This window comes from Leptodactylus fuscus, chromosome 4 (assembly GCF_031893055.1).
Source record: "Leptodactylus fuscus isolate aLepFus1 chromosome 4, aLepFus1.hap2, whole genome shotgun sequence".
Taxonomy (NCBI): domain Eukaryota; kingdom Metazoa; phylum Chordata; class Amphibia; order Anura; family Leptodactylidae; genus Leptodactylus; species Leptodactylus fuscus.
The window spans coordinates 74891820-74963908 of record NC_134268.1 but is presented as its reverse complement, the minus strand read 5'-3'; the positions used below and the strand labels follow the sequence as shown (position 1 = coordinate 74963908).

The window sequence follows — 72089 nt, the reverse complement described above, 5'->3', positions numbered from 1 at the left end:
CCGGACCTGCGGCTCTGCACCATTTATTTATTGGCAGCAACAATATGAAAATAACCAAAAAGCCCCTTCATTCTAGAGGACAGTGGAGGGGCTCAGTGGTTTGACAGCCATATTGTTCAGACTGTGACATATATCATAGATATGTACAGTGAATGCAGATATATTCCCTACACGGCTCTGTACATACTAGTGCCAAGGCTTCCATTCTTACCAAAGCCATATTGGTTATAACAGATGCTTTGTAACCATTTCCAATGACTCGAATCAAATTTGAAATACAGATGTAGCAAAGTTAACACTTAGGGGGCGTTCACACTACAGTCGGTGTCCGACGTAGTGTCCGCTCCAAATCTGTCACGGACATTACGAGCGGACACTAGCTGTGTCCGTGACACCTGTCATTCATCTCAATGGGCATCGGGTGCGTTCTTTTGCACTCCGTGCCCGTCCTTCCCTGTCCGCAAGTGAAGATGTCCGACTTCTCAAGCGGATAGAAAAACCCTGCATGCAGGGCTCTTCTGTCCGCTTGAGAAGTCGGACATCTTCACTTGCGGACAGGGAAGGACAGGCACGGAGTGCAAAAGAACGCACCCGATGCCCATTGAGATGAATGACAGGTGTCACGGACACAGCTAGTGTCCGCTCCTAATGTGTGACCTGGCCTCCACAGTCACCAGACCTGAACCCAATCAAGATGGTTTGGGGTGAGCTGGACCACAGAGTGAAGGCAAAAGGGACAACAAGTGCTAAGCATCTCTGAGAACTCCTTCAAGACTGTTGGAAGACCATTTCAGGTGACTACCTCTTGAAGCTCATCAAGAGAATGCCAAGAGTGTGCAAAGCAGTAATCAAAGCAAAAGGTGGCTACTTTGAAGAACCTAGAATATAAGACAGATTTTCATTAGTTTCACACTTTTTTGTTAAGTATATAATTCCACATGTGTTATTTCATAGTTTTGATGCCTTCAGTGTGAATCTACAATTTTCATTGTCATGAAAATACATAAAACTCTTTGAATGAGAAGGTGTGTCCTAACTTTTGGTCTGTACTGTATACAAACACACATACGCACGCACGCCCACATGTTTTCCTTAACTTACCACTGTTTCCATGTCTGTTATATTTGATGGGGCAAAAATGGTCTGCACCATGAACTTGTGCTTACTCTTTTCATTTGGATCATAGTCAAATGGCTGTAGCATTACTGTTTGAAAAAGAAACAAATACAGCATGTTAACTAAAGCCAATCCATTACAAACCCTACTGCATTCAAGTTGAAAACTTCTAACCAGTCTCCAGAACACTGTTCATCATTGGTAGTAAGCTGAGAGTTCAGAATGGTTGTTACAGAGAACTTATTATTGATCAACGTTCAATAAATGAATAAAATAGCTGAACATATAAAACATCGTAAAATATCAAAGAAAAAAAATGCTTCATTCCCCATCTAACAAGCCAAGTTACTTCTAACATAGAAGTCTATGGAGAGGGAAGGGGGAGGCTGCTGGAAAAGACATACTGCAGCTGCTACACTCTGCTAAAAGTAGTAACCAAGATCATAATTGTGAATCAACTATATCAAATCAGTTAGTAGTTGACAGAAGCCTCATCCCTCCCCCTTTACCTCTCCATAGACTTCTGTGTGAGAAGGTGGATATTACACAAAGACCTTAGTGCTAAGAATCTGAGTGAAGGAACGGGGAGGAAAACAGTTTGATACACTATCAAACACTATTCTTTAATAAGATATATTACAATTCATTTATATTTTATAATTAGAGGTAGGTTTTAAAGCAAAGGGGCGCTGAAGTAGAAGGGCTGCACGTAAGCCTCTTAAACCAAGAACACTTTTCTTCAAGGTGACGAGTTCCTCTACAGAATTCACATCTTTCATCTCAAACCAACAATGATATCCACAGGCAGGAATGGCAATAATTTACACTCTTCCTGGAATAACCTTTCAAGAACTGTTTACGTAACCTGGTAGGTTAGAGATACACAGCAACCTCCTACAAATGCAAGGGCCTCAAGATCAAGAAATGTTACAGTCAATATAGAATACTGTATACAGCATGTATAGACAACTGCACACAGAACCAGAGGAAGACGTTTCATAATATATAGAAGACAGAAGTATCAAACCTTCTAGGTACACATTCCATGTATTCTGAATGCTTGACATTTTGTGGCAATGATAGAGTATGGGGTTGAAATGGGGTCATGGCACTTACTACTTCTAGCACATGTTGACAGGATGGCACTATGTGCTGAACTTGCAAAAGTTGTGTGCGACTCCACATACATATGACTAAACCCTGCTCAGTAGCATCAAAAGTGTGCTCTGTTGGACAGAGATTGTACCTACATGGGTCATAAGACTACTTTTCATTCTTCAATTTTTATTTTTTTTTATGTAGATTGTGAGCCCCATATAGGGCTCACAAAGTACATTTTTCTTTATCAGTATGTCTTTGGAGTACAGGAGGAAATTCATGCAAACACATGGAGAACATACAAACTCATTTCAGATGTTTTGTCCTTGGCAGGATTCAAACCCAGGACTCCAGCGCTGCAGGGCTGCAGTGCTAGCCACTGAGCCACCATGTTGCCCCCCACTCTTGTATTGTTAAGTATCAGCGAGGCTGTATCCACTGCACTGTAACCTCAATAACTTTCTCAGGGTTAAAAAGGAGAGGACCACAGCATGATACCTGTACTGCTTTAACCAATGAACTTCAAGATTCAGTGTGCAGCTCAAAATTGCCCTTAAAAATTCCAATATAGCATGATCATTTGAGTTCAGGTCGACTTCCAGCCAACTTGAACCAGTCTGCCTACCCTAACTGGACCTCTTTTAAGCCAGAGACATAAGGTGCAAAAAAACTGCAGAAAAAAAATGCTGCGTTTTACAGGCCCTGCAAAAATGAATGGGATTTTGCCTAATTCCATCCACACGTTGCAGAAAACAAAAAAAACAGTTGAAATGCAGCAATTTCAAAAACACTGAAAATCATGTCAGTTATATCGTATATACCAGAGTCTAAACCGACCTGAATATAAGCCGGAACCCCTAATTTTACCACAATAAACTGGGAAAACTTATTGACTCAAATATAAGCTTAGGGGGGAAATGCAGCAGCTACTGGAAAAATTTCAAAAATTAAAATGGACGGAATTATTGGGTGCAGTAGATGCTGGGGGAGGGGAAGAGTGTTTTGATTGTCTGTCTGCCCCTTCCCTGAACTTGAGGACTGTTTTTTTTTCCCCCACTTGGAATTCAGCCTGGCTGAATATAGGGAATCTGCAGTGCTCCTATTAACCCCTTCCCGGCGGAACAGGAGCACTGCAGATACCCTATATTCAGCCTGGCTGTAGTCAGGCGGAATTCCATATGGGGGGGAACCCAGTCTCAGGGAAGGGGCAGTTAGACAACTTTTTTCCCGCTATGGCGTTTACCGTACAGTAAAAATATTTTTTTATAGATTTGTAGAGCTGGCGTTTTCGGACACAGGGATACCTAACGTGTATGTGTTTCACTGTAGTAGCAGTATTACGGTAGTTTTATATGTGTTCTAGGGAAAAGGAGGTGATCTGAATTTTTAATACTTATTTTTATTTTATTTTTTTACTTTAATTTTTTATATTTTTTTTTGCATTTATTAGACCCCCTAGGGGTCTTGAACCCCAGGGGGTCTGATCACTAATGCAATACAATGCTAATGCATTACAATACATTGCAAAACAGTCATTTCTTTTGCAGGCTGCATAGAGCAGCCTGCAAAAGAAAAGGACTGCCGGCCAGGGAGCCTTTACAGAAGCGCTGAGGGGAATCCCCGGCAGGAGCGCTGAGGGGCGGACCTGAAGGAGAACCTCAGCCAGCAGGACCTGAAGGGAAACTGCAGCCGGCAGCCAACAGGAGCGCTGAGGGGAATCCTCGGCTGCCAGGGATTCCCCTCAGCGCGCGGCCGACCACAGTTCCCCTTCAGGTCCGTCCCTCGGTGATCCTGCCTGCGGCAGGGGATCTCCCTCAGCGCAGCCGTGCCTATCTTCAGGATCGCCCTTGAGAGAGCGGTCGCGCCCGCTCCCTCCTCCCACCAGCAGCATGGGGCCGCCTGTCGCTTCCTCGCAGTGGTTCCCCTCAGCAAAAGTGCCGGTTGGTATGGCGACTGCTCTGGAGCAGAGCGGCGCCATTATAGTTACAGACCCGGCATCCGGACTCGGCATACAGACACCGGGGCGGGTGCCGCGTTCCGGGCTTGCTAGCAGAAGTGCCGTAAGTAATTCTGCAGTTTCAATAGCATCACCACGCTCCTGCTGCGGCTCGGCACCCACCCCGGTGTCTGTATGCTGGGTCCAGATGCTGGGTCTGTAACTATAAATATTGTTGAATTACCGTAGTGGCTCGAATATAAGCCGAGGCGGACTTTTCAGCAAAAAACTGTGCTGAAAAACTCTGCTTATACTCGAGTATATACGGTACCTACTGAATCGCTGGAGTTTTCAGTATAGATATAATAAGGACAGAAAGTCTTTATGCTGCAGCTCACTACGTAGGACCTTAAGGTGTTTTTGCAGTTCCAGGGGCATAAAATGTACCGAAGATTCTGAACAAGGCTGTACAAATCAATATTACAAACAAAGATACACAGAGTGAACAGTCCAGGAGACCGGCAGCAGATCAGATTGCTTGTACTATCGATTTGCGGAAAGCTGCATATAGTAAGAGGTACACAACCAACTGACTGGCTAGGTATTTCCAGCCCACATCAACCATTATAAAAGTATACAATTGTGTATGCATCAGACATTGTTTTATGTGACATTTGACAAAACGGTCTGTGTCCTTTAAGTGCTCCGATATACGTCACTTTTGTACCCAGCTTTTCGCTGACAGGTTTTAGAATGCTCTTAGTTTTTTGCTCTTCCAAGCCGACTCAAAAAGATCACATGCCAAAGGTAGATCAGATTTGGAGCAATTTCTGACAAAAAAAAAAAATATGCACCAAACACTGTTTCAACTCTTGTAGGGAATAAATTCTATAATCCTAAAATGTATACTTGTTTTGTATTAAAATGAGAGATAAGATTTCAAAAGAAAACCTGGCATCAAACCAATCTCAGTATATTGCAGATGACATTATACTAAGCATTATACTTTTAGATAGTCCAATAAGATGCACCATTTCCTTCATTGAAAAAGATGTTTTAATAAATAAGCAAATGTGGCTCCAGTGCAGTGGGGTATGCCAGAGTCACAGGTTTACAAACCTGAATAGAGCCCAAGAAGGCTCTGGCATGTCAGATAATCTGCAGATTCTTGTACAGAACGGACTCAGTTTTATCTGTGTGTTTACATAGAGAGATAACAGACTCAACTTTACCAGCAAACTGAAATTAGCTGAAAGACTGCCTTGCCGGCAAGAGCAGCAGCGACGTCACTTGTCCTATAGGTTCGTGGTTATAACAACACTGTGTAAACAATGGGAGGAATAAGTTCACATAACAAAGCAAAATTTCTAAAGAACTATATTTACTGCTACTAGTATAGATAGTATCCTTGAGATGGGACAACCCCTTTAATGGTGACTTTCCCCTACATTACCATAACTAACCCAGATGTATATAACCTCATTCCCCCCCCCCCCCCAAATCAAAAATAAATTTAACTTTCTATTTCCAAAAATAATGCAGGTGGACCTGTAGATCCTACACACTTAAGGTTGCCAAAGCTGACGTCCCAATGCAAATAAATCTAGCAACTGGGCAGGTCAAACAAGACTTGGTATCGGACAGACATTCCTGGGAAATCCTTTCTGTGAGTGGGTGAGTGTTATCCCACTGCAAAATGCTAGTTGGAAGCCCTGCCATAAGAGGCAACATATGTGCAGACATCCTGTGGCCACATATCGCTGAGCTAACAGTATGTCTTGTAATTTTGTATCACTAATAGGGGTGGACCAACTGTTGTATGCTATGGCTCCCAAGATGATCACATTAGCAGTTGCAGCAGTTTCCATCTCCCCAGAAAAAGAAGGCCTGAAGAGCTTAACATAAGGCCTCCAAACTCAAACCCCATTGTCATAAGATTCCAAACAGAACCTGAATTTGCTGCTAAAAACAATAGTTACAGTATGTAGCAGTCCAGGTTTCTCATTCATGATACCATTGAGGTGGTATGATGGCGACTGTCCATGGCAGGACACATAATTGGGTTTGTGACACCAGATTTCCTTCTGCCAAGAGTATATATGCTTACAAGAGCAGCTCTGACGCTGTTACAAAATAATTTTTTTCAACATCAGCCGTGAATACATTTTGAAATAAATGGATTCTTTAGACACCTTTTTCTCCCCCCCCCCCCCCCCAAACCTAATCCACATTCAAAACAAACAAAAGTCATCTTAGGAAACCCATGGACCCCATGGACTGTAATAGGGCCTGTTTGGTTTCTGCACAAAAAAAAAATGCTGCTTGCGGGGGCAACACGGTGGCTCAGTGGATAGCACTGCAGTCTTGCAGCTCTTGAGTCCTGGGTTCGAATCCTGCCAAGGACAACACCTGCAAGGAGTTTGTATGTTCTCCCAGTGTTTGCATGGATTTCCTCCCATACTCCAAAGACATATGGATAGGGGAAAAAATTTACATTGTGAGCCCTATGTGGGGCTCACAATCTACAGTTAAAATTTAAAAAAAAATGCTGGTTGCAGAGCAGTAGAGGGGAAGGGAATGACCCGAACGCTGTGAACAGGACCCAATTTAGATGATGCAAAGGATTGGTTAGTCAGTAAGGAAAGGAATGACTTCATTATAAGATGATCTGTTTCACATGACATATTAGAGCTCCATGTTATTGTATTTCATGGCATTAGTGAGGCTTCCTTCCTCATGAATTTCATGTGACCAGCTACACAAAGACAGAAAAAAAGGTCTACACTTTAGTATTTGCTAAGGATATGAAAAGCATTAAAGGGATTTTATCATCAGAAAGGACTTCAAGCACTTCTATGATATTGAAAATATATTATAGTACCTGTTTTGAATCTGTTCAGTGCAAGAAATTCTCCTGCAATCTCCATTAAAGTGATTGTCACAAAAATATCCCCTTTCAAAAGTGGAACCACAAGGGTCATTCCATGGGAAGCCACAGAAAAACACTGCCACTGCATTACTTAAAAGAGGTTTTCTGGCCTGTGCGCCATTTTCTTGAGTGTCATCAGATCAGTGGGGTATGACAACCAGACACTGCACTGCTCAGTTTTTCCAGGCATTATTGGACATGATCCTATATAAGGGATGGTTAAGTGTTCATTTTGCAGTTTCGCTTAGCTACAATGCCTACAGAGAGTCTAAGACACACCTTCTGCCTAGTCATTGGCTCTGGTGACTAATTTTTCTCCCCTTCCTTGACAGATAGTCTTGTCCTTACACAAACAAGGCACCCAGGTAAGTGCACAAAAATTAGAAAACCATGGGCAAAATTTATACATATATAATAAGATTGCATTTAATAAAGAGATACTGTATATATATATATATATATATATATATATATATATATATATATATATCTGCTCAGTTCCATTCACATGAATTGAGCTGCATAACAGATGATTAGATGCCCTTCAGTCAGCCCCCCCACCAATCTGACACTGATAACCTATCCTACCGTTACCACTCCCTTTATAAGTAAAAGGCAATCTGCATAGATTATAATATATGTAGTTTATATAATCTGAATGTCATCAATTGTGAAGGCAGCAATTCCAGGAGAACCAATGCTTTAAGTTTGAGATAAATTAAAAAAAATACACAAGACAGACAATTAAAATTGTCTTTTAAAAGCATCTGCATCTATGATAAATACCTGAAACTGTTACTGTGGCTCCAGGATCAATAGTGCCGCTGTTTGGCCTTACACAGTAGCGTCGCGGTGCCGTAGTTTTAACCTTGAAACATACTTTCTTGTCAGATGGATTCCGCAGTTTGAGGTTTGTGGTGACAACATCTGTAAATGGGCCTAAAGGTATAAAAGCACAGTGGTTAAATTCCTATGGAGGACAACAATGTTCAAAAAAATACATTTTCTGGTATGTGCATGCTGGTGGAGGTGGGGATGTTAATATGAGCGTCCAAAAATGAAAACACCCAGCGCTATGTGGTTAGCACTGCAGCCTTGCAGTGCTGGAATCCTGGTGTTCAAATCCGACCAAGGGCAAAAAAACATCTGCAAGGAGTTTGTATGTTCTCCCCGTGTTTGTGTGGATTTCCATCCCATATTCCAAAAAAGAGACTGATAGGGAAAAAAATGTACATTGTGAGCTCTATGTGGGCTCACAATCTACATGAAAAAAAAAATGGATTTAAAGACTCAGGTTCAGAAAGATACAGACCTTTGTCATAAGAATATAAGTAGACAGAAAAGAGAATTACTCTTAATGCCAACAAGTAAAATGGCGGTAGGGTGCATATACCATCCAATGTACTGCACTTGACCTGAAACAATATGATGCCGTCTCTTCTTTATGTGCATTAAAATAGCTATACTGGTAGAATGGAATTCAGATTAAGGGGATTTCAATCCTTTACCAGGAACCATGAATCTCAGATTAACAGATTTATACGTGCAATACATAGCAAAGAGATTTGGAAATAGGATTTCAGTATTATAGTTTTCTTATTAATAGAATAATAACAATAAGTTATTGATATTGGTACAAAATATTTAACAGAACAGTAACGCTTTCTACCTTGAAAAATAACCTGCGAAATAAAGGTCAAGGATTGGCCGCTTACAATATTCTATGCTGAATGGTCTTGGCCACGAATTCTCTAACAATAAGCATGTCCATCATTTCTAAACCTATAACGGATATATTTCATCAATGTATCATCTCGTTCACTCACAGTGGCACAGAGAAGCATCTTTGAATTAGCTGGCATTTGTAAAATACTCACATTTAGTGCATACTACTGACCCAAAAAGTCGTCATCAGAATGATGTATGCTGACCAGGGCAGATTTACGGACATTGTCTAATGGTTAGACCATATAAACCTAGACTACACAGACGTAGTAAAGAGGACTTGTCAACAGATCTGAAGAGCCCAATGACATACTTCATCTGATAGATACCTTCAACCTGAGCGTTTTAGTATGGCTGAACAGATTTGGATAAACAGAGATATAAGTTCTTCTAGTAACACTGGTTTCTCTGCTTGCTGTACCCACTTGGCTAGGATACCAATCACACAATCAAGAAGCTTTGAAAGATATATAAGGGTGGGGGTGGGGGTGGCACAAGGTTTTCTGACACAGCATGTAAAAAAAAAAAAAAAAAAAAAAAAAAAACAAAACAAAACAAAGACACATACAAATACAACAAGAGTACAAAGGCTCAGTTATATTTTCAGTAACTAGTTCCGGCAATGGTTTCAAAGGAAACCTTTTTCCCATAGCCTCTAAATATAACCGAGCTTCCTGGTAACCAATTACAAAAGTGTGGTGGCACCGTAGCATTATGCACATTAGAGAAATCTTCCCAAATCACATTTTTTAATACTTACAGCATAATATGATAGAATTAAGACAGTGACAAATGTTGTTGCATATTTACTTGCATAGGAATTCAAGGGGTGACATTTTTCCTAAATTAGATGATCGTTGCTGTTTCTGTCAGACAATGGCTATCAGACATTTTATGGCTACATTCACACCTGCCAAAGAGTGACAGCACTTAACAGATGATGTAGGTCACTTGGTTTATAAAACCAGCGGACAGGTCTTCTATCGTGTCCTGTTTTGTAGACCTTTCCTGGTTCTTTGATGTGGGCCAAGACAATCCCTATAAAGGGAATCTGTCAATAGCTGCCAAACCCCTGGGGAATCTTTGATTACATGAAGTTCTGGTCAGAAAATATAGTCCGTGTGGGTTGCATTTCTTATACCAAACACAGCTGTTTGAATGAATGTAGTGCATCATGGTGGGTTATGGTGGCACCGAGAAAACAGTCATATCAATAGAGTACTGAACTTAAAGCTTTCAGTACTCAACTGGAAGACGAACAGCATCATAACTCACTATGATGTACTCCATACAGAAAGTCACGTGAATCTGGGAAATATGGTCCACACATGGATGGCGTTTCCTGGATGAGACCAAGTCGTGCAAATACAGTTTCTGGGTCATCAATATCAGAGCAGAGCGTAAACAACACCCGGTACACAGCGGCTCCTACAAACATTTATATGCCGTGCTGCTCGCTCACTACAAACTATATAAATCCTCCAAACCTCTGCCCATCACCATGAAAAATTATAAGTGTGCCAAGAAGAAAACACTTGTAGCAAGGAACTTTGTAGCACTGCAAAAACTCACTACAAATCAAATATGATCTCATTTCTAAAATTTGACTTACGCTAGGTTCACTTTTCAAGTGAATTCGGGGACGGAATCCCCCCAACGGAGACCAGGTGCAGGTGTGAACCTAACCTTAGGCCAGACATGGCAAAAAAGCTGGATTTTTTTGTTGCAGAATGTGTTGCAGCTTATTGAGCCAAAACAAATAGCGGCTTTAAAAGAAACTGGAAATATAAAGGAAGCAGCATGTATACTTCTACCGGCTGCTAAGGCAGGGTTCACACTATCGTTGGATTCCGTTATGAAGGTGTCCGTAAAAAGAAAAAAAAAAGGACACCTATCATAACTGATACTAACTGAGGTTAACGGATAAATTAACAAAAAAAACAGACACATTAGTATCAGTTGGTGTTAGTTAGCATGAGTTACGCTAGGTTCACACCTGCGTGCTACTCTCCATTCTGTGGTTTCCGTCTTCTGCATGCCAGAAGACGGTAAGCACAGACCGGGTCCGGCCGTGTGCGCCGGTGAGCGTTTTATGCTCTCCGCCGCGAAACCGGATTTTTAATCCGGACACAAAGTACTGCATGTCTGACTCTGTGTCCGGATTAAAAAAAACCCGGTTTCGCGGCGGAGAGCGCAAAACGCTCACCGCCGGACATCTTTCTCACCCATTCAAATGAATGGGTGAGAGACTCCTGCAGGTTTCCGTCTCCTGCTCTGTTTTATGCAGGAAACGGAAACCTGGAGAACGGACACCTGGGCGCAGATGTGAACGAGCCCTTAGTGTCAGGTTTTTTTTTTTATACTGTCTGGTTTTTTTTTGGGGGGGGGGGGTTTGCCATTTATGCTTTCTGAGCATGCGCAGAAAATAAATGGACACAAAATAACGGACAGTAACGGATGGCTATCAGTTACCTGTCCGTTGCCCATTGATCTCAATGTTAAAAAAAAAATAATAATGGACACTTGCTGTCCGTTTTTTCAAACGGATAGAAAAGTCTTGCATGTAGGATTTTTTTGTCCGCTTGAAAAAACAGACATGGTTGTAAATGGACAAAAGATAAAATCCCATTGAAATGAATAGAAATTGCAAACGGACCAGCTAGTGTCCAGTGCTAAAATCTTGTATAGACAAAAGCCACGTACATTGCCGAGTGGACACCAACGGTAGTGTGAACGCCCCCTTAGTCTATATTTGGCTTTGAAACACAAAAAGCCACTTTTACCTAATAACAGATAAAGCAATGGTTCACTGCATGATGAGGACAGGACCAAACAGTATTGATGGAGATCACACAGATGCATAATACCAATAAAGCAACCACACACCTACACTATATATACACAATATACACCATAATGGAATATATATCATCGGAAATATTCCCAGGGGTTAACCAATGGGATACAGAATATGGACCGCTCAGGCTAAATTCACACCTGCACCTAACCTCTGTTCAGGGATTCCATTCCCCACTCCGCTTTAAAATGCGGAGAGAAAAGTCCTGCAAGCAGCGCTTTTCACTCTGCATGTTTCGTGTGGACACTGAGCAGAAACCACACGGACCCCATAATAGTCTATGGGGTCCATGTGGTTTCTTAGCTAACCGCTTTTTAATGCATATAGGTTTCCATTCAGGGGGTTCCCCGAACAGAATACCGAACACATGTGAACCAGGCCTTACTGTGCAGGATTAATCCGATTACTATCAAAACCTGCCCCTCATCAGAAATAATCTGCACCTTCCTGCTCATAGCTGGCGTAGATTTCTGTTGACAGTTTTGCCACAAAGGTAGCATAAATGTTAGTGAATTTGGTAAAGCTTTTGATCATGTATCTCAAAAAGTTGCAAGATTGCATAAAAATCCCACCAAATGGAAGGAATTTATCTTCCATTGAACAAACAGAGTGAATAGTAAGTTTCAAACAGAGGTAACTCCTTTGCATCCCTAAATCTTTCAGCTTTTAAGTCTGAACTTTGCCTAAAGAAACGGAGACTATTACAGTACTTCCCAGATGACGCTGGAAACCTGGAAGGATGGGGACCATAGACAGGCTGTAACATAAACCTAACTACTGAGCTGTAGTACTGCAATAGATCCACATCACTTATAAGGAGTGCAACCCCACACAAATAGGGAGGGAAATGTCTCAGCCAATTTTGGCAGCAAACGGGGATAGCAGGGAAGCATTTTACAGTGAACTAATTTTAGCCTCGAGGCAACCTTCTCAATTTGCAGCAATGCTATGTGCAGAGCTAAGATGCGCTGAAGCTATTGCAGTGCTCTACAAGACCAGAGCAAGCTTGCCAAAGTCAGTAACTAATAATAAACCGTAATTAAAGCAATTAAAGTGTTCTTGGCTAATTAGAAGAACTAATAGACCAGACATCAACACAAATGTAATTTAAGATGCATCCTATGATACCATGTCACCATCTGACAAACACTGTACCAATGATATTCAGGCACTGCCTAATGTCAATCTCACACGCACCATGTAGAAGGAATTACTAATATAAAGAATATGTTCCAACAGACTTGGGTGTTTAATGGTTTTGCTAGTCACCCTGTGTCCCACACATGCAAACCTTGCAGACAGCTGATTTTGCTGGAGAAAGCTGTGGCCAGACAGACATCTTTCCCTACAGCGGAAATGTAATACTGCATGGTATGCCAGACTGTCATAGACAGTTAGCCCGAGTCTGCCAGAATGGGAAACATGACTACACAGTGACACTGGAATCAGGTTCATAGAAGACTGTACCGAACTGGGCAACACCCTCTGGGATGTTCATATGCCCTAACATGACATACAAAACGGACTGTCCCTTTAGGGCCTGGAGAGAAAGCAGAGAGGAGTGAAGAGTATAGTGGTGGGATGTAAATAAATCTACAAAAAAAAAACAACTGCAACACCAAACACGTTATATACACACACACACACACACACAAGTCAATTACTGACGAGTGTTCAGCTGCAGTTGTCAACCCCTGCAATGCAAAGACTAACAGCCATGCCGACTGTCCAAAAAACTGCAGCTAAAAGAGAGCCAAGAACCCAGGCGCTCTCAGCTATTCTGCTGTAGGATGTCCGCACCAGATCCAACCTGTGTATCTTATCATAATAATTCTGATATGCTACATGTCACATTGTCAATACTGATTATTCATTTTCCTATAACATGCAGGGGTATTTTTTGGAGGTTCTTTAAAAATGATATATCTGCAAATGGCTAGATTGCATTAGGGCCCCTTCACACGGCGTAAGCGCGCCGCTCATTTAGACCCGTACACGCGAGCGCTTCAAAACACATCCCATTCACTTCAATGGGAGCGTGTGTAAAGCTGGCTTTACGCGCGCTCCCATTGAAGTGAATGGGATATGTTTTGAAGCGCTCGCGTGTACGGGTCTAAACGAGTGGCGCGCTTACACCGTGTGAAGGGGCCCTAATTATAAGGGTTCTATGCTCTGTATATTATAGATTTGCAAATATCTTTAGTAACAAAGCCTAACTTTAGCTCTCCGCTTTCTATCCATGTCCATCAGTTCCATGCTGGTTAGACATTAACTAGACATATCATTTATTGACAAAAATTGAATAGAAATCTCTCAGGGCTATAAAGAAATGCTCATCTCCTCCATCTGGAGAATATGGCCCCCCCAAAGAAACCTCATGGCTGCGGGAAGCTTTTGCCGGCATATACACCAAATGTGAGGTCAACCAATACATTACATGAAAAGGTATAGTCATGGCAATGGTCTATGTGGTCTATATCTTGGCATGTGTAAATGTGAAGGTGTGCAGGTGAAACTATGGATAAACTGGCTCCACAGGTGCAGCTACATTTCATAGCTGAAAACATTCGGAGAATGCTCAGCCTCTCTCCACCAGGCTTTTGCTGTTAGTAGAAAACCTCTATCCCTATACCACATCACTGCAAGTCCTAAATCTGAGCAGGCATCATTACACCAAACACAGTCTGCATCATGTCTGACTGGTTGTTTGATCTTGTTTCCAAGAGCTCCATCATACTGTCCAACCTAGAGGGAAATTCTCATCTCTGCCTTTCATGGCCGAGGCTGGAAAACGCATCGCTGCAGCCTTCTAAAGTGGCCGACAGTACAGAAACAGAATGCAAACTTTATCATGGAGTTTCCCTGAATTCCACAAAAGTGAATGTGACTAACGGAAACATTGTGCAAATTAACATATGGCGTTTACTTCTATGAGAGTATCAGAAACCACATTAGGCACCCTACTTCACTGTCTCCATACATATGGCCACCTATGGATGTCACAGACACTGTATTTCAATCTTGGTCATGAAGGGCTGAGATAGGAATACCCATATAAAGTGCAAGTGTTTATTTTACTATTGTGTATGGGAAGGAATTTTGTGAATATTTATATAATATAGACTAAAGCTCCCCCTCTAAAGGAGCTATCACCAGGGAAAATCTGTACACATTTGTATTGCCTGTATAGAGGATACAAGTATCTGATGTGGGGTCTCTGGTTTTATACTACCTAGATATGTATTCTGGGGCCACATGAAAGCCAGCACTACTAAGGTTTCTTTACTAAAAAAAAGTAAAATCGGATAGTAAAGTATATTATGATAACAGTTAAACTCCCCAGTCCACAATAATCCTTACACCTTAAGGCCACCTCATGTCAGGTCCGTTGTGGATTAACCTCAGATATTCTGCAGAGAACCTGCCTGGGGCAAAAACAGCCAAAAGAAAGGTTCTACTCCTGTGATTGGTAAGCTTTCCCCCTCAAAACCGAAAACCCACAGCAAAAAAAAAAAAAAAAAAAGTATATACCGTATTTTTCGGACTATAAGACGCACTTTTTTTCCCCAAAATTTTTGGGGAAAAGAAGGGTGCGTCTTATAGTCTGAAGGTGGCGCCTGGCATCCGCTGTAATAGAGAGGCGGAAGCCGGTAAGTGATAGACGCCATTACAGGTGCCGGGGCCTGCGACATCGCTGCGCTCCTCTGCCCCGCATGAAGCCAGCAGCGGCAGGGGCTCCTCCGTCCCCCCTACCGATGGCTTCATGCAGGGGAGAGGATCGTAGCGATGTCTCAGGCCCCGGCGTCTATCCCCCCCGGCATCCGCCTCTCTAGTACAGCGGATGCCGGGTCAGTATCAGCGGCCCCTTCTCCCCCGGGGCCGGTCCCCACCGGCCCCGTACCTGTAAAGTTGCAGGCCGGCTCCTGCGTGGCGATATCGCAGGAGCCGACCTGTTCGGGTGACAGCCGGGAGCCTAATGAAGCTCCCGGGCCTGTCACTGCTATATATTAGTATTGCGGCTGGGTCTATGACCAGCCGTAATACTAATACACAGAATGTCCCATAGACGGCAATACAGTTGTATTGCCGTCTATGGGACTTGCGATCAAGTGACCGCAGGTTCAAGCCCCCGGGGGGGAATAAAATAGTAAAAAAAAAAAAAAAAAAACTTTAAAAATATGAAATAAATAAAAGTTCTAAATCACCTCCTCTTTTTTTTTCAATACAAGGTGATCTAAGCAATAGATATCCCCCCAAAATGGTATAACTAAAAAGTACAGCTGGCCCCGCAAAAAAAAAACGCTCTATGCATCCCCGTACAGCTGCAGGGTCACCTGTCAATGTGGCCTTGCAGCTGTTGCAAAACTACAACTCCCATATATTAAATATTTTACCAGTTTTTGCTTCAAAATTTTTTTTCCCTATTTTCCTCCTCTAAAACCTAGGTGAGTCTTATAGTCCGAAAAATACGGTATCAGCCCACTGAGTTTTAACCAAAGCTTAGAATTCTATAAAGTAGAAACAACCAGGACACAAACAGCAGGGGGCAGTAGAAGTAGCAGCACAGAAGCCACAGGGCAATGGTAAAGCATTACACAGCTGGATATTTTACAGCATTCTAAGCTTTAGGTAAAATTTCAGGGATCTGCAAATCATAAGTCAGTAGAATACTGGCGTATTTCACCATGTGATCATGTGGAGCTTTCACCGTGCGATCATGTGGCATGTCTTGTGCCCACCTCCTTTCACATGAGACAAGGCAGTAAAGCAAGCCCACCATATAACACAGAATGAACGCAGCCACATCCCCAGCAGTTCACCGCTCTAGTAATCGAGTATTAAGGCAGTTTTCGTGTTATGTGGTCCAGGGTGCAATTCTTACGGCAGCAAAATCCAAATAGAGTTGTTATGTTCTCCACTTACGTTGGATTAACCTTGTGCAGCTTGTCATAAGGAAATTAAATTGTGAAGACTGAGACTCTGTACAGTGCTGTAGAATATGCGGGTGCCATATGAAAAAATGGAATGGATTTCATTTCCGTGTTAATTGATGATAGTGAAGTTTGGACAGAATAACAAGCACTAATATACATTTACCTCTCAATGTCAGCCAATATGCCTTTATTTAGAGATTATTAGGTGGCCTTATTCAGCAGCACAGTTTTACAGCACTGTACAATAATGTTACCTACACCTGACCATGTACATACAGCCAGTTCGTGGATAAAGGGGTTGTCCTGGAAAAAAATAAAAATTAACCCCTAAACTAAACCCCCTGCACCCGCCTAACTTCTAATTTACTTATATTAAAAATCTATAGTTACCCATATCCCTGGGGTGGTCATGTGACTACCCTATGCTCACTTTCTGATAATCTGGTGACATTCCACTACCACCTTTTTCAAACAGAACATCACCATTACTCCCCACACACACCAACTCCATCTTACATACATATCTTCTTCTCTGGGAACGGCTCTACCTCTCTTCTTGCGCAGTGTGAAGGTGCCTGCGACACATGCGCAGTAGAGATGGCTCTCCATGGTACTTACGGACTGTGATTGCCCTTGCAGAGAGGAAGAAAGGAGTCTCCAGCCTGCTGACAGTGAAAGAAAAGGAGGAGCTGTCTCCCAGAGAAGAAGACATAAGTATTATGTGGTGAGGGGGGGCAGGCTGAGTTTGTTTGGAAAGGGCTAGTAGTGGGTAGGATAACTAGGGAAACAGGGAGGAAGTGCAATGGAGTGAGAGAGGAGGGGGAGGGCAGTGAGAGGGAGGTATTATGGAAGCTACACAGCAAGAAGATACACCAAGTAAACAAATGCAGAAGATACCAGAAGTTCCCAGAATCACTCAAAACACTGCTAAAGGTATATGGGCGTACTTGTAACCCATTACTATAACTAAGACCACTGTAAATAAAAATTATATATATATATATATATATATATATATATATATATATTTATTTTTTGGTCAGAAGACCCTTTTAAGTGGCACCTGTGTGCCACCCATCCCTCCAAGGTCCCATTCACTTCTCTCAGTGAGCCCAGGCTACAAAATGGACAGATATGTGACCTGCCCTGAGTTTTGTCCTGGGTCACATCTGCATACCTGGGTGTGTATACACAACCATAAAGATGAATGAGTCAGTGTGCTAGGAGTGAAAAAAACCACACAGGACAAAGCACATGGTGGTGTGCATGTAGCCTTGCATGTTGTGTGTTCAATGAAGACATTGCAGTACATTTATGATGTACCTGCACCGCTTTTGTACCGTAAATAAACTTGCAAATTGACAACTTGTGACTTTTTAAGTGCCACTTGATACAATATTTGTTGCAAGGAGTTTTAACACCACTCTGGCCACTTTCCTGGTGACATGGTACCAACAGATTTATTATTATTTATTCCAGAAAACTGACAAATAAGGAACAAAATTTACGTCGGCTTGTGTAGATTTCAGTTTTGGCACAGGCCCTGATGGAGAAATGGGATTTATAATGAGGCCTGCATCTGGTCATACACCTGGCACATCCTCCACCAGAGTAGAAGACCAGCATAGGGAGCACCAGTCTTGATAAAACTCCCCCATAAAATTCATTGGGGCTAATCACACATCCATATTTATTTTTATTTTGATGGTCCACAGTAAATGGCCATCAAAAAGCGGATCATTTTACCCATTTTAATATAGCCGTGCTTACTGTTTTGGTAAACTTGAGGTGAAGTTAGGTGGAAAAAAGTTACTGACTCAAAATAAAACCATTATTTTTAATTGCATTATCCAGTTGAACACTGTAATTAATTAGATCCATAGCAGTGTTATATATTTATTTTCATAGGAAGCCAGTCACAAGCTTTTTAATGAATTAGAGGACCTTTATTGCTTCTGACAGACCTTGACTATCAGCCATTTATTAAGAAATCAGAGGCCTGTCCGATAGGCTCCACAGCCTAGAATCTGCCCTAAGGTGCAGAGGTTCTTCCAATCTCCATCATCTAACACTCTTTTTGCCTTGGTCAAAAATAACTAACATAGTCGAATGGGTTCCCCCTTATTGATCAGATAATCTGATATCCCAGTAATATGATTCAGACAGGGGGACCGCAAGTGCAGTCGATCCTCAAGACGGAGAAGGGCCTTGTCATTCAGACATTAAATATAAAACCCAGCCAACGCAGTTATTTGACAAATTTATAAAGTCTGTTATATAGTATATAAATTAAACAAAAAAGTGCAATATGAAGCCCTATGAGTAGGGAACAGGAAAAGCAGCAAAGAGATGCAGAGGCGATCCAAAGACATCAGAGATATCCTCATTACCGGGGAGTCACAGAGCGGTACTCAGCAATATATCACTGAATGTCAGTCAATACTAGATGCCAAATACAGAACTGGCACACCTCCTCTCACCTTTACCATATCATCTGCTGGAGTAGTAAAGGGGGGGGGGGCACCAAATTGTCAGCATAACAGATCGCAGTGATGGACAAATAATTGGAATCAATATCAGAGAGGCCCAGGACACCTACAGCACCACAAAGCAATAACAGCTCCACACACAACAAGCGCTACCTAAAGAGTTAGGAGCTGGAGGTAGATGCCTTGGGGTTTGTCACCAGCGGGCAGGCACTAGTGCAGGGCACCAAATGGGGCATAGAACAGGTTCCATCACCAGTTGCAGATTCTGTCACATGCCAATGTATACAAAGCTCTGCATACAATCCAGAGAGCTGTCACCGCTTGTGATGTGGGCACCAGTAACCTGACCAATCCCCCTGTCTGCACCTCTGCAGGGCACCAGCTCTGCCTGCATACAAGCCCTGCTGTGCCCCAGACAGCTGCCACTGCAGTCCCGGCTCCGCACAGCAGCCTATGAAATAATCATGGCTCGGCTCGCCTTACCTTTGAATTTGAGCTCGTGCGGCGGGTCGAGGACCAGGACCTGTTCGTGCTTCGACATGTTGGCTCCTCCGGCTGCACACATGCACCTTAATGCTGGGACACGGGAGAGGAGATGCGGGAAGAGGCCTCCGGCTTGGGCTAATAGAGCGGCGCCCGGCTGAAAACGCCACCAGGCCGGGTGGGTAAGTGAGACACCGAGGGAGGGGGGCCGGCGGGCTGTAAAGACAGCAGGGTCGGTGCTCGCTGCTCCACCCCCTGCGCTCCAGGTCACCGCTGACTCAACACAGTTGCGGCAACCGCACAATGGTTGCACAGTGCACGTCAGCGCCGGTAGTGACAGGGAACATGTGACGTCATCACGTAGATCGGAGTCTCACTGCCCACCTGTAGCCACGCCCTCACTCGGTTTAGTCACGCCCAAATGGACACGTCACACTTATTGCCATTTTTTTATTTCAATAAAGCTTTATTTAATAGAATGTCCCGCACAATAGGTGAGGCGTATGTGATAGGAATGCTGGCAGTGGCCTTATCGGCCTGAGGTGGTTAGGCCGGCTTCTTCCAGACCCTGTACTATGGATATTCATTCGAAATCTTTGTAATTGCCATTTAATAATATATAGTCTTTCAAAGCTAATATTGTGAGCAGAACGTGATGCTTCTGGGCCCTAGTGCAAACTCTATTGGCGAGCCTGCTTACTATGTACCATTTAGAATAGTGGACTATTGGGGCCCCCTCAGGCTCAGAGGCAGTGGAGTAACTTTTGACATGACTCCCCCCCCCCAAGACCCGATCAACACGCCCCTCCTCACATTCCTGCATGCACTATTATGCCCCATAGTGTCCCACACACACAGTATTATGCGCCATAGTGGCCCCTGCACACAGTATTATTCCCCGTAGTGGCCCCTGCACACAGTATTATGCCACATAGCAGTGCTTCCACACAGTATTATGACCCATACTGGCCCCTACACACAGTATTATGCGTCATAGTGGTCCCTACACACAGTATTGTGGCCCCTGCACACAGTATGATGCCACATAGTAGCCCTTGCACACAGTATTATGCCCCATAGTGGCCCCTACACACAGTATTATGGCCCATAGTGGCCATTGCACACAGTATTATTCCCCATAGTGGTCCCTGCACACAGTATTATGACCCATAGTGGCCCCTACACACAGTATTATGTGCCATAGTGGTCCCTACACACAGTATTGTGGCCCCTACACACAGTATGATGCCACATAGTGGCCCCTGCACACAGTATTATGGCCCATAGTGGCCATTGCACACAGTATTATTCCCCATAGTGGCCCCTGCACACAGTATTATGCCCCATTGTGGACCCCATGAATAATTACTTTTCAGACCCCAGATTATGATAATCGGAGACCCAGGGGGGAAGAGAAACATAAAAAACACAGGTTTTTGTTTGTTTTTTTTTTTAAACTCATTTTATTGAAGGAGATGTAACATAAGAAATGATGCAATCAGGAAAATACAGGCAAATAAGTTCACAAAATAAAATACAAAGAAAATTTCAAACAAACAAAGATCTGCCACAACGCTGTCCCACCGCAGTCTACCTCCAGTACATACACAGGGAAATACAACAATGAACAAAGCAACTCGACACCAGCAATCACATGGCATATAGACCCCCAAACCACGGATCAACCGAGAGATGCTCCTACTCAAGGTGTAAAGGCGCCCAGCGCTGAGTGCATGGAGGGGGCAGAGTACTGGGTAGCAGGAGAAGCACACCATGCTCCCCAGACCTTAGTAAATTTCTGGGGGCAGCCCCTGCCCTTATATATAATTTGATTAAACGGGAGGATTAAATTGACCAGTTTCCGCCACTGAGATACCGACGGAGACTGCGGGGCCATCCACCGGAGGGCAATGGCCTTCCTGGCATAAAACAGACCCTCCCAAAGGAAAATCCGGACGTGATGTTGCCACAACTCCTCCTCAAGCACGCCAAACAAACAGACCTCGGGAGAGAGGGGAACAGGGTGGCCCAAAACATCAGCCAGAAGGTCCACTGCCCCTCTCCAGAAGGTCTGCACAGTTGGACAACTCCACACCATGTGCCAGAAGTCTGCATGGGGACACGGACACCTGAGGCAGTTCGGGCCAGGTAGACGACCCATCTTAAAAAGAAGGGCCGGGGTCAGGTAGCATTGATGTAAAATAAATATTTGAATCAGTTTATTATTAGCTGAGGGTGAAACGTACAAAGAAGACTCCAGAACATCCTGAAACGTCTCATCCGTCAGCTCCGGAATATTGGTGCGCCAACATGCCATGGCTGGGGCCTCAGTCAAGGACACCTTTGCGTAAATTAAATGCTCATAAAGAGCAGAAATCAGGCCCCTCGGGTCCTGGGAACGGAGCACACCAATAAGCAGGTATTCAGAGATAGCACATGGCTGAGCGGGGAATATGGAGGAGAGGGCATGCCGTATTTGGAGAAAGTGAAAGAATTGATGGAGGGGAATCTCACGTGAGGAGACTAAGGAATCAAATGTGACAAAGACACCTTGTTCGTATAAATCTGATAGGGATGATACACCATAACGTGACCAGGACTGGGCATCAGGCAATCCATGGAGGTCAGGTAAACTAGGATTGTCCCATAGTGGGGTCTCCGCAGGAATGTCAGAGAAGAAAGACACTTTCCAGACCTGCGCCGCCAGAGAATGAAGGGGCAAAAGTCTGCCCGAAACAGTCGGGGATGTTCCAACACCGGCCACAAGATACACAATTCCAGATGGTGAGCCAGATGTGCCTCAGGGCCTGGAAATTGTCCGAGGAGAGCCAGGGTTTGAGAAAACGAAGCTGGCCAGCTAAATAATAGAGGAACAGGTCGGGGAGAGATGCACCACCGAGCTGTTTCGGCTTCCGGAGGGTAGACAAGCTTAATTTGGATCTGGAATGGCCCCACACAAAGGAGGTCGTCAAAGAGTCCATCTGTTGGAAGAACCAGAGAGGCACGGGCACAGCTGAGTGACTCAAAACATATAAACACTTGGGCAAGACTATCATTTTAATCAGGTTACTACGACCCGCAACAGACAGGGGCAACGCAACCCAGGTCCGTAATGTAATCCTAAAATGTGAAATGAGTGGGAACACATTCAGGTCTAGGAACCTCTTATGGTCCTTAGGGAGTGCTATACCAAGGTATTTACAGGCCTGAACAACCGGGAGCCCACACATCATGTCACCCCCCACTGATGCTGAGGCTTGGCCAATATGCATATAAGAGGATGTAGACCAGTTAGTTCGGAGGCCTGAGTAATTGCCGAACTCATCTATAAGTTCCATGGCCAGAGGCAATGATACAGAAGGATTAGTCAGAAAGAGGAGGAAATTGTCGGCATAAAGTGCGACTCTCTCCTCCCGGGAGCCAATGAGAATACCCAGGTAGACAGGGTCTCGCCTAAGAAGTATGGCCAGGGGTTCTACAGCTAGGGCAAACATCAGCAGTGAGAGTGGACAGCCCTGCCGCGTGCCTCTACCTAGTGAAAAATACGGCATAAAACCAGTCTGGTCCGGATGGACCAGATCAAGGACCACCAAGTTAAGCCTATTAGCCAACATTTTGGCCAAGAGTTTGTAATCCAGCGGGTCCTTATCTGGTTTAAGTAACAGGACAATAGTAGCATCATAAAAGGACGCCAGGAGACTGCGGCCCTCAAAAGCAGAATTGTAACACTAGCAGTACAGGGAGAAGCAAATCCATATACTGGGCGTAATCCTCCACAGGAATGCCATCCGGGCCCAGAGATTTCCCTGTTGCCATACCCAACAGCGCCTCCTTTAACTCCAAAGTAAAAGGAGAGTCCAAAAAAGCACAATGCATGAAGAAGAAATATATCCAGCATAACGGTTGGTCCGAATAAAACTTAACCTTTAATACATAGGAACATTTGGTCCAAAAAAAAACCCAACACAGACATCGAACAAAAAAACAAATTCAACGTTGTTTGAAAAGATTCATGTGAACATACCGGACTGACAGTGATGTCGTGACATGCTGACCCGCTGACGTGTTTCAGAGCCAGAGCTCCTTACTCATCGCTATTTTGAAACCTGAAATGATGTGTGTGTGTGTGTGTGTGTGTGTGTGTGTTCCAGCCTGTAAACAGTAATTGGCCCTAGCTAGTAAAGTACCCCTGAGGTAGCAATGCCACTGTTAGTCAGGCAGCATGCTGCCTTGTATGTTTGTGGTAAAACTCAGTAGGGTCAGCTAGCAATACTTCTCAGACAGGGTGACTGGGAGTGGGCTTGGCAGTAGTTGGTTGGGTGGAACAACTGCACACAGGGTTTACTTGTCTCTGGCTAGTCCTGGAGTTCAGGCTAGCCAGTTTGTTTATTTGTGCGGCTGCTCTGACTGCACAGGGCTCTGTGAATTGCAACAGAGCACACCTGGTGATTTAATTTAGCTGGCAGTGACAGGAACTGTTAGACTGTGTTCACACCAGGTTGGTTAGTAGTCAGTGGCCCAGAGGGCTCCGTAGGGTTTGTTTTGTTTTATTTTTTTAATAAACCCTGCTGATCATAACAGTAGGCTTTAGAAAGTCTATTCCACACCTACCTTTAGTATGTAGATTGCCTCAGTGGTGTCTGAATAAGTCCGTTTTTATTAATATGCTAATGAGCTTCCAGCCATCTCAGGAAGTTCCCAGCAGCCTCCTCTCTTCTATTATCTTCTATGTGTGTGAAGCAAACAGGAAGCTGAGTCAGCAGCAGCAGTCTCCCATAGAAAACAATAGCAGAGGTGTGCACGATCTATCGTGCACCAGTCTAATTAGCATATGAATAAAAACGGACTTATTCAGAAACCACTGAGGCAATCTACATACTAAAGGTAGGTGTGAAATAGACTTTCTAAAAGCTATGCAAGGATGTGATTAGTTACAAATGACTTTTTTGATAGAGCCCCTTTAAACATATTTTTAAAGAATTTTCGTGATGCTATTTATAATTTTCCTTATTAATATCTATAATTAAAAAATGATAAAAATCTTACAATTCCATTTTTAGCAGTAAGCCTACAGCATTCTGTATCTTCTTGTTTCCTATAGAAGGACCACAGACACAATAGTCTGGAGAAGACTCTATTGGCTTCTAAGAGAGAGTTTTCTAGGCGTGCTTTGTGACCTGGGCAGAGGTTATTGTATATAGAGGGGAGTAGATCAGGTGTGAAATTCTCTATTGTGCCTGGTGAATTCTGTGTCTTATCTTCATATACGTGTTATCAGTGTACTGATGAGTGAGGTGGTCAGGGCCGCCGATAGGCCAGTACTACTGGTACTGGCGTCAGGGGCCCGGCCAAATTGAAAAATGGGGGGGGGCCCGGTTTTGGCCCGCCACCATGTGCCGGCCCCCTGGCGCCCGTAGCAGTCATTGTGTATGTCCTATTTCAACTCAGATCTGCATCCAGAGGACGCAGATCTGAGTTGAAGACATACGCGGCTGAAGCAAGGAGCTGACACAGGTCAGCTTCTCGCTTCGCCGCTGCGCGCCTCTCTCCCTGACACATATGCGGCTGAAGCGAGGAGCTGACATGTGTCAGCTCCTCGCTTCGCCGCCGCCACCGCTGCTACTGGCTTGTAGACGTGATGTGATCACATCGCGTCTAAAAGCCAGTAGCCGGCGGCGAAGCGAGGAGCTGACACAGGTCAGCTCCTCACTTCAGCCGTCGCGTCTACAAGCCAGTAGGCGGCAAAGCGAGGAGCTGACACAGGTCAGCTCCTTGCTTCGCCGCTGCGCGCCTCTCTCGCTGTCACATATGCGGCTGAAGCGAGGAGCTGACCTGTGTCAGCTCCTCGCTTCGCCGCCTCCGCTACTGGCTTGTAGACGCGATGTGATGATGTCACATCGCGTCTATAACTGTGCGCCAGTGAGAGAGAGGCGCGCAGAGAGCTGCGAGGGAACGAAGGAGAAGGTAAGTCAGTCAGTGTAATGTGGAACGTGAAACTGGGGGCAGAGAGAGGACGGCATGACACTGGGGGCAGAGATGGAGGGACATGAATATGGGGGCAGAGATGGAGGGGATATGAATATGATGAATATGGGGGCAGAGATGGAGAGGACGGCATGACAATGGGGCAGAGATGGAGGGACATGAATATGGGGGCAGAGATGGAGGGGACATGAATATGGGGGCAGAGATGGAGGGGACATGAATATGGGGGCAGAGATGGAGGGCATGAATCTGGGGGTAGAGATGGAGGGGACATGAAACTGGGGGCAGAGATGGAGGGGACATGAATCTGGGGGCAGAGATGGAGGGGACATGAATCTGGGGGCAGAGATGGAGGGGGGGAACATGAAACTGGGGGCAGAAATGGATGGGTGGACATGAATCTGGGGGCAGAGATGGGGTGGGAGACATGAAACTGGGGGCAGATGAAGGGTGTATATGAAGCTGGGGGAGAGATAGAGGGGGGACATATAATGTACGGGTGACTGTAGGAGGATTATACTGTGTGCGGGCACATGAAAAATTAATGAGAATGGGTGGAGTCAACATAACGGTGGGTGGGGCTAAATTTGCCACGGCGCGCAAAGCGCGCCGCACATTTTGTCCCTCTTTTGCTTCTTCAAAAGTTGGGAGGTATGGGTACAGAGGGCAGTGGAAAGATGTTAGAAGGTGGACGGGGGGGGGGGAAAGGGGGATTGTTGGGGCATCGGGTGTGCGGCACTGAGGAGAGGGAACTGGGGCCTGATTAAGCCTTGTAAAGCTGCTAAATAAAGGTAAATGTAATAAAGAATTGGTAGGTCGCAAAATAAAGTAGTTTTAAAATGGCGGGGGGGGCCCAGACACTTAGGCTGTATGGGGCCCCAAAATTCCTGATGGCGGCCCTGGAGGTGGTTCCTGCAAAGAAATCTGCAGAAAGTCTCAGCATATTATATCGCCTGGTGGACAAAGTCAGAACTGCAGAATTTTTAGGATTTTTTTTTTATATATAGATAATAACATAGAAACTCATACCTCCCAACCGTCCTGATTTCCGCGGGACATTCACGATTCCGGTGACGTGTCCCGCGGTCCCGGTTGGAGGGAGGTATGTCCCGATTTCAACTCAGATCTGCCTCCAGAGGACTCATCTGAGTTGAACACATACGCGGCTGAAGCAAGGAGCTGTCACAGTTCAGCTCCTTGCTTCGCCACTGCACGCCGCCTACTGGCTGTGTAGACGCGATGTGATGACATCACATCGCGTCTACAACTGTGCACGAGAGAGAGCGGCGAGGGAACGAGTGAGAAGGTAAGTGTAATGTGTACACTGAGGTGAAACAGGGGGCAGATGAAGGAGAGGACGGCATGACACTGGGGGCAGAGATGTGGGGACATGAATCTGGGGGCAGAGATGGAGGGACATGAATCTGGGGCCAGAGATGGAGGGACATGAATCTGGGGGCAGAGATGGAGGGGACATGAATCTGGGGGCAGAAATGGAGGGGCATGAATCTGGGGGCAGAGATGGAGGGGACATGAATCTGGGGGCAGAGATGGAGGGGATATGAATCTGGGGGCAGAGATGGAGGGGACATGAATCTGTGGGCAGAGATGGGGGGACATGAATCTGGGGGCAGAGATGGAGGGGACATGAATATGGGGACAGAGATGGAGGGACATGAATATGGGGACAGAGATGGAGGGACATGAATCTGGGCAGAGATGGGGGGACATGAAACTGGGGACAGAGATGGAGGGGAGACATGAAACTGGGGGCAGATGAAAGGTGTATATGAAACTGGGGGCAGAGATGGAGGGGGGACATATAATTTACGGGTTATACTGTGTGCAGGCACATGAAAAATTAATGGGCGGAGTCAAAACAAAAGTGGGCGTGGCTAAATATGCTGAGGCGCGCGTATGCGAAAGAGGGACACATTTTTGTCCCTCTTTCGGTACTTCAAAACTTGGGAGGTATGGAAGCTGTATTGTTCAGACTGTCCTAGCACAGGATGTAGGTTTGGCTGTCAGGGGTTAAATCAATCCACTTACTCAATTTTGCACTTTCCCTTTGCTCAGGTTGCAAATTAAGCATAAATTACACCCCAAGACAGTCCATGCAACCCAGATACAGGCTACCATCACCTATTGCATTCAAGATCAATAGGAATTCAGGACGCACATACGTTCACTGCTCTCAGCAGTCAGATGGCAACGTACTTTAAAAGACAATGGAATTCTTTAATACCAAAAGGTTAATTGCTTAATAGGCCCTGGCTGATGTTTCAGAAATGCCCCCTCTGTTCATGATTCCCATCTAGTTCAGATGTTTCTTTGTGAGGGCACCCCTTACCCTTTATGAGGTGGCAGTTAAAATGTATCTTCTTTGCCATCACAGGATACAGGGAAAGCTGGGTTCCCCTAGACCTCTCCCCTCGCCCCATTCTGTGATGTCTAGGAAGAAGTTTATGCATCTAAATCCAATGGTGACGTCTCTATTCTTATTCTTCTAGACCTCTCAGCAGCATTTGACACTGTTGACCATCAACTCCTCCTCAGTTTAGAAAAAAAAATCAAGTTGCCAGGTTGCTGCCCCCTCCAAAGTGCCGCTTGAGGCGGCCGCCTCGCCTCATTACTTACTTACATACTTTGGCTAAGTTAATTTTTTTATATGTTCTTCCGGACAGGTATACCTTTGAAGATCTTCACAGACCAAGGAGTTCCTTTTATGTCCAAGGTAATGAAAGAAATGTGTAAGCACCTGAAAATTAAACACCTACAAACCTCTGTATATCACCCCCAGAGAGATGGCCTAGTGGAGAGGTTCAATAAAACCCTTAATGGAATGTTAAAGAGGGTGGCTAGCAAGGATGGCAAAGATTAGGATTTCTCACTGCCCAATTTAATGTTAGCAATCCAGGAGGTCTTTCTCCATTTGAGTTGTTGTATTGCAGACACCCACCCTAGACATTGCTAAGGAAACCTAAGAACAAGAACAAACACCTTAGGGGGTGTTCACACTAGCGCCGCTGTCCATCCTTTGTGGGTTAGTTGAAAAGCCAGGCAAAACTACTTGGGGACGGCTTGCCGACAGATATTTAAAAAACCCATTCATTTCAATGGGATTTTAAAGAGGACCTTTCATGTCCTCGGGAACATGTGGTTTTATATACCACTAGAAAGCCTATCAGCTTTCCCATTATGTGCCCCGGGGGAAGAGATATCAGCGCAATTACCGATAGCTCTTCCTGACAGTCTAGCTTGGAACGCCTCTCCTGACAGTACTGTGTGTAGTGCTATACTGTCAGAGGAGGTGTCCCTTACCGCCCAGCCATGACGCTAAGCAGTGAGGAACGCCCCCTCCTCCTGATAGTACTCTTCCATGGATCTTATCGGGATCCAGGGTGGGGGGGGGTGTTTGATCTTCCCATGGATCATGGCATTCAGGAGATTAATTAATCTTCCCACTCTGGCGGCTAGTTCCAGGCTGGAAGTAATGCTGCAGTCACAGCTTCTGTGCTCATGGCATTACAGCGCCATACAATTACGGTGCTGAGCATTCACTATATACTCAGCATGACATGACATAATATTACAGCACAGAGTGGGATGGGGTTCCACACATTGCAGTTATATTGTGGGTTTTGCTGTAATTTTAATAAATCAATAAAGCACAGAAGTATGAAAAATCCCAGAAAATAACACAATATAATCACTGTGGCTCAGTGGTTAGCACTGCAGCGCTGGAGTTCTGGGTTCAAATCTTGCCACGGACAATATCTTCAAGGAGTTTCTATGTTCTCCCTATGTTTGCGTGTTTTCTCCCATACTCCAAAGACATACTGATAGGGAATGTAGATTGTGAGCCCTATATGGGACCGTAACCACAATGTTTGTAAAATCGCTGCAGAATATGATGGCGCTATATGAGTAAGCTGAATAAATAATATAATCTCAGTGTGTAAATATAGCCTAACGTATCATACAATACCCTCATGAAGTTTATTTGGAAAAAATGAATTTAACATTAAAATCCTGACCTCCAGCTTACAAGAAGTTGTTGAGTGTATCATGTATTGTGACCACTAACAGGCAAGAATTAATAATTGATTTGTGTAAGTGATACTAATGCAATGGGAAACCATCAGATTGTAACATACACTTGCTGTACATAACAAAAAAGTATAACTACACTGCACCCTTACTACTAGGCATTTAACATTAGTAAACATATCATCATGTTATTACTAGGATTTATTGTGTTAAATCAATTTTTTTATACTAAAAATAAAATAAAATCTTATATGTGTATAGGTATGGCACATTTATTGCAGCTGAGCCCTTACATCCTGCACACTTGTATGTTGCTGAAGCTGGCATACCAGCTAGTTTCATAAATGTTCAATTGGTGACAAATCTGGAGACTGGTAAGCCAAGGAAGTATTGCAATGTGGCAGAGATAACATTGGGTAACCCTTGCTCTGTGTGGGTGAACATTAGGGTATGTTCACACAGTTGAATCTGGCACTAATTTTGAGTTGATTCCACCCTGATTCTGCCTCCCATTATTTTGAATGGAAAGCAGAGATCAAATCAGAATGCTGAAAAAATAAGCATTGGGTTCAATCTTGTTGCAGATTCTGCTGTTGATTCAGCTGAAGAGTTTGTGGCGCGAGACACCCAATCCTTAGCCTCATTCATCTGAGCCCATAAGTGGCGGAAAGATAAGGCTCTGATTTAGCTTTTTCCCACTGGTGGCCAAAGGGGATGTCCATCTCAAATTTGTCTTCATTTTGAACCTTATGAACCCGCCTTCATCCTACTGAAAATTGAAAGTTGGGACCCTTGTTATATGAGGCAAAACATGTGGCTGCAGGATGTCCTGCCCATATTGCTGAAGTTATTAGTGTCCATCAGTGTGTCACTCCACAGTAAAGGCAAGATTAAAGCACGCACCACAAGTCATCCATAACCAATCAGAACCTGTATACATTGCTGAACACTTTACATTTCCAGTCCATAGCAGTCCAGGTTTCTCTTTCATAATGCTACTGCAAATGAAGGTGACAGTAGATGACTATCAATGGCAAGACACATGATGGGCACCATGAAAATGTATTTCCTGTTGTTATATGCCTGGAAATGGTTAGTGGTTGAAGAGATGGTGTGTAATGATGGTGGACAAGGAAATGGTGGGAGCTGCTTGTTCTTGGTGGATCACCATATAACCACTGCTTCCAACAGCTAGGTCAGAATAGCCTATATGGCAGGCAACTCATCAAATCAACCATCCTGCTACTCTAAGTTCAGTGATGCACCCCCTCCCAAAGTCTGTCAACTGAGCAAAATGTTTTTGAGTGTATTATACAGGCATGTCTAGGAGTCAACAATCTCTAACTAACAGATACAATACACAAAGTTGCCTCTGAGAGCCTTTTTTTAAATATAGGATAGCACTTTTATACCCTCTTGTGACAAGACCTAGGGCCATGATGGAAAACCTATGGCAAGCTTACACTGACTGCAGAGTGTGACTTCTGCCCTCGCGCAGGCACAACGATGTAGGTCAACAGTGCCTGCAGGCAGTAGGAGGACACCCAGCTACTCTTCATGGGACGTCAGTTAAGTATAATACTATGTGTGTATGTTTAGGGGGGCTAATGTGGAGCATATAATACTGTGTGGAGGGCCCTACTGTGGAGCATATAATACTGTGGGGGGCTACTGTGGAGCATATAATACTGTGGGGGGGGTCCTAGTCTGGAGCATATAATACTGTGTGGGAGGCTAGTGTTGAGCATATAATACTGTGGGGGGGTCCTAGTCTGGAGCATATAATACTGTGTGGGGGCCCAAATGGAGCATATAATACTGTGTGGGGGCCCTTCACTATTTTTATCACACAGTATTTGTTTTATAGCAGACGTGCACGGTCACTATATAACAGATCCTGTCAGATATAAATAGTGAACATTAATTGTTCAAAAGTACCAAACGCAGAGACCTTTAACCTTTCAGTACAAAGTTATTTGTATTGAAAACTCTGTAAAACCCCATTCACATAACTGTAATTTGATGGTCCGTAACTATCCACACAGTATTAAGGCTAAATTGCGGAAAATTCTGCAAACTTTCTGTCTAAAGTGCTGCGGGAAGAACCGCGATGCGTTTCCGCCATGGTTCTTCCCACAGTGGTTTATAGTGTTTTTTGAGGCCTAATCTAAGATCACACACATACAGATGTAACCAATGTCTGAATTAAGTGCTCACACCTGCAATAACAACCCTTCAAAAAGTTTATTTGCTTTTTATATTGTTGAATAAAGTCCAAAGCACGTAACACTTATAGGATAATGATGATAGTGAATATATTTTCTGTGTGTTATACATTAAGGTAAAAATTGGGAACCAGCCCAGTCTTAGTTTTACAGAAAAACACAAATCATGGAATCATCTGACATAGCAACTCTAAAGTTTATAAAATTAAAAAAAAAGTTTAAATAAATGAGGTTAAAGTAGTATATCTAATACATAAAGTAGGTCAGATCGTTTTGTATTCGCTGCCTCAGTAAACTCAGTTCTGTTCTAAAGAGGCTATTATTAAAATGCATTCAATAAACTCATGTCGACATATTTTACATGCAACATTTGTCCTTGTATTGGCACAAATAGGTGATTTTATTTGTTATATACTGTAATATCCATATTGCAAGCATTTGTCTGTGACAATACTAAAGAATTCCGTCTGTTTTATAATGTGAGAGCTTTATGTAACTCTAGACAAAATCTACCACCCAAAGGAGCAAGGAAGAACATACAGATGTGTCCGCCATTACCTTCATTTTAGTTCATTTATGGACTTCATTTGTCATGAAGCTTATTCAATACAACATTGTGATACATTAGCAAAACCCTTGATAGGCTGCAATTGACAAGACAATCCCATAAACAAATACAGGATAAACACCTTGTGACAGAGTATCGCAAATAAGGATGTTTTTTTTAAAACCCACAGATATTTAGAGACGAAAGGAAAGGTAAGGAAGGACTTGTCTGTACCATTATCTACATATTTATAGTATATACTACATGTAGTGGTTTTGAAAAGGGCCAAAGTACATGTTACTTTAACATTTATTGAAGAGATAGTCATCTTACGTTATGATGGACAATATCTGTCTGTATAATAGATACATCAGATTATTGTAAAATATTACGATCTCATTTATTACCCACCAATGAATTAATGCAATAGTCAATAGTACTAGTGATAAAATTGGGTTTATGTTTCAAAATGGGTCCAATAAAAATGCACTTGTCACACATGGCAAACAGTTTTTAGTGAGAGGATGAAAGTGATGGCTAGGATAATTGTTCTGAGAAACGATTCTTTTACAGGGAACTTTTCATATGGAAAATGCTGTCCAGTCTGCAGGCAGAATATTTTCAGCAAGAAGATCTGAGCAGATTGATGTATAGTGTTGTGGGAAAAGATTCAGCATTATAAATCATTTATTCATTGGAATTTCTGCTCTTTTGATGCTAAGGAGTCAAGGAGGCGATCCTATCAGTGAAGGCGGCTATGTCTGTTGTCAATCACGGACAGGACCGCCTCCTTGACTTCTCAACTTTGAAAGAACAGAGGTTAGACTTAACCTTTGCATACAAGACTATATATCTGCATACTCAGCTCACAGATTCCAGGTTCTCTTTAAACAGTTACATCCAATTTGATCATTCAGCTAGTTATATGTTTATGCTTTCCCTTACTAGAATTAAAGACTTAAGACCACTGTACACCTTTGTACAGTATATGTGTAAATGGTATTCGCCAAAAGTTGAATAACTTTGTAAATACATGTATATTGCCAGTGTTATACCAGCATGAGTACTGGCATGTGTAACAGCCTGTATTACATTTCAGAAATACATTCATAATCTTTCTGGTTGTCATTGGAAACAGTCAACAAGTATGTTGACAGAAGTGTCTCTAGTAGTTTAGTGAAGGGTTAGTTGATTGCTACATTAGATTACTGTACAACAGTAAAAAGACTAAACCCTGTGCACAGCCAGCAAGGAATGCTGGGAGATTAGAATTCTGAAGCTTATGGAATGTAACACTAGGTGCAGTGGCGTAACTACCACCATAGCAGCGGTAGCAGCTGCCACAGGGCCCGGGACATTAGGGGCCCGGTGACAGCTGCTACCGCTGCTGTCATTATGCTCGGAGGTCTTTTCGGACCCCCGAGTATAATGATCGGGGCCCCCTGTTGGTGGAATACTTTCCACCAACAGGGGGCCCCGAAGCTGCAGCAACGGCTGAGACACAGGAGCTGCAGGTCTGGCTCCTGTCAGCGCTGCAGGACGTTCCCCCTCTCTCCCCCCTCCCTTTCTCTGCTGTCCTCTGCCCACCAATGAGAGGAGGAGGCGGGGCTTATCCCTGCCGTCCAGCACAGAAGAGAAGAGGAAGAAGCTGCTCCAGGAAAATGAAACTGAAGCTACACAGGTACATACTGGGGTTACTATACTTATTACTATCAGGCATATGGGGGGATTACTTGTGTTTTAGTAACTCCATGTGCCTCATAGTAATAGCAGTTAACCCCATCATCTCCCTCACATTAACCCCTGTGTGCCTCACCATAAGAGTTACTGATATGTGAGACATTTGGGGGTAATAGTAATGAAGATACTTTATTATTACCTCCATGTCTCTCACATATCAGTAACTCTTATGGTGAGGCAGACAGGGGTTAATGTGAGGGAGATGATGGGGTTAACTGCTATTAATATGAGGCACATGGAGTTACTAAATTGTAATGCACATGACCAGATTTTTTTTTATCCACAATTTGTCCTGGTATAGCGGTCAGCGGTGACAGTATTTAGTCCTGTAGGGGCCACTAAGGGACATAATACTGTGTGCAGGGGCCACTAAGGGACATAATACTGTGTGCAGGGGCCACTATGGGACATAATAGAGCGCGCAGGAATGCGTAGGAGGGACTCAGTCGAGATCTTTGGTGTCGGGGGGGCCCCATGTCAAAAGTTCGCCACGGGGACCCCGCCATTCCTAGTTACGCCAATGACTAGGTGGTGACACATTGTGCAGGATCAGTACTAGATAAGTAATACAATGTATTTAGAAAGTGATATTGTAGTAGCAGTTCAGTAACATTTCATTCAGATTTATTCTATGCGTAAATAAAAAAGATTATGAATGTGCCAAGTGCTCTATATTTTTGTCTAGAAATCAAGTGCAATGGATGACATTTGTTACTTGCATGAGCAAGAGTTTTTGATACTTAGGCTGGGGCCTCACAGGACGGAAAAGCCGCTAGTTGCCTGCAGCAGAAACACTGCAGGAAAAATCGTGGCATTTTACAGTAATGGCAAAGTAGATGGGATTCTAGCAAAACCCATGCCCACTTTGCAGTAAAAACAGCTGTGTGGATGCGCCACGATTTCCAAAACCAGCGCAGTTTTGGATATCACAGGATGTCAATTATACCTACAGAAACGCTGGCAATTTTCCCCATAGGTATAATCGTAACAGAAAGTCCACAGAGGAAAACTCTGCAAACTTTCTGTCTAAAGAGCTGCAGGAAGAATCGCAATGCATTGCCGCCGTGGTTTTTCCGCAGTGCTTTATTGCTGCGGGACGTTCCATGGGGCCTTAGCCTTAAAGGGGTTTTACAGACCATAAATACTGTTGGCCTATATGTATTTATATTTCTAAGTAAGCAATAATTCCTTGGTGTAAATGTATGTTTTTGTCATTGATGCAGCTACATTAGTTGTAAACTTATATACAAGTGTAATGGAAAATTTGCAAATGAAAAATGAGTGAAATATACTGTAACAGAACGGGATTTTATATTATTCATAGGGGCATATATTCATTAGGATGGTAACTGCACCATTTTTTTTGTTACTCTTTTCCCTTTGGCTGTAATTCTTTTTCATTTTTGCCACTGAAAATGCTAAAAAAAAATAAATTTAAAATCTGTCAATACATCTACAATACATCAATTTTTATGGGGTCATAATGCTCAGTATCTGAACTGGGATGACTTAGTTGAAGGAAATTTACAAGACATGACCACATGACAGAATCACATCCATCTGATCATCTGGCAATAGAATATTCCCTTTGGCTCCGGAAACAAAGCGTTTTTTGACTGCTCCAGAAATAGTACCAGCAAAGTGATTGAGAGTTTCTTTAATTTCGTCCACATATTGTTTTTCCTGTATATTTTATATGGGGAAATACGTGGAAAAAACACAGTGAAAAATGCTAAAAAAAAATTGCTGTGCGTTTTTCCCCCGCTGTGTTTCACTTTAACCTTTATTAGTTTTACCATTATAAGACTTTTTTTTTAACTGAAAACAAAATGCCTGTAATGAACGGACCCTGGTGCTTGGTCTAATTCCTGGTTGTGCTCTTTTCTGGTTCACAGAATGTTGCACTAATTTCAATGAAAATTTGTTCACAGGAAAACAGAACACAAAAATACCAAGGTTTCTGGTTTCACTAGGATAAATTATGTTGTAGAACTTAAGAAACACATAGCTTGGTCAGCTGACTGACTGCTACCTTTTCTAATCCTCTATAACCATGCATACTTTGGCCAGATAATTCTAGAAATTGAGTATTTCCTGTGTCAACTAGATAAATACTTTTGGGAGATAAGTAGGCCATCATACACAGATTGATAACAGCTTTGGCCTACTTTGTTCTAATGTGTATGGCCGTGTGATAGCTGTTTTTTAATAGCCATCGCACAGCTGCATTAAAATCCTTATACATGAATGGGGCTATTCATGTAACAACAATTAGGTCATCTATTTTTGTTTATAACGGATCCCACAGTGCACTCAAATGTATAAGGCATTTGTAAAAATTGGCGCCCCTTGGATGCAAAATAACCCCCATTCTGAGTCCTGTGAAATACATTGCTAAAATCCTATTTAGGCTGAAGCCCACGTTGCGAAAACACAGCTAATTCTATCCATATATTGTAGAAAAAAAATGCGTTTCTGACGCATTTTTTTTCCGCAGTGTGTTTTTTTTTCTGTGTTCCGCTACATGAGGCCTTGGCCTTAAAGTTAATACGAAAAGTGTTTACTAAACCTACAGGTGAACATACTATGTTTCAGGGTGTTGCAATTGTCAATACAACCTGTCATTGAAATGAATAACAGACTTAGAATAAATCTATCACCAGAACCCTGCATATCAATCCAGTCCTGTAGATAGATAGGTTAGGGTCTTCTGAATCAGAGTTTTCCCCTTGTAAATCAGTGCCTCCACTGCCAAGGTGTCAGTTTTTTTCAATATGCATATAAACTCTTTAGAGACATGAGGACATTGCCACTTACTTCTTTTAAAGTCGACTTTGCCCTAGGCCTAGAAATTTGAAGCGAGCGCCGGAAGAAGACGCGAAAAGAGGCCGTTCCTGAAGGAGATGGAGGCGGCGCTGGAGAGTTCTCTCGCAGCATTGGGGACGCTCCCAGTGCTGTTTGAGCGCTGGGGCCCACCCCCAGTGCTGCGAGAGAACTCATTTGCATACCGACGAAAATTGGGATTTATACCGATCAGCGGCGCGGAGAAGACATCTAAAGGTAGCAGAAAAATAGCCTTTCTTAAGGCTATTCCTACGTGCTAGTCACAAAAAATTGAGTTTTAATGATAGGATCAATTTAAACTTAAACCCCAAGTTGCAAAAATGAAGTGTTTTTACCACTGTGGGAATGCAGCGGGGGGGGGGGGGGGGACAGCGTTTTACAGTACCTGCAAAGTGAATGAGATTCTGGCTAATCTCATCCATACGTTGCATAAAAAAATCTGCTTCAGAAAAACAGCGTTTTCAGAAACATAGAATGTCAATTATACCTACAGAAGCACTGGCATTTTCCCTATAGGTTTAACAAGGTAAGAAAATCTGCAGAGAGAAACTCATCAAAAACGCAAGGAAAAACACAACAGAAAAAAAAATGTGATGCATTTTCGCTGCCGTTTTTTGCCTTAGCATTTTTAGCTTTGTTTCTCTACGTAGGACCTTAGCCTCGAGAAACAGCAATGCCCTCCAAATAGCTAATTTGCATATTGAAAAAACGTGGTGACGTCTTGGTAACTGGGGCATCGATTTAGGTGACCCTGTCCTATCTGTCTGCAGGGCTAGGTTGATAAGCTGGGTCTGGTGATTTCTGTTAAGAAAAAAGATGTAAAAAAAAAAAACTAAAAAAAACCCTCTAATATTATGTTGTTACAGTATTTCTTTAGGTAAACATATTTGGGATAGAAAACTATCTGTAAACAAAAATGCAACTATGTTACACCTAAGGATCAGTTCACAATTTGCATTTTGATGTATTTTTACATGCAGTATTAGGGGGAATTCGCACTACCATTACTAATGTCCGCTGCTCTCTTCTCTCATAGGATGATAGCAACGGACATTAAACTGTCACAGAGAACGGTCACGACTTATTCTGTGTCTGTGGCTATTAACACTAATGTTTGTTCACTTTTTGTAATGGAAGATAAAGTCCTATATGCAGGAATTTATCTCCCATTACAAAAGTCAACAAACATGATGGAAACTAGCTTCTGCCATATTGTTTACCGTTGTGACCGTTCTCTGTGACAGTTTAGTGTCCTAAGGACATTAGTACCGGTGGTGTAAACTCCCCCTTAGATTATACTCATGAGTGGCAGATTTATTACAGAAATACCAACAACTAAAAATCTGTTCCTTATATCTACATGGAGTTGTTTCTGTTTCATGTGCATGGATTTCTAAAAACTGAATTAACAGTAAATGGAAATGTCTGCAACAAATCTGCCACATGGCAATATACCCTTAGTGTGAATTACTCTAAAGAATTGTCCATGTAGGCTTCATCCCTGCATAGAAGACTGTGGGGAAAAAAGTGCAAACTAGGAACTAGGATTATGCTTTTACCATGAACATATTATATTTGATTCACATTTAGGGTAAGGCCCCATGTTGTGAAAAAGCTGCTTTTGTGTTGCAGATGTTGCTATGGTTCTTGAGCCAAAATCAAGAACTGAGCGACAGGGAAAAGTATAAGAACTTCCTTTATATTTTCCATTAATTTTGCAGCCACTCCTAAGTTTCACCACAAAAAATGCAGCAAAAAAAAATCAATTTTTCCGCAATGTGGGGCCTCAACCTAATGGTCATCTATTGCCATGTCTGTATTCATAGTCTTGAGAAAAATATGTTTGTTTGATTTTTCATACAAATGGTTCCAGGTTTGATCAGCAGCATCTGCTTGTGGGCTGTGAGGATTGTCTTCCTAGTTTCATTGCACCATTAGAACCATTCTGATGTGGATCCAGTGGTGGTATTCTCCGACCTGGAAAACAAATTTTTTAATATTAAATATTGCCTGCTTTATACTAAAGTTTTCTATAAACACTATACCATCTATGGATGCATTTGCTTAGACCAGACAGCCTGAAAATTCACAGAATTTATCACAAGGGTTAAGATTTTGTGATGTATTAGCACACTGCCAGTCTAAGGCTACATTCAGATAACCAAGGTGCAAAATGACCATCTTGCACTTGAGGTGTACCCAATTTCATGGATCCCCCATACATTTGAGTATATGGTGGGATCCTGAAATCAGCCAAAAATAGGTCATGACCCATGTGTATGGGCATATACAAATAAATAGTTCCATTCTTTTATCTGCAATTGAGGATAAAAACTACAGTCATGTGCATGAGGCCTAAATGGTTACACCAACTATTGCTTAGACTGTTAATGGCAAATATTTGAAGCAAAAAGCTGCATTATAAGCCATATCCCTTTTCATCTAAGCAATGCCCATTTTGAAGCTAGTAAAAAAAAAGTGGTTAAAATTACTTGCGACATGGGGCCTCAGTCTAAAGATATACTGTGTGAACAAGACTTTACAGGGGACTTCCAGCACTATAACATCAAATGAGTGGGTGTGCGACACCTGGCACCACCAGCCATCAGCTGTTTGAAGAGGCCAAACCCCAAGCAGACAAACCCTGTGGTCTTTTCACATATTTTTCTTTTTTCCGAGAGCTGGAAGAAATGGCTCCCTGAAAAAAAGAACTGACCGACTCCCATTGAAATCAATGGGAGCTGTCTTTTCGGTCAGGATTTTGAGGCGGCCTCAAAATCCTGACCAAAAAATCCTGTGTGAACTTAATTCTTGTTCAGTGGAATCAGAGCAGAGCATGGGCTTCATATGCACTCACACAATGGTCATGGTTTGCTTTTAATACGCACAACACAGTGTGTGATTATAGCTAATAGTGTACCAACCGAGTAGGTACTTTACAAACAAAGGGGTAGTTGGCTTAGGAGAACTTAGAAACTTAAGGGATTGTGTTTTTACTATTGTTAGTGAAGTGGAATATAACCTCAGTATATACAGGAATCCAATGATGGAATGAAATATTTACTTATGCCTTGGAAGAGTTCTTCAACATTGATGGCATTCTTTGCACTAGTTTCAACAACAATTGCTCCAATGGACTCAGCATATTCCTTGGCATCTTTTATTGATACCTCCCTAAAAGAAAATACAGGATATCACCGTTGTCGCACTTGGAAGCATTCACATTGGTTGTAGATTGTTTTCCTTTATATCACATAAAAGGAATATCTGCTTAAATAACGATTGATATGCGTGTATACACTGTAAAAACATGACTAATTCTTTATAATGACACATGAATGTTATTTAATAAGAATGGAGTGACAAAGTTCCTTCAATATAATATAATGAGGTTTTACTTTTTACAGATCATTTTATGAGTTTCTGATATACGCCATGACAGCTGGACTTCTTGTAATAATCAGAGAGGTATGTAGGCACTTCATAGTATGTGGCAATGTACAACAATGTCATAGCAGCAGAGCATTCCCATATCTCAGAGGTCAGCAACCTTCGGCTCTCCAGCTGCTCCACTCACTTCCATGGGAGGTCCAAGAACAGCAAAACAAGTATGAATGCTGGGACTTGTAGTTTTACAACAGCTGTACTGTCAAAGGTTACCTACCCCTGCCATATCTCTTTCTATAATAATTATATGAAAGCAGAATGGTGCATGTTATTGCATGCTGATCAGGCTGTGCCCTCATTTCACTTTCTATGACTATTGCTGTGATGACCTTTTTTTTTTATCCTCCCCACAGCATATGATCCCACTATTTATGACCACCGCAAAGTTAATGACCCCCTTTTTAAACCCCCTCACACAGTATATGACCCTTTTTTTTAAAACCTACACAGTAGGAGCAGATCATTTTTACTCACCTGTCCATGCTCCACTGCCGCCTCCAGAGTGCTCTGTAGCCGATGATGAAGAACGCCAGGACGCTGTATGTAGCATCGTGACGTAAGTGTAGCACCGTCTAGAGGAGGCAGTGGAGTGCGGTGAGGACAGGAGAGGAAAAAAAATATCTGTAGCTACTTATTGCAAAAACACATGAAGTAGCAAATGCCACCCCAGTTTAATCCATAAGGCACCACCTAAGGCCATCACTTCAGGTTGTCTCATGGAAGATGTGCCCCTGGTCCACAAACAGCAGCAGATCTCAGGCAGCAGAAAGAAAATGCAACTTCATTGGTGATTGGAGACCCTGTGGTGTGACTGAGAAATGCAGCTTTTTTTGTTCCAGATTTTGTTACATTTCTTGAACCAAAGCCAGGAATGGATTGAGCAGAAGGTATTCATGTAAGGATTTCTTATATATTTCACATTCCTTTAGTAACCATTCTACAACAACAAAAAAAGCTGTGTTTCCGCAACGTGGGGCTTTAGCCTAAAGGGGCTTCCGAGCACCTAAAATCATTGCTGTGCCTTGTAATGCCGCATTCACACAATTGTAACATTTCTCCATTTTAGCTTCTGTATTATGGCCACAAATCCCATCCCAAACAATGATGTGAACTAGCAGTATCATTGGAAACTATGGTGCTGTAAGATTGGGTCATTGGACCCGTAGTCAGGATGGGATTTACCGCTGTAATACAGATGCTGAAATGCAGCCATTTTATTGCAGCATGGTTTGTGAAGGGGTTATTAGCTCTGCTATATTTGGATTGACCCGCACTATTCTCAGACTATGGTTTCTGACCACTGCCTGCCCTAATTCATGTCTATGTTCTTTTTTTCCAAGAACTCTGCCAGCACTGACATCGCATTTATATGACCACAGTTCTACTTTATGATTTTGCACCATGCTACAAAAAAAAAAAAAAACATCTGCAAATTGACAGCTAGTTGCTAATGTAGACTTCTCCTAGGATCAAATTGTAGATTCCCTGCACAGGGCTATAACACAGGATTTTTAAGCAATTCTTTTGACCTATAATACCCCATTCCCCAATTAAGCTCTAAACCAAATCCAGTAGTGAGTTAAAGGGGTTGTCCAGGATAACTGGAAATCCCTACACTAATCCTACTTTCTAAGTAACATAAGTAATCAAGAATGCATAGTTACCCATATCCCTGGTCATGTGACTGCCCCAGGGACATTTTCTGAATATCTGGTGATGATCTGTAACCCGATTTCCAGAAACAGATCATCACTACTACTCCACCCCATCCATCCCATCATACTAACTTTCCAGGCTTCTCTCTGTGGGACGTCTCCTCCTTCTTTACTGATTCTGCAGGCGTGTCCTCTTCTCCAAGCGCTGCTCTGCGCCCTGCTGCCGATAATTCACCTCTACTGTGCAGCTCCCACACATGTGCAATAGAGGTGGATCTTCGCTGCAGAGAACAAATCAGCAATGGGAGAAGAGTGCGCGACCTGCAGAATCAGTACAGGAGGAGGAGCCATATCACAGGAAGAAACCTGGAAGATAAGTATTTATTGGGGTCAGGGGTTGGGCTGAGTAGGTAGGGAAGGGCTAGTAGTGGGCGGTATAGCTGGAGAGACAGAGAGGATATGTATGGGAAGGAGGATTAGTGTGAAAGATACATAGCAGGAACAGCACCGCAACTCTAATGAGGCGAGGTGAGGCACCCGCCTTGGGCAGCGCACGGGAGGGGGGCAGCAGCCCAGTCGATTTTTTTTCACTTTCTTTTCTTTGAACCAGCGCAAGAGAGCTGCCACCCTCCTTGCACTGGTTTAGACGTCTAAGTATCAGCATAGGCGGCGTCATAACGCCGCCTACGCTGATACGTAGAAGTCTGACTGCCGAGAGAAGAGGATCACGGAGGCAGCGGGAGCAGCAGCGAGATCGGTAAGGATAATAAAAAAAAATTTGTTTTATAATAGGCAGTTACCTGCTGGAGTATCTCCAGCAGGTAGCGACCTATTTACCAACCTTCCTGGACTTGCTCACTGCCGCCCCCGCTTCCCCTTGTACTATAGGCCACAGAGGCTGGCAGTGAATAGGCCCGGGCCAGGCCGCTATCCTACTACCGCTATTATTATACTCGGGAGTCTTTTCAGACCCCCAAGTATAATAATCGGAGCCCCAGGAGAGGTGAGGGAACATAATAAATACTGTTACTTACCTCTCCGGGAACCGATTCTAAACTTCATGTAATATGACTTGAAGCGTAATGAACTACTTATCTGCAAACATTTGCACTTTCATTAAAAATGTATTCTCACTAAGGGCCACTAGAGGTCTCTGATACGTTATGAATGATCTCCTTGAGGCCATTGCATTACAACTATTGAAAAATGTTAAAGGAATCAATATGCTGGAAATTCCAGAGGCTTCAGGTTACCTAGGGTTTGAAATATGAGGTTGTGGCTGGCATCTTGTTCAAAATACCGTAGTAGGTTTATAATTATTGCCATTTTTTAATTTACAACTAGCAAAACGTTTCCACTTTAAGGGTGCATTCACACTGAGTAAACGCTAGCTTATTTTGTAGAGTAAAATTACACTTGTAAATTTTGCTATCCCATTGACTTCAATGACATTTTACAGGCGTATTTTTACAGGCGTATTTTTTACAGGCGTATTTTTTACAGGCGTATTTTTACACTTGTAAAAAAATATCATTGAAGTCAATGGGATAGCAAAATTTACAAGTGTAATTTTACTCTACAAAATAAGCTAGCGTTTACTCAGTGTGAATGCACCCAAAGAGGACCTTTCACCATGTCCGGGCACAGGCAGTTCTATATACTGCCAGAAAGCTGACAGTGCGCTGAATTCAGCGCACTGTCGGCTTTCCCGATCTGTGCCCGGTGTGAAGAGCTTACGGCCCGGTACCGTAGCTCTTCTATGGTCAGAAGGGCGTCTCTGACCATTAGCCAGAGACGTCCTTCTGCCTCGCGGCGCCAATCGCGCTGTGCTGTGGAGCCGGGAGGAACGCCCCCTCCCTCTGCTCACACAGCTTGTCCGTAGACTAGCATTATCAGGAGAGGGAGGGGGCGTTCCTCCCGGCTCCACAGCACAGCGCGATTGGCGCCGCGAGGCAGAAGGACGTCTCTGGCTAATGGTCAGAAACGCCCTTCTGACTGTAAAGCGCTACGGTACCGGGACCGATAGCGCTTTACAACGGGCACAGATCGGGAAAGCCGACAGTGCGCTGAATTCAGCGCACTGTCAGCTTTCTGGCAGTATATAACACTGCCTGTGCCCAGATATGGTGAAAGGTCCTCTTTAAAGGGACTCTATCAGCAAAATTATGCTGTATGAGCCCCACATATGCATGAATAGCCTTTAAAAAGTCTATTCAGGCACCGCTAATCTTATTTTAAACCCCTGTCCCGTTTTAAAATAAAACTATTAAAACATATATGTAAATCATACTTTAGCATGCACAATGGGCAGTTGTGCACGATCCGACGTCATCTTCTGGCACGCCTTCCTCTTTCTTCTTCTTTCGGCGACACTCTCCGGTCCTGGTACTTCCCCGGTTTATCGTCATCTTCTTCAGGTGGTTCACATCCGATTGGATCAAATCCGATGCGTGCGCACTGCCATTAAGAAAAATGGCGCCGGAGAGTGCGCAATAGCTCCAGAGGGAGTGCTACTGCGCACGTGCCGGATTTGAACCAATCGGATTTGAACCACAGGAAGAAGACAACGATGAAGCCGGGGAAGAGCCAGGACCAGAGGGCGTCACCGAAAGAAGAAGAAAGAAGAGGAAGGTGTGCCAGAAGATGACGTCGGATCGTGCACGACCGCCCAGCGTGCACGCTAAGGTATGATTTACATATATGTTTTTATAGTCTTATTTTAAAATGGGAGGGGGGTTTTAAATAACATTAACGGTGCCTGAATAGCCTTTTTAAGGGCTATTCACGCATATGTGGGGCTCATACAGCATAATTTTGCTGATAGAGCCCCTTTAAAGCCTCACATGGTACCTGTGTTTAGTAGCCTGCATTCTGGATGTAACAACCAGCTATAGGTTCCCATATAAGTTTGTTTTGATAGAAACATGAGGGTTGTGGGTATTGCATCTGGAACACAGGCAGTTTAAAAAGTACAAAAAGCCCAAGTGAGGCCACAAGGTGTTAAAACATAAAAGTGAATGGGGTGATAGACATAGGATCTATCATGCCTTTAGCAGACCTATACACGGGTGATGGAAGTAATATTACATCATGGCACACATAGGTTGTATGCTGACGACTGTTCTGCAACCAGCCTGCCGTGAATTAAAAGCACAGGCTGTACATGGGGGACACGGCTCCTTTCATTAAATGGGAAAAACCTGTCCTATCTGATGCGGCCCAAAATCAAATGCAACAAAAAAGCTTTGTTTCCACAACATGGGGCCTCAACCTGTGAGTAACAAACAGAGCGTAAGAACAGGGAGAGGAATCACAGGAAATGTAGTTCGTTCACAGATTCACTGCATGGAAACGAGAGTAAGTTCACACTGAGTTTTTTGGTCAGGATTTTGAGGCCGTATCCGCTTCAAAATGCTGACCGAAAAAAGAAGCGAGACACTCCCTCCCGACTAGGCCCATTCATTTGGGCCTAATCCAGAGCGGAGTGAGTGCACTGCACCGGCATCCAGTCGCAGCTACCGTATTTTGGACTGATACCTGAGGCGGCCTACGCCTCAGGTTCCGGTCTAAAGAACCCAGTGTGAACTTGCCCTAACAGTAATATAAGGAGCAACAGGCAAAATAAAGCCAAGTAAAAGCTCCACAAGGGAACAATGAGTATTTAGAACTGCTGTGGATGAGTTTGTAGATAGCTTTTGGAAGCTGGGGAACCCTTTTGAGGCTCAGAACCCATGTAACAAGCCGCAGCCAAAAAACTTTGCTGAAAAAAATGAGGTGTAAACGCATGTGCAATGTGTGTATGGGATCAGCCAGAATCCCATCCACTTTGCAAGTACTGTAAATGCGGCATTTTAGCTAAAATGCCACGTTTTCACAACATGGGGCCCCGGCCTAACACAGCCACAGGCATTTTTTATTTTTATATTTTATTCTTTGCTCCACACCTTGTAAAAAACATTTTTTTGTCTTTTCACAGAGCTATAAGAGGGCTTATTTTTTGGTGAGACAAATTGTACTTTGTGACGGTACCATTTAATATTCTATATGACATACTGGTAAAAAATAGATTTCTTGTGTGCTTTGTTTGACAAAGTCGTGGTGAAATGCACTTTGGATTCATGGTAGACTCCCCTGGACCATGCCCTCCATCTATAGGCATTGGGTATTGACTTATGGATTAGTGCTTCTTTACTAGGGTTTATACCTATAAGTATAGTGCATATATTCATTAATTATTATCTAGACCTTACCATGTTGTCATTTTGTCTAAGTGGATATTGTTATATATCCACTACTTTCTTTTATACATTATGAAGACTCTGGATTTAGCATTATTGTATATTTTATACAGATTGTACTTTTTGGCATATTGTAGTACTACTTTTTTGTTTAGGTATTATATATCTTTAGATATTTGTATAACATCAACCATCTATTGGATGGTTTACTTTGCATCAAATGTTATTGCCATTCTAAACAATGCCCTATTCCTCTAAGCCCCGAGTCACAGTGAGAGCAGTAAGAGGCATTTCATTCTAATAAATTATATTTCAAAGTTTTGCCTGTTTTGTTTATTGATGTAAAGTCTTCTGAAATGACAGGACCTATGAGTGAGGCCAATGACTAAGTCCAAGAGAACCATTATACAGCAATAGTAACGGACTGTATAACATCATGGATCACTATGCAGAGACTACATGACATATCATTGATTTTTCTACCTGATATCGGAGAGATCACATTTATTTCCAGCGATAGCCATAACAATGTTTTCGGGGCCATGTTCTTTCAGTTCTTTTACCCATTTCTTCAGTGTATGGAATGAGTCCTGTAAGAATAAGAGTTCACATTTAATTCTGTCTTCACAAGTGAATACACCAGTGACTAAATCTATATTTTAAATGGTAGTTATTGTATAATAAGAATAAGACAGAGATCACTGTTTTATTTTTACCTAATCCAGTTTAATATTTGTAACGTTTTATATCAAATAGAGATACATATACAGTATTTTTAATATGTTTGCGGTCAGAATAGAGATACACTTCCAACAGTTTCGGCTCCTTGGATAACCCCTTTGAGTACATTTTAGAATATTGTTTCAGCTAAGGCTGTTTTATCTACAATAACTTTAGTGAGGTTGATCACTAATATTCATTATTGTGGTTTCCATCTGCCTTTCAACTGGTCCCAAAGTTGTTTGGCTATAAGGCATGTTTTTTGGTGGCCTTGGGTACTAATTTCAGTAAACTGACTAAACTGACCAGTAAACTACTGCACCAAGTTGGAAACAAACAATTCTTAAAATTGTGGTCACCTGTAGTATAAAGGGGTACTCTATACAGTATGAGAGCCACTGGAGGATGAGATGTAAAGTAAAAGTGCCTCAAAATTTCAAGGACACATAAGTGACTTAAATTTTTCTAGCTTCAACATTCTATACTTTTTCATAACCATTTTGTTTAAAAAAAAAATGATTTAAGGGTAAAAAGGAATACAACAACCCTTAGCCCATTACCTTAAACAGGACTATGCCCCAAAACCAGATCTAATACTACAATTTCCTAGTGGTGTTGTGCTTTAACCCATTCCAGTTAATATGTGGCAGTGATCATTTTAATTGATGGCTAGTAGAAACCCAGTCCATGTAGCCCCCAGCAAACAGCTGCATTTCTAGCATTGACTCTATGGTTTGAAGGATATACTAGCCAGCTGTACCAGGACAGATATTCACACAGAACTTTTACGAAACAATGTACTGGTAGAAATCCTGTATAGCGCATGTATTTTCTGGATTTAATTAATACACTGGTTATGTGTAAGGGAATTGCTAGTTGTTCAATTCCCTAGCGCTGCTGCTGGAACAATGGAAGAAGAGAAATACAGAGATAGTGAGCTCTAAACTCAGCAGCTCCTGTCCCTGCCTACTTGCCTGAACTGTCCTAGGTGACAGATGACAACTGGGCAGCAAAACCCTTCCTAGAAATAAGTGTTACGCTGAACAAGACAGGGCAAAACAACACAGAAGTGAAGTCAGCAAGCCAAGGGTCAAAGCCAGAGAGACAAAGCAGTACAAAATCGGAATCCAAAAGAATAGTCACAAGGGAAGCCAAAGTTCAGAGGTCACTTTTTTTAAAAGTGGTGTAAGTAGAGATGAGCAAGTAGCAAAATATTCGAGATTCGATATTCGTTTCGAGTAGAGCCTCAATATTCAACTACTCGATCTAATATCGAATCCCATTAGAGTCTATGGGAAAAAATGCTTGTTTCATGGGAAACCACTCTTCGACTAAAGGAGAGTCACCAAGTCCACGAGTAGCAGGAGTAGAGTGTTTAGGAGGAGCGCTGTGCAATTAAAAAGCACGGACCCCATAGACTATAACGGGTCCGTGCGCTTTAACTGCACAGCACTTGCAGTTGCACTGATATTCATTTCGGGGGGTCCTCCTGCGGACTCCTTCCGGACAGAAGGCAAGCGCTAATGTGAACCTACTTATCCTGCATAAACAGCATTGATTGGCTGAATGCTATACAGTGTATAGCATTCGGCCAATCAACGCTGGCTCTGAATCGAATCTTTACTGCGAATAGGAGTAGTATTTGAACAAGTACGAGTATTTAGAATACCGTAGTATTCTATTGAATACCTACTCGATTGAATACTACTCGCTCATCTCTAAGTGTAAGTGGTAGAAAAGAATAAAGTCAAATTTTTGGCACAAATATGGCCAGAAACTAGTATAAAATATGTTGTATGAATTTATGAAATATGTTAAAATTCCCCATGTTAATATGCATTTGGCCTTGTAGAGTATATTGTACAACGTTAGCTTATTCTGTCAGCTCAGTTTTGACCCTTTTCTATTCAGATGGATGAAATTGCTACCCAAAAATTAGTGACCTACATTTTTCCCACCTTAAAAATATGATCACATCCCAGTAATGCCATTTTTGGCCCTGTTTCAGTATATGAGTCATCCAGTCTTAAATAGTATATTCTGGTGTTATGTCTCAGACACAGTGGAATTCTGCCACTGCTTTACCATATGTATTTATCTCTGTTTTAGCAGTTATTTTATATTAAGGATAGTCAATTAAATACCAGATGGGTAAAATACGAGGTGATATGCCTTACCTGCTTTGTTATGTCATATACAATAACAGCAGCTGCTGAGCCTCTGTAGTACATTGGTGCCAAGGAATGGAACTGCAAAAACAATTGAAATTTCGATTACACATTTTGCAAATCCACATTTTGGGGTTATCCAATGAACATAACCATATCTAAACTTGACAATTCAAAGTTAAATATTTTTGAAAATATAAGTAATAACCAGTTTCAAAGAGTTTTAAAGATTTTCTCTAACATCTCACGGTGACAGTACTTTGTTTTGTTAGGTTGTCAATGGATGCAACCATTAATACAGGAACTTAATATGGTCTGTTACTTGTTAGAAACTCAGCCGTGTTTTCCTTATTGTGGCCAGGTTATCTTCTCATGCATGTAGTGTCCTTGTACGAGAAGATAACTCAGTCACAATAAAGAAATCTTGCTAGACAATAAAAAGTTCCTGCATTTAAGGTTGTATTCAATGGCAACTGATCAAAACATAAACCGGTCACCACTAAGGCTAGGGTCACAACTGTGTTCTGTAAACGTCCATGGATTCCGTCCCCCATTCCACTTGAAAAATGCAGAGAGAAAAGTCCAAGAAGGCATTTTCTCTCCACGTTTTTAGGTGGTATCCAGGAGGACCCGGTGTATGGAGTCCACAGTGGGTATCTGCTTTTTTTTTTTCTTTCCAATTCAGTATATTGGTTTTCAAAAAGGCATAAAATACAGTGACAACAAATATCTGCAATGGTTAACAGGGAGATCCCAAAGTAGACGTCAGTGGTCAAGAAGAGAAGGGGAAGGAGAGAAGAAAGGAGGATGAATGGAAAGGAGCCGTCATGAGGCAAGAAAATCAAAACAACACAGGGTCAAAGGGAAGAAAAAAGGGGGAAAAAAGGAGGGGGGGGGGCTATACTGCAAAAGTATCTGGGTCCAGTGGAGGACACTAGGGGTGCAAACAATCAAAAATTCTTCAGCAGAAAGAGCAATAAGACTCCACAAGGGACAAATTCAAAAAGATCTGGACACCGTGGCTATCCTATTTTGATACTAGACTGACCTCAGATGCTTGATCATGGAGAACCGCTTTCTTGAATCCACACTCCTCTCTCCATATCCCTGAGTCCCCCTCCCCCCCTACCACTATACTGTCCCCTTCTCCCTTCCCCTCCCCTTTCTCTCTCCTATTCTTATTTTCCTTCCTGACCCATTCTTTCCAACTATTCTCACTCTTCACTTTTTTTTTTTCCCTTTCTTTATTTTTTTATACAACTCCCCCTTCTCTCGGGATGTCCCCTATATCCCCATGGCTCCTCTCCCTCTAGGCTTCCTATGGTGGGGAGATGTCATTTACATTTAATATTGCATTGTCACAACCTTATTCTTTACACTACTACCTTCAGCTGATGCCGTGACTGTGCCCAAACCATGCCTTCTGTCTACCAATCGCCTACCTGGCCTCACCTAGGCCCAGTTATCTCTGTTACACTGGTTCACATGATGATTTTAAAATGTGAACTAGTTATGTTGCTTCAGATTACATTACTTAATATATCTTTTCGATGTCACACACTTGATTTTATATGATGTAACTATTTTGTCACACTTCGCTTTTTTTTTTAATTTTGATATGTTTGTATATAACGTTGTAAAAATTTCAATAAAATAAGACTTACAAAAAAAAAAGACTCCACAAGGAGCAAAAGCAGATAGTCAAGAATAGCCCTAACGCATTAGTTAGCTATATAAGCCAAAACATCCCACTATAGGTCTACGTGAGAAGCACAGGCCCGAGAAGCGTCTGATATTCATATCCATCCAGTAGAACCAAGTTTTGTTAAAAGTTTCAACATTGTGTATTTGCTTTTTAATAGAGATGAACGAGTAGTGTTCGATCGAGTAGGTGTTCGATCGAATGCTACGGTATTTGAAATACTCGTACTCGATCGAACACTACTAGCTGTTCGAAGTTTAAGGTTCGATGCAGAACCAGCGTTGATTGGCAGAATGCTATACATTCTGCCAATCAACGCTGGTTCTTCTCTTACCTTTAGAAGTCTTCTCCGTGCAGCGTCCCCGCGGCGTCTTCCGGATGGAATTCACTCTGCGTAGGTATCCGGCCTAGGCAGAGCCGACTGCGCATGCGCGGGCATGCCCTCGCATATGCAGTCGGCTCTGCTCAGGCGTCGGGCCGGGCAGAGCCGACTGCACATGCGCAGTCGGCTCTGCCTAGGCCCTGATGCCTAGGCAGAGTGAATTCCAGCCGGAAGACGCCGCGGGGGCGCTGCGCCGGGAGAAGACTTCAAGGGGAATCCAGCCCAACCGTCACTCGTGGACTTGGTAAGTATAATGTTATCGAATTTTGCGTACCCCTGAAACGAGCATTTCCCCCCATAGACTATAATGGGGTTCGAAATCCGTTTGAACAGCCGAACAGTGTGCGGCTGTTCGAATCGGATTTCGAACCTCGGACATTTTAGTGTTCGCTCATCTCTACTTTTTAATTAGATTGGGTTTCCGATTTTCGGGTCCCCAAGCAGGTCCCGAACATAAGTGTAAACCTCACGTAAGATGATTATACAAAAATTTTAAAAATAGCTGGTTCCGCTATGACTAAGGGACGCTTTGTAGGTCCCGAAATGCGTCAGATGGACAGCGATTTTTAACTCACATTGTTTGGTGTCTTGTCTTCACTATGTATGTTTGTATCTGAATGTGTAACCCAGCCAAGGGTGACAAAAAAGAAAAGAAAAGTTTTTTAAAGGAATGAAATAAAAGATTTTTTTATCGCTACGAGTTGCTGACCCTTCAATCAAACTTCGGTTTGCACAGATTGGAAAATTAAAAATTTTTAAACCCTGCAAATTTTTAATTATTTATATCTGCAAAAATGTTTACATTTTAATTGTCTACAAATTTAACAGTTACAGTTATGTCTATTGGAAAACCCTTTTTAGACTACGGTCTCACATAGTGAGTCACAGCAAAAAAGCAGGGACTTTCTGCCCCTATTACACCTATATGGAAAATGCCAGCATTTCCGCAGGTATATTTCATATGCTGTTTTTGAAAACACAGCTTTTCTGCTGCAGATTTTTTTGTGCAATGTGTGGATGGGATTAGCCAGAATCCCATCCACTTTGCAGGTAATGTAGAATGCTACATTTCCGCAATATGGGGCCCCTTTCTAAAGCCCCGCGTGGCATAAATGCCACAATTTGGCTGTGGTGGAACCACCATAGAAAAAAATACGGCATTTTATAGTCCCTGCATAACAAATCCCATCCACACACTGCAGAAAAATATGCGCAGTGGACTCGCTGCGATTTCCAAAAACTATAGTTATAATAGAAGCAGAAAGTCTGGAGAGGAAACATCTGCAGACTTTCTGTGAAAAGCACTGTGGGAAAAAACACAATGCATTGCTGGCGTGGTTTTTCTCACAGTACTTTTTTGCTACAGCCTGCCTTGGCCAAAAGTATTATTTTAAGCAACAAAATATCAGGGGCAAATTAAGTTATATACATAGTGTATATTGTTTCCTCATTAACTATTACATAATTAAGCACTGCCTGAGGTCTCACGGCAGAACAGTCACCTATGATGCTAGGGGGTTACTGCCTCATCAGGGGACTACTGTTTCATTCTAAAAGCATGATTAAGGAACGGGACATTAGTCCTGCAGTGAGGCAGAAACTCCTAGCTTTACAGATAACTATGATGCTATGACCTCAGAAGACATAGCAGTTTGGAGTAATGGAGCCGCGCTCGAGAGGCTCAAATTTTTATATGGTTTAATATGCTTCACCCAGATGACAGACTCCCATTAACAGCCACTCCATTAATTTCTATGGGACTGCCAGGGATAGCTGTATCAGTTGGTGGCACTTGAAGGAACCCGTTTACCAGAATTCTAGGGGACTCCTAAGAATAGGGCTGCTTTAACCATAGGAAAAATGGTGCATCTGCAACGTCTTTATGGTAGCAGGGGCCCCCTCAGCTGCCCTGGATGAGCGGGACAGTCCCACATTTCAAGTGATGTCCCACTGTTCCAGATGGCAGGCAGTAATTTCATGTCTGTGTCGTTAGGATTGAATACAATAGTGGAATACAATAGCGGAGCACAGAGCTATCAGGTCTGTGTTCCATTATTCAGCCTTTGGCTGGTGATATGTGTGGTTGGGAAGTGCAATGAGCGCCGAGCCGCAGACAACATTACAGCTGGAGCCTGCAGGTCTGTGGGAACAAAGTTAGGTGAGTATTTTTTGTTTTGTCTTTGTGCTTTTTGTGACATTGGTAGTTGAAGGGGCTTTATGTGGAGCTTGGCCAGGGGAATTAAATTATATTGGGGGGACCAGCTTCAAAAAGGCCCCCTTTGAACAAGGCCCCCTAATGCATTCAAACAGCCCTGCCTAAGAGTAGGTAATCGGTTTATATAGTAGGAAACCCCATTTAGGATAAGCTTTTTTATACAGTTTCTGAAGCCAAATCAGATGTAGATAATGAGGGCTGAGAACCTAAAAAGGACTGTTTTCTTTTCAATCCAGGACTAGTTTTGACCTCAAAAACTGCATCAAAAATTGACTGCACTAGTGTCAGTCTTTTGATCTTCACTGATTTTATTGGTGTTTCTGGCCAAGTGTTTACTTGGATCCACACTGCCAGTCTCCTCATGTGTCACAGTTTGTAGATTAATTAGTTAACGACTTAAATTAGTGCTAGTCTGAAGCTGTGCTTTCCTATATAAGTAGATATAGCTTATGGGGTGCATCTCATATGCGGGGGCATCTCATCTGCAGCATGCATCTTAACCAAATTGCATCTTAACCAAAGTGCACTTATACATGGCACTTAAACAGGGCACGAAACAGGCTAACCATGGCAGAACACCAGGTAAATTTCAACCTAAAACAACAAGTTTTACCTCATGGTATCCTGTAGCTGCACTGTCTCTTACTATCTTAGCCATTGGCTTCCTGCAGATCTCTCCTCCACCACATGCCATCCATATCAGTCCCTCTCTTCTTCCTTCTCCCATGTACAGCTCTCACACACTTTTCACACTCTGTAATCATCCCTTTATTTCTTTTAGCAGTGACACCAAACAGAAGCGCCCACATAAATCCCTGAACCACCTTCTGTCTCTGTCCATGTTGCTCCTCCTAGCTGCTGGGGACATCTCTCCTAACCCCGGCCCTCCTTCCTTCACTAACTCTTCTTCCTGCACACATAGAAGGCCTACAAACCTCATCAATATTTACCGTGTTCCTTCCCCTCATCTCTCCCCTGTCTCTTTTAACTGCTCTCTCTGGAACGCCCGCTCAGTGTGTAACAAACTAGAATACATTAATGACTTATTCCTTAGTAAATCCCTCGGCCTGCTCGCCTTTACTGAAACTTGGATCCAGCAGGCAGACACGGCCTCCCCTGCTGCTCTGTGTCATGGTGGCCTACAATTCGCACACACCTCTAGGCCTGATAATAGGCAGGGTGGTGGGGTAGGATTACTGCTGTCACCGCAGTGCATTTTTCAGTCCATTCCCCCGGTCCCCTCACTCACATTCTCCTCATTTGAAGTCCATGCTATCAGACTTTTCCGGCCACTCTCCTTACGTGTAGCTGTGATCTACCGCCCACCTGGCTCACCCTACCAATTTTTGGACCACTTTGCTTCTTGGCTTCCCCACTTTTTATCCAGTGACATTCCTACCCTCATCATGGGTGACTTTAACATCCCTATTGCCCCCCCTCACTCCCCGGCTGCCTCACAGTTTCTCTCATTAACCACTTCTCTTGGTCTCTCACAATGTTCTTCTTCCGCCACACATATAGACGGTAACACGATTGATCTAGTCTTCCATCGACTCCTCACAGTCTCTAAATTTTCTAACTCTTCTCTGCCGCTTTCTGACCACAATCTTCTATCTCTCACCATCAGTGCTCTCTCCCCTTCACAAGACGCCCCTACCCATCACACATATAGGAACTTGCGTGCTATTGACACCCAGCACCTCTCAGATACTCTACAGTCCTCCCTGTCCCCCATCTCTTCAATCTCCTGTCCCAATCTGGCCACCAGTCACTATAATGAAACCCTCAAAAATGCATTGGATGAGGTTGCTCCCCCCTCCACTCGTAAAGTCCCACATAGGAGGCAGCAGCCCTGGCACACGCCACAGACACGATTTCTTCAGCGCTGCTCTAGGTGTGCCGAACGTCTCTGGAGAAAATCACGCTCACCTGCAGATTTCCTCCACTTCAAGTTTATGCTTAAAACATATAGCTCTGCCCTTTACCTCGCCAAACAAGACTATTTCACCGCCCTCATCTCTTCTCTCTCCAGCAACCCTAAAAGGCTTTTTGAAACCTTTCACTCCTTACTCACACCCAAGGTGCAGACGCCATTCACAGACCTTAGTGCTGATGACCTGGCCATGTATTTCCATGATAAAATTGATAAGATCCGTCAGGAAATTACTGCCCAAGCCCCAGGTGGCATTGACTCCCACACCTACGATAGTACTGATCCCCTCACCAGCCGCACTTTAGACTGTCCATTCTCATCTTTTGAACCTGTCACAGAAGAGGAAGTTTCCCAGCTACTTTCTTCATCTCGCCCCACAACCTGCAGTAGTGACCCCTTCCCCTCACACCTTCTCCAATCTCTGTCCCCTGCTGTCACTACTTACCTTACTAAAATATTTAACCTCTCTCTCTCTTCTGGAATCTTCCCATCCTCCTTCAAGCATGCTGTTATAATCCCACTACTGAAAAAACCCTCCCTGGACCCATCCTGTGCTGCTAACTATCGACCCGTCTCTAACCTCCCCTTCATCTCTAAACTTTTGGAACGCCTGTTTTATTCTCGGTTAATCCGTTATCTCTCTGCTAACTCTCTGCTTGACCCCTTATAATCTGGTTTCCGCGCTGTGCACTCTACTGAAACAGCTCTCACAAAAGTCTCTAATGATCTACTAAAGGCTAAATCCAGTGGTGACTTCTCTCTTCTTATTCTTCTGGACCTCTCTGCAGCTTTTGACACTGTTGACCATCAACTTCTCCTCACTATGCTCCGCTCAGTCGGCCTCAATGACACTGCGCTCTCCTGGTTCTCCTCTTATCTCTCAGACCGCACTTTCAGTGTATCATTTGCGGGCTCTGTTTCCTCCCCTCTTTCCCTTGCTGTTGGGGTTCCTCAGGGCTCGGTCCTCGGCCCCCTGCTCTTTTCTCTCTACACAGCCCCCATTGGACAAACCATCGCCAGATTTGGCTTCAGGTACCAACTTTATGCTGATGACACCCAATTATACACATCTTCCCGTGACATCACCCCTGCACTCATACAGGACACCAGTGACTGTCTCTCTGCTGTCTCTAATATCATGTCCTCGCTCTATCTGAAACTAAATCTCTCTAAGACTGAACTACTACTGTTTCCACCATCTAACAGATCTGTCCCTGATATATCCATTGCAGTCTCAGGCCTTACTATAACTCCTAGGCAGCAGGCACGCTGCCTTGGGGTCATATTTGACGCAGACCTTTCCTTCACCCCTCATATTGAATCACTCGCACGTTCATGTCACCTCCACCTCAAAAACATCTCCAGAATACGCCCTTTCCTTACCAGAGATACACTAAAGACACTTATTGTCTCTCTGATTCATTCTCGCCTTGACTACTGTAACTCCTTACTAATCGGTCTTCCCCTCACTAAACTCTCTCCTCTACAATCTATTCTGAATGCAGCAGCCAGGCTCATCTATCAGGCTAGACGCTACAGCGATGCCTCCGGTCTGTGCCAGTCACTACATTGGCTGCCTATTCATTATAGAATAAAATATAAAGTTATTACTCTCATCCACAAGGCTCTCCATAATGCCGCACCTCCCTACATTTCTTCCTTCATCTCTGTCTACCGCCCAACCCGTGCTCTCCGCTCACTCAATGACCTAACACTTACATCCTCTATTATCAGAACCTCCCATGCTCGTATACAAGACTTCTCCCGAGCTGCACCACTTCTCTGGAATGCTCTACCCCGGACAATAAGATTAACTCCCAACTTCTACAGTTTCAAACGCAAACTAAAGACGAATCTTTTCAGACAAGCCTATCACAATTCCTAATGCACAAAATTGTCTGAACACTGTATAAGCAATGCCGCCCCTGCTACCTCTTGTGTCACCCCCTCTACCTCATAGATTGTAAGCTCTTTTGAGCAGGGCCCTCAGTCCCATTGTGTGAAATGACGTTCTTTGTTATGTATGTCTGTATCTGAACCCTATAAATTGTACAGCGCTGCGGAATATGTTGGCGCTATATAAATAAAATGTATTATTATTATTAATGTGTATCCTCAACCATAAAAGGATTTAAGGCTCCACATTGTGGAAACACAGATTTTTTTTTTGCAGATTTTGCTGTGGTTTTTTGAGTCAAAGCCAAAAGAGGCTACAAAAGGAATGGGAAATATATAGAAAGCTCTGATAAGTGAGGACTTATCCTAAGGATAGATTAGCAATTATAAGGCCTGGAAAACCTATTAGGCTGAGTTCACACAGTTTTTTGGTCAGGATTTTGAGGCTGAATTTGCCTCAAAATCTGGACCAAAAAGATGGCTCCCATTCAAATCAATGGGAGTTGGTCAGTTCTTTTTTCCGGGAGCCGTTTGCAGTGCACCGGCATCAAGTCGCAGCTACCCATATTTTGGTCTGGAAACTGAGGCGGCCTCCGACCAAAAAACCCCGTGTGAATCCGGCCTTAAGGCGAGGTCCCCATGTGGCGCAGATGCCGTGAATCCCATCCACACATTGCAAAAAAATCTGCACACTGGACACGCTGCAGTTTCAGTTTTGGAAATTGTAGTATGTCAATTATACCTATGGCAATGCTGGTGGTTTTCCCATAGTAAAATTGAAGCAGAAAGCACTGTGGGGAAAACCGTGATGCATTGCCACCACAGTTTCTCCTGCAGCAAAAAAAGCTGGGGCCAATTATGTGGGGCCTTAGCCTTAAATTATTTTTTAGAATGATTCAGTATTACAGTGTACCTGCATTGATTGTGTTAGATTTATTTCTATTGTCATAATTGGAGTCAAGAAGGTCAGTAGATCAGAAGCATTGGCTCTTCATTGACGTCTGTTTTATGTTCACCTCAATCTTCTTTAAACTGGATGAACATCTGTTTTTTTTGTTCCACTTTGCATCACCAAAAATACTGTATTTGATTAAGTACCTCAGCATATTTCAATTTCTTATGAACGGGTTCTTAATTTATGGGCTAGCCATATAACATGTAGCCTTAAAGTGGGATTTATACAATATTCAGTCTTTGTTATTAATTGTGCTGGCACATCATTTACTTTTATACTGTCTCTGTCACTTGTCAGCTATATACTGGTGGCTCATATGGAAGCAATTACATTGTTAATATGAAGTCTAGAAGCATGCAGACACATCATTTCCAAATTACAAGTGAATAAACAGTGTCACTGGCCAGAAGGGAAAAAAAAGGATTGGTAGGCATAAAAAGTATTTTTGGCACTTCACTATTTCTAGCCAGATAGGCCATCATAAAGATGAAAGTGTCCTGGAAGAAGTAACGTAACTATTCTGATGGATGGTACACACAGTACATACCACCAGGTTAGCTTATACTTACAGTAACCAGTCATTCCTAGTGATCTGTAACTATCATTATGGAAACATTATTAATATTGTGAGGAAATCTATTTGAAGTACAGAATATGTTAGATACTCACTCGCTCCTGACCAGCAGTGTCCCATATCAAAAATTTATGAAGCTCATTCCCACAAGGAACAGTTTTAGTCATAAATGAAGCTCTGGAAAAAAAAAAAAACATACAGTTCTAAAGTTAGGGAAAATATCTGAAAACTAATAAAATAATGCCATGTTATCATAAATGCACAGATTATGTGTAAGGCTAAGTTCACATCTGCTTTGGAGTCTCCGCCACAGACATTGCCAAAAATCAGTGAAGAGAAAAGTCCTGCATGGACTCAAGTATGAAACCGGTGGACGCCATTATAGTTAATGGAGTAATGGTGTCAACATGTAACCAGTATTTTAGCGGTCCAGCTCTCCGTCATTCAGGTCCGTTGGTGGACCAAAATAATGGAGAGCCCAGGGCAGATGTGAACCTACCCTCACTTGTGTAGCTACTACTGCTTCATTTCTGTTGTCATAGATGATATAGACAGAATACACAGTAAATAAGGTGCCTTCACACGGAGTTACACTCAGTGCTATTTGTCCATTTTACACGTGTAAAAATACATATGTAAAATATAATTCGCCCTTGAGTTCAATGGGGGTTTTTTAACGCACACCTTTTTGCGCGCGTCTTTGGCTTACTACATTTTACACGTGTATTTTTACACGTGTAAAATGTAGCAAAATGCGCGGAGCGTTACTCCGTGTATAGGCACCCTAAGAGGTCTCTTTTTTCAACCAGTTCACTTACCCAATAGTGGGGCTTATATTATGATCGAAATGGTCTTGGACAAATCTGCAAACTATGCTTGATTTCCCAACTCCTGTGTCCTGAAACAAAGTAATTATAAAGGTATATGACTTTTTATCATCAGGTCCATTTTTTTAATATCTAGTGATGTATTGTTTACATATGGCAAAGCCAGTACAGGTAAATGACGATTGTGGCCAAACCGTCAAGGCAGTGGCCAGAGGTGATGTTAGGAAGTTTCAGAGGCTTGTTTAGTTTAAATAGAAAGTTTATCAATGTCTGACAGGAGAAAGGCATTGTAGTGAGATTTAGGAAATTGCCCTTTTGTTGGAATAATTGGAATTTTTGCCATGTTTTTAATTGAGGTTGATCTTCAGACCAGGAAGTTCAGTACTAAAGAGGTTGTCTTATGAAAAATTACATTGTCCAAAAGCATCTATGGTGCCAAACCACAACCCAAATCCAGAACATTTTTTGTGGACACAAAATGAAAAATGATAACAAGAAGCATATGGTAATAACACTCTGTATTTATTTTTGGATGTATTATTTGGAAGTTCTTTGGTGACATTTTGGTCTTTGCTATGCCTCTAAACTTTATAATATAAAAGTATATTAACTGTGTCTCCTTATTAATGCCAACACAAAAGTTATTTAAGATCCAACCATGAATTCAAAATGGTTTTAACAAAGTGAGATAAAGAATATGTCCACATTGAACCTCATCCTTTTATAGTTCAAATATGGATAAAATTTACACAATTTTGACAATTGTGCCTGAGGATGGCAATTGTTGGTAAAAAATGTGAAGAAATAATATGTATGCCAAAAATGATGCACAAGAACAACTTCCAGATCAGAAGCCTGATGAAACAATTCGCAAGTAAAAAACGTTACAGCACCAAAAAATATTCTTGTCAGAGAAAATATAATGAAGCGTGACTTATGCTATGTTTTAATATATTTTCTCAGACAAGAATATTTTTTGGTGCTGGAACTTTTTTACTTTCGAGATACAGATCAGTAGTCTTAGTCATAAAGGTCATAGTGAGCAGTCAGTGATAAGTATGTTATTTGCAGGATTAGGGTTAAAGTACTTTCTGTGTATACACATTTCCCTATACAACACCCAATATATTAACTAGCCTTGTATGTTCTTGTCAAGGCTGTACTGGTATCATTTTTACATCTCTCTAGGACACTTTTATGCTGACTAAGTAGCTTATTTAGAAAGTCCACCTCAGTACTTCCTATTACGTTAAACTCAAGTATGTAAAACTATCCAGTGTCACTTCTAGATTTTCCCTGAAAGCTTTACCACAACATACTGCGGAAGAAGTAACTACTTTTTTTTTTCAAATATATGTGTTATGTTGGTAATGTAAATGTAATACAAAAATATATGGTTTATCTACACTCACCGGCCACTTTATTAGGTACACCTGTCCAACTGCTCGTTAACACTTAATTTCTAATCAGCCAATCACATGGCGGCAACTCAGTGCATTTAGGCATGTAGACATGGTCAAGACAATCTCCTGCAGTTCAAACCGAGCATCAGTATGGGGAAGAAAGGTGATTTGAGTGCCTTTGAATGTGGCATGGTTGTTGGTGCCAGAAGGGCTGGTCTGAGTATTTCAGAAACTGCTGATCTACTGGGATTTTCATGCACAACCATCTCTAGGGTTTACAGAGAATGGTCCGAAAAAGAAAAAACATCCAGTGAGCGGCAGTTCTGTGGGCGGAAATGCGTTGTTGATGCCAGAGGTCAGAGGAGAATGGCCAGACTGGTTCGAGCTGATAGAAAGGCAACAGTGACTCAAATAGCCACCCGTTACAACCAAGGTAGCCAGAAGAGCATCTCTGAACGCACAGTACGTCGAACTTTGAGGCAGATGGGCTACAGCAGCAGAAGACCACACCGGGTGCCACTCCTTTCAGCTAAGAACAGGAAACTGAGGCTACAATTTGCACAAGCTCATCGAAATTGGACAATTGAAGATTGGAAAAACGTTGCCTGGCCTGATGAGTCTCGATTTCTGCTGCGACATTCGGATGGTAGGGTCAGAATTTGGCGTCAACAACATGAAAGCATGGATCCATCCTGCCTTGTATCAACGGTTCAGGCTGGTGGTGGTGGTGTCATGGTGTGGGGAATATTTTCTTGGCACTCTTTGGGCCCCTTGGTACCAATTGAGCATCGTTGCAACGCCAAAGCCTACCTGAGTATTGTTGCTGACCATGTCCATCCCTTTATGACCACAATGTACCTTCAGCAGGATAATGCGCCATGTCATAAAGCTGGAATCATCTCAGACTGGTTTCTTGAACATGACAATGAGTTCACTGTACTCCAATGGCCTCCACAGTCACCAGATCTCAATCCAATAGAGCATCTTTGGGATGTGGTGGAACGGGAGATTCGCATCATGGATGTGCAGCCGACAAATCTGCGGCAACTGTGTGATGCCATCATGTCAATATGGACCAAAATCTCTGAGGAATGCTTCCAGCACCTTGTTGAATCTATGCCACAAAGAATTGAGGCAGTTCTGAAGGCAAAAGGGGGTCCAACCCGTTACTAGCATGGTGTACCTAATAAAGTGGCCGGTGAGTGTAGTATGCAGTAAGGAATAATAGTCACCGCACAGCTCCCTCCCCACTTCCATTCCAATAGTGCCTATATGGCTGGTAATGCCTACAACATGGGTCAAACTGTGGCCACTGACTGCTTGAGGGTCATTGCTAGCCAGTTCCTGCTTTGTTGGAATGGGAGAAGAAAGTGGAGTGCAACAGGATCCCGGGCACCATCAGAATGACAGTATTTAATTTTTCTTATATGCCTGGAAAACCCTCAGGAAAACTGTTCATATCATAGCAGAAAACAACCTAGTATGATTTCATTTCAAAGATCAAAGGTATTATAATACCATAATAGTAGATTTTGCTATGATTGTTTAGAGAATATTTTGACAACTGAAAAAAACATTCTAAATGGAGTTATTTCGACAGCATGTGTATGGAGTTCTGCAAGCCCCAAGACAGATACATGGGGCACACATAATAACAAATCTGCTATGTTTACAATGAATGCTCACCTCTATTATTGATATGACAAATACACCATACATTTAGCCATACATACAAATATCGAGGAAAAAAAATATAACCTAAAAAATATAACCCAAAACAATGATACATAATGAGAACTACAAAATAGTAGAAGAAATAAAATGGCCTATATGTAAGATTTACCAAAATAAATAAATACAAAGGTGACTCTCGTGCATAGTACAAAAGGAGGTAACAGCTTTGAATTGAATGTAATATCAAAGCCTCCTAACAAGTAATGTGCTGAAAAAGTTAAGTAAAAATAGTGCCACATGTACCTGGCAAAAACTTATGTCAAAAACATCACCACTGTCAAAAGAGTATCCCATGCAAGCAGGGTACAGAACCTCATGTGTATCGCGCTTAGCTGGGCTTCCTCAGTGGTCACCTAATAATTCTGGTGCACCCCAGGAGGTCCCGTACACCACAAATTGAAACCTACACCCATTAAAGAAATACAGTATGTGTAGCTGAGACCTGTCCGCCCTGGCTTACATTGATCCCCACCTTGTTCTGCCAAATTTTCTCAAAAATGATAAGCAACTTGGAAAATGAACATAGTGATGCACTTTAGACACATTTTTTAGAGCAAATGGCCATGCGACAAAAATACCAATTTTGCAGCAAGAAACTGGCATAGTAACTTATTTCCCCTAGTATGTTACATTATATACAGAAAGGGTAATATCACCTGAAAACAAACTCAGCATTCATCTTAGTTCCCATACAAGTGCCTCACCAGACTTATCTAAAATACATATATTATATATATATGAAGTATGACAAGAAAAGTTTCAGATAAATGACCAGTTTTATGTTTTCATTGTTGTGGCAACTTAAAAGCAATTTAACCATGGTGAAAATACCTTAGACGCGACGATAAGTATTGACATAGAAAACAGGAAATATCTTGGCAGTAAAATGTACTTTTGGCTGTTCACTATAGGCTGACATCAGCCAGCTGTTATCGTAATGGATGATGTCACTTGTATAGGCTTAGCAAGAGACAGACAGATAGAATGATGAGAAAATTAGCCATCTCTATTCTAGCGTTTCTAACATTGTACCTGGTCAACTATTTTCACTTTCTCATGATCGAGACTTTACATACAAAAACTGTTAAAGGGGTTGTTCCAAGATACTAACCTATCACCTAAGGGTCTGATTGGCAGGGATTCCACCGCTTGGAGACCCCATATGAATGGAGTAACAGTCAAGAATGTGCACTGCCGCTGCCATTTAAATTCAATGGGAATGTGAGCGATAGCTGAGAACTGTACTTAGCTGTCTTTAGAAAGTTGAAACATTGTAACTTGAGACATACCTGTACAAAAAAGTATGGAGAAGTAGTACGTATTTGGTTCTGAAAGTTTTTCAAAATGTAATCCCAAGTAAGTATTTTACCTTTGTGGAGGCCATTTCCAATGGTAAAAATACTCACAGCTTGAACACTGATCCAAGGGTCAATATCTAGACCACTGGGATAGAACATAAAACACTAATGAGCAATAGGTCAAACTGTATCCTACAGTATCCTAAACATTGTAACTAAGAAGAGTCATTGTATATAGAAGAAAAAGATGTCCCGCAGACATGTTTGTTTTTCAGGCCTTATGTTGTAACTGTTGGCTGAAGGCCCAAACAGCTCTGTCTGCTGATGTTCTTGTTGGTGTCTGTGGGTAAAGCCTAAAAAACATCCATTAGCAAGGACTTCTGCAGAGACGTTAACCTACATGTTAATGGGGTTGGCATGTGAATGACTATATATGAAACTACTATGAAGGGTGCATTTCCATACATTACAATAATAGGGATTTAGCGTTGTTGCCTTTCCTAGAAAAGAGGCAAAATATGCAAGTTTTGTCAAAAGTATTTGTACACAAATAGACTATTGCAACTGAATGATCCATAATACAATGAAAGATGTCAGCCCACATATTTTAGCACTGAAGTTACAGGGAAATCACATTTCCTTCAGATCTCTTAAAGCCCATGGCTGCTGCTGCTCAGCATTGTCTCCACTAAGATAAGATCTTATCAGTTATTTGTGATCCATAAGAAACAGACTCTAGTAGTAACAAACTGACCCCAACCTGACCTCCCTGTGTTACTTTTGTTACTTTGGATAATTCGGAAGCTGGATATCTATAGCAATCCCATAACTCTGGTGGACTAGTCCAACTCCGACCCCTACTTATTAATGGAGCTATTCCGATAATAAGCATTTTAGGGATTGCTATATGTGAACGAGGGGTAAGATTGCACGAGTATTTTGGTGCGTTTTCATTAGCAAATCTACCTCAATATGTATTTTTGCAATATATATAATATATACTATATTAAATAGGGGATACCCTTTCTACAATTTAAAGAATTGTCTAGGGATATGTGTTTTTCTATGGAATCCTGTTCCTAGTAACTGTAATCTTTATGTGTGAGTCACACTTGCAAGCATCAACCATCACTGTATAATACAGCAAAGACCCGGCAGCTCCTCAGTGACCACCATATTTAAATACCCAACATTTGCTGTACTATTACGGCAGATGTCAGGAAGAGGTTAAAGGGATCCTATCATCAAAATGCAATTTTTTCTAGGTACCACGATGGAATAGACTTAAGAAAGGCTATTCTTCTCCTACCTTTCGTTGTCATGCAACAGTGTAAGTGGCCATTTTCTTGTGGCCCGGGCATGTGCAGTCGGCTCTGCCCGAGGCCTAGAAAATTGAAAACCCAGGACGGAAGAAGACGCACAGAGAAGCAGGTTGCTGAAGAAGATGGAGGTGTTGCTGGAGAGTTCTCTCGCAGCATTGGGGACGCCCCCAGTGCTGTGAGAGAACTCATTTGCATACTGACAAAAACAGGGATTACAGGCAAACGGCAGCACAAAGAAGACAACAAAAGGTAGGAGAAGAATAGCCTTTCTTAAGGCTATTCCGACGTGGTACCTAGAAAAAATTGCGTTTGAATGATAGCATCCCTGTAAAGTCTCAATCCCTGTCTATGTATGGTCTCACAGCAAACAATAAATATCATAGTAAAAACAAAACCACAAGAAGGAAAAAAAACTGCCCATAGATCCCTAAGATATGATTGTGTGGAGGAACAGAGGGTACAGAAGGGTACAAAAAAAATTCTGCTACACTGAAAGTTCCAAAGAACACAGAGGCTTCCATAGTTTTAAAATGGAAGTTTAGAACAACCAGGATTCTTACGATATAGCTGGCCATGTAGAAGAGTGGCTAGAAAGAAGTCTCTCCTCAGTAAAAGACACAAGAAAGCCCACCTGGAGTTGGCAAAAAGCACCTAAAGGACTCTAAGACAATGAAAGGCAAAATTCTCTGGTCTGATGAGACCAAGATTGAACTTTCTGGGCTTATTTCTAAGCATCATTTTTGGAGGAAACAAGTCACTGTTCACTCCCTGCTCAATACTATCTCTATAGTGAAGCATGGTGGTGGCAGCAATATCCTTTGGGAGTGTTTAGAGGTTGTGACAGAATGTTCAGGGTTGAGGGAAAACTGATTGGACCTAAGTACATGGATACTCTTAATGAAAATCTGATCGAAAGTGCTCTGGAGCTCAAACTGGGCCAAAGGTTCACCTTACAAAAGACAATGACCTTAAGCACATAAACTGGACATCACAGGAGTGGCTTGAGGACAATTCTGTCAATGTCTTTAAAGGGGTTTTCCAGTCATTTTTTTTTTTTAATTGTCTGTTGGTGCTAATAAGCACACCCATATACCTTTAGCAGTGTTTTGAGTGATTTTTGTGTTTCTCTGGGAGTTCTCTTGTTTACATGGTGTAGCTTCCTGTGCTTCTATCCTACAACTGTTTCCACCAATTAATAGATCTGTCCCTGATATATCCATTGCAGTCTCAGGCCTTACTATAACTCCTAGGCAGTATGCCTGCTGCCTCAGGGTCATGTTTGACGCAGACCTTTCCTTCACCCCTCATATTGAATCACTTGCACGTTCATGTCACCTCCACCTCAAAAACATCTCCAGAATACGCCCTTTCTTTACCAGAGATACACTAAAGACACTTATTGTCTCTCTGATTCATTCTCGCCTTGACTACTGTAACTCCTTACTAATCGGTCTTCCCCTCACTAAACTCTCCCCTCTACAATCTATTCTGAATGTAGTGGCCAGGCTCATCTATCAGGCTAGACGCTACAGCGATGTCTCTAGTCTGTGCCGGTCGCTACATTGGCTGCCTATTGAATATATAATAAAATATAAAGTTATTACTCTCATCCACAAGGCTCTCCATAATGCCGCACCTCCCTACATTTCCTCCCTCATCTCTGTCTACCGCCCAACCCGTGTTCTCCGCTCACTCAATGACCTAACACTTACCTCCTCTATCATCAGAACCTCCCACGCTCGTATACAAGACTTCTCCCGAGCTGCACCACTTCTCTGGAATGCTCTACCCCGGACAATCAGATTAACTCCCAATTTCTACAGCTTTAAGCGCAAACTAAAGACACATCTCTTCAGACAGGCCTATCACAATTCCTAATGTCAACCCTTCCGTACTACAATTAGAATCCCTAAATTTTAACCCTCCTCTGTCCCCGCTCCCACACTACCCCAGTTGATATGGTGCCTTTTCAGCCTAACTTATCTGTTAAAGCTCCATCCACATGTTAAAGGTCACCACTAGTGACGGCTCATACAGTATTATTTGTGTAATGACAGTCACCTCTATTACAGAATTGTCTGAATACTGTATAAGCAATGTCGCCCCTGCTACCTCTTGTGTCACCCCCTCTACCTCATAGATTGTAAGCTCTCTTGAGCAGGGCCCTCAGTCCCATTGTGTGAAATGAAGTTCTTTGTTATGTATCTGTCTGTATCTGAACCCTACAAATTGTACAGTGCTGCGGAATATGTTGGCGCTATATAAATAAAATGTATTATTATTATTACAACTATCATAATGCTTTGCTCTCTCCCCCTCCTCTCACTCCCTCACAACCCCTCCCAGTCTCCCTTTATAGCTTGCCCACTACTAGTCCTTCCCAACTAATTCAGCCCACCTGAACCCCCCCTCCCGCCCCACCACATCATACATACCTGTCTTCCTGTCTCCTCCTCTTCTTGACATGTCCTGGAGCACTGGCACTGCAGGCCTACCATGCTGCCTGGAGCTGGGCCCGACGTCACTTTCAGAAGTGATGTCACGGCTCAGCTCTGGACCAAAAGCAAGAGAAAATAGGTAAGTATTGTTGCCAGCTTCCCATACATTATTTTGCATACGTGGGGAGCTGTCACACAGAACAAGAGGAGGCGACCTTCCCTGGATGATGTGTCAGGCCAAAAGATCCAAAAGAAGTGTTAAGTATAATGGGGTTGGGGGGGGGGGTGAGACCTTTACACTAACTTAACGGGTCAGGATCTGGGTTACTCTGAAGACCTGTTACATCAGTGGAAAGGTAAAAAAAATGACCTGCATATATTACTGAAAACCTATACAATATGGAAAAAAGATATAGTAGAAAATTGGAGGGGAGGGGCAAGGAGGATTTAACCCAGAATTGTAAATTTATCCTGGACAAACCCATTAATTGGCCCAGCCGAAGTCCTCACTTCAGCCCAATCACAAGAGAATTGAAAATGACTGTCCATCAACAGTCCCCATTCAAGCTGTCCATCAACAGTCCCCATCCAGTCTGACAAAGCTTGAGAAGAAGGGCAGAAAATACCCCAAACCAGGTGTGGCATTATACCCAAGAAGACTGGAAGCTGTAATTACTGCCAAAAGTGTTTCAGCTAAGTACTAAGTAAAGGGTCTCAATACTTTTGTCAATGCAATATTTTAATTTTTTCTTTGCAATAAATTAGCAAAGATTTCTTCTTTTCAAATATCTTTTTATTGAGTTTTGGTCAGAAAAATAAAGTTGAACAAATGACATCAAAGGCATCATAATATAGATTTCCAATACTGAGAGAGCTTTGGTAGCTTAAGTAAGTAATATCATAACAATTTGAGATCAATATAATAAAACAGGAGTGAATGACTCAACATCTATGGAGAGCAGTGCAAGAGAGAAAAATAGAGTTGGGGTTCATGAGGGGTCCGTAGAAATGGTACTCAAGGGAGACTGTGCCCACCAATATTTCATTGATGAAAACAGATTTCTAACATTGTTTTCAGAATGAAGTATTACCTGCAGAATAATGGTGGAGGACTCTTGTTTTAATTGTTTGTACAACAAAAGAGACAAAAGTGAAGGGTCTGAATACTTTCCGAGTACATTGTAGACTTTTGTTTATATGATTTCTATTAATTTTTTAAAGTGCAAACATAATCTGGAATCTGCTGCTTTTCATACTTTCGGTAAGAAGCCATGTCCCAGATGGAAATGTTATCTGGAAGAATTTCCAGGAAGCTCATCATTTGCCTGCCTCCTCTGATTGAAACAAGAAGGACAGAGGTTAACAAGTGGAGAGGGGGTGGTGAAACACACACAGAACTTGCCTGCTGCCAGTTAAAGTGCTCTTGCCTTGACTTTACTGTGCTCTAACATACTTGTCCATAGACAGCAGTACAATTATTTACATATGTTGTTGCAAAATTTCCTCTTATCATGGCTTTCCTTACACATCTCCGCACAAAAAATCTGTGCGTGTCTTACAAGATAAATAGCACTGCCACTCAAACATAAACAGGATCTGCCATTTGCTCACTGTTTTGCAGAAGTGACAAGACTACTCTCAGCAAAACGCTAGCCGTGGGAGGAATGACCACATTTAGTTATACCAGTAAATCTTTTTTTGAAAAAAAAAAAAAAATTACGGACAACACATACTCAGACATACAATGAAAAGATAAAGATTACTATTTGGATAGATGGAGAAAAGTTCTGCTACACATCTTAAATAGCAGGAGCCATGAAGTGACATCACTTTCCACAGGAATGCCTTGAGTTGCCCAATATGTGTTATGTTATGCTTATGTGACACAACAGGCGGTATCAATTGCAATATACTGAACCTAATGTGTAACCCAACACTGTTGCAGTAACCATTTTGCAAAGGCTCTTTGGAAAATAAACACAGATCGATGTCCATGTTGAACTTCTCTACTTTTCCCTTGAACTTCTGAATTTTTTTTAAATGGTGAAGTTAATTTGTATCATGTGACATCATAAATCATGTGACATAGATGGATTTTTCATCATCCAGTGGCCAGATGTTTCACAGGCAACATTTGTGTATAAGGGTCATATTCCTTAGAAGCTTAAAGGGGTTGTCCAGCTCCTTGACATCATTGGGGTCAAAACTATAGACATGGATTGGCTCAGCAGTCACATGTCCTTGTCACAACTTTATCCCCAAAGGCCAGTGCACAGAGACTAACAGGGGATCCAGGGAGCAATGGCCTGGAAACAAAGGGGATGGGAAGGTAAATATTTCTTAGTTTGTTATTTTATGTCATTCTAAGCTTTTGGTCAAACATTTCAAGGGGATGGAATACCCCTTTAAAGAGGTTTTCCCACTTATGCCATATTCACAGGATTGCTAGGGAACCAGCCAGCAATTGTAAGGACAAGGGTCTACAAGTGCCCCATGTGAATGGAATGATAGTGAAGTGGCCTCTGCTCCATTCACTTCTATGGAACTGACTGGGACTATTGTTCTGACAATCCCTTAGACTTTCATATGGTCCACTCAGGAACCTCTGTTCTCATAATCACTTAAGTTTGGACACAAAAACATGGCGGTGTGAATAGTGACATTGACAAACATTAGGCATATGGGTCATTTATTTTATTTATCTCTGACATCAATGACGGAACATAGTCACTAATATAATAACAAGCCACAAGCCACTCCATCATGTTATATGTGATTGTAGTACATTCACAAATATGTAATAATGGTCAGTGGATGCTACATCTGTGTCACAATAGGGATCAGTGTTCCTACAATCCAGAACATATGGTAAGAATGCAACAAAGCAGGATATAGCTCTCTTTGTTTGGAAGCTGTAGTGTCATCCTTCTCTGGATATCTGCTCCCTCCCGTTTATATGTAATACATTTGTATCTACATGCATATATTAGTTTCTGTAGAAAACTAAAATGGCAGCAAAGCAAACGAGTTGTTAATAATTTTAGAATAACGGTTTTATCACATCATTTTTGAGATCCATAAAGCTACCTAATGTAAGATTTCTAAGAAATACATCCAAAGAGAATAAGATAAGTTTATGCAAGCAAATGCCAAAAACCTAGTCACCAATTAAATTAACTCTTTGTGTGCGAAGGCATCTTTATAACAGTGCTTCCTCAGCATATTCCTTTGTGCAATACAAAAAGCACTGGATTTGTATCCATACACTACACAAGTAGCTCAAAGAGCAGAAAATAGTAACGCGGTTCAGTTTGACAATGCTGTTTGGAATTATCTCCAGGAGACACAGCACAGTATTTAGGAGTGTAATTTACCATCCTTTTTCCATTGTATAACAGACTCCCTCCCGCATCCTTCTCTTGAAAAATCCCAAGCAGCACTTACCCCCAGAAGGCAAACTTTCAGCTCTCGGATAGCCATCCTTTAAAAGGAGTTTTGTTTCCTATAACACATCATCAGGAGACAAGAATTCAACACACAGTCATCTCCAAGGCTCTGCCTGTATGCTCATGTGGATCGCATGCAAATAATTTCCTGACCTAACAAAAAGAAAGAGAGAGAGAGAGAAAGAGGAGGTTTTAATTCCTACAAAACAAACGGAAACCAGTCTGGGCTATTTATGGGCAGTCCAGTCACATGGCCTGCAGACAACTACTCATTTGCTGCTTTCGTAATCTCCCAAAAATGCTGCATATTATACAAAAAGAAGTATAGGGCACAGTGTGTACGGCGGGTAGTTCATGTATTAAGCACATAACATGAGAACACAGGGGAAACCAGCGATTATCTTTTCTTAAAGCACCTTTCGGACTTATTTTACATTAGCATTCGAGCTGAGCTGCAGTGGAAAGTGAATGTCCTCCAGGATGAGGGTGGAGAAAAAGTTCTCTACATATCTCTGGAAAACTTTGCACATCCCAAGGTTTTTTTTTTACCCTTTTGCATTTACTGCTAACATTTCGGGAAATTCTGTGATCTAAGCTTATGTGTATACAGTACTGTGCAAACATTTTAGGCAAATGTGGGAACAAAATGCTGCAAAGTAAGAATGCTTTCAAAAATAGTGTGGTAATAGTGTTAATAGTTTATTTTTGTCAATTAACAAAATTAATTGAATGAACAAAAGAGGAATCTAAACAAATTTGCCCTCAGATTTGCCCCATT

At 42.4% G+C, this 72089-nt stretch overlaps 2 protein-coding genes across 2 annotated transcripts in view; both read right to left on the bottom strand.

Annotated features, from left to right (window-relative positions):
• VAPA (VAMP associated protein A) overlaps positions 1–19906 on the bottom strand; it is a 27997-nt gene extending 8091 nt beyond the window's left edge. Inside the window, exons 1-3 of the mRNA XM_075270660.1 lie at positions 19568–19906; positions 7866–8018; positions 1102–1205 (exon numbers count right to left, since the gene is read on the bottom strand). Coding sequence (XP_075126761.1) covers positions 1102–1205; positions 7866–8018; positions 19568–19649 — 339 coding nt within the window. The 5' untranslated portion in view covers positions 19650–19906. The remainder of the gene's footprint in view (positions 1–1101; positions 1206–7865; positions 8019–19567) is intronic.
• An 18780-nt stretch (positions 19907–38686) lies between these two features.
• On the bottom strand, positions 38687–71467 carry RAB31 (RAB31, member RAS oncogene family). Its single transcript, XM_075270690.1, has 7 exons — positions 71310–71467; positions 59662–59741; positions 58939–59020; positions 49196–49267; positions 46782–46888; positions 40023–40132; positions 38687–38935 (listed from the first exon to the last, which is right to left on the bottom strand). The coding sequence occupies exons 1-7, from the start codon at positions 71343–71345 to the stop codon at positions 38838–38840; spliced, it is 585 nt and encodes a 194-aa protein (XP_075126791.1). The 5' UTR covers positions 71346–71467; the 3' UTR covers positions 38687–38837.
• Positions 71468–72089: the final 622 nt, after the last annotated feature.

What these genes read in the sequence shown, in the direction of transcription:
- RAB31 (XM_075270690.1), bottom strand. Translation starts at nt 71,345, where the DNA reads ATGGCTATCCGAGAGCTGAAAGTTTGCCTTCTGGGG. An exon ending in TATATGACATAACAAAGCAG is followed by an intron (nt 46,889 to 49,195) that starts GTAAGGCATATC and finishes TTATTCTTACAG; the next exon opens with GACTCATTCCATACACTGAA. An exon ending in TGTGATCTCTCCGATATCAG is followed by an intron (nt 40,133 to 46,781) that starts GTAGAAAAATCA and finishes ATTTTCTTTTAG; the next exon opens with GGAGGTATCAATAAAAGATG.